The sequence below is a fragment of the Chiloscyllium plagiosum genome, unplaced genomic scaffold (genome assembly GCF_037043375.1).
Source record: "Chiloscyllium plagiosum isolate Xiang-an unplaced genomic scaffold, Cpla_swu_hap1 HiC_scaffold_10, whole genome shotgun sequence".
Classification (NCBI taxonomy): Eukaryota; Metazoa; Chordata; class Chondrichthyes; order Orectolobiformes; family Hemiscylliidae; genus Chiloscyllium; species Chiloscyllium plagiosum.
In genome coordinates, this window is record NW_028270148.1 from 95,421,326 (window position 1) to 95,493,414 (window position 72,089).

Genomic DNA, 72,089 nt, shown 5'->3' on the forward strand with positions numbered 1-72,089 from the left:
AGACAGACAAAGAGGAATACCAAAGCAGGGAATCATCTCCTTCAGTCGGATACTCACAACAGTGTTTACAATAGCTTTGGAAGTAGGGTAAGCTTCGACCCATTCAGAAAAACATCAACAATAAATAAAACATACTTATAGTTTTGACACTTTTCCAATTCAATGCAATCAAGTTAAAGAGTTTGAAAAGGGCTCTCAGGGAGGGGTGTCTGACCCATAGGGCAAGGAATACCTTTTCCCAGATTGTGTTCCTTACAAGTGAGACATCTGTCACTTACTTGTTGGGCCATCTGCTGGAGGCGTGGATGCCACCAAGTATTCAAAAGCAAGTCAGATGTTGAACAAGCACCACAGTGAGTAGCATAATGAATACAACCAACTACCCAGAAAGCAAATTCATCAGACATACAAATCTGTCCAGCTAGAGTGCTCCATAGTGTAGTAACAGGATTACAAAACAGTTGGCTTTAGAACACAACTGCCTTTCAGATTCTGAGGCGTCCCTCTGTAAGGTAACAACATCTTGAATGGTTGGCATTAGTTTCTCCGAGGTAGACCTACTCCTGTCAGACTCAGCATTTTGGGCACAATCATAAGACAGTTGCTAACAGCTTGTTTTGCAGCTACATCAGCAGCATGGTTACCTATATCAACAGAGGATTGGCCAATTCCATGGGTGGTACATTTGACAACAGAAACCTGTTTTGGGAGTCGGAGTGCGGTCAAAAGGTCTGAGACAAGCTGACAGTGAGAGATGGGAGTGCCAGAAGATGTCAAAAATCCTCTGTTGCTCCAGAGTTGTCCGAAATCATGTACAGCCCCAAAAGCATATCGGGAATCAGTGTAAATATTAGCATGGAGCCCTGTCCCTAGAATGCAAGCATGGATCAGAGCAAAACGTTCAGCTTGCTGGGCTGAAAAAGGGTTGTCAAAGGCAGCAGACTCCAGGATAGAGCCATATCAACTATAGCGTAGCCTGAAAAACGAGTTCCTGTTTGGTCAATAAAGGAACTACCATCAGTGAACATATTGATATCTGGATTTTGGATTGGAATGTCAGAAGGATCTGGTTGAACTTGAATGTCCTCATTAATGAGGAGAAAACAATTATGTTCTGGAGTGGACATGGTTGAAGGAAGATGAGCTAAAAAAAAAAAATCAGCAGGGTTAAGGGTAGTACAATGCTTAAAAGTCACTAAAGGATTATTTAAAAGATAAATCTTATAACGGTTTTGGCGGGCTGCAGTCAAATGTTGAGTTTGCAAATTCCCTAAAAGGGCAACCCCTGAATGAGAACTGGAGATGACAAAGTCTTGTTTCAGTGTAAGATTCTCTGCAGATTGTAAACTGAGATAAATGGCAGTTAAAATCTCAGTGCAGTGGGGATGTCCCAAGGCAACGGGGTCAAGTTTAGTAGAAAAAAATCGGCAACTGGACGATGTTTATCTCGCTGAAGTTGAGTAAGTACTGAAGAGGCACAGTCATCCATAATAGTGCAGTATAATTGAAAGGGTCTGTCATAAAGAGGTCTTCCCAGAGCTGGAACTTGTGACAAAGCTTGCTTTAGATCATCAAAGGCTTGCTTTCCTTCTGGGGGGAGGGTGAATGTCCCTTCATAGGAGGAATATAGAGCCAACTTCTTCATGAGGAGAGCCGCGTTTGGAATCCACTGTCTGCGGAAGTTGACCATGCCCAGCCATTGGTGCACTTGCTTCTTGTTGATTGGGGCTGGGAAGTTGATAACAGGAGTGATACGACTCTGTTCCAGAGAGCGTGGGTCAGCACATATCATAAAGCCCAGGAATTTAACTTGATGTGGTGCAGTGGAGACTTTCTGTGGAGAGACTACGTATCCTAAGTGCTTCAAGTAATTGAGGAGAAGCACAACATCAGAGCGGTTTGATTCTTCATCAACACTGGCTACAAGGAGGTCATCTACATATTGAACTTGCGTAGATCCACTTGTCAAGGTTAAAGACCTCAATTATTTCTGTAAGATCTGAGAGAAACGTGTTGGAGAATGAATGAGGCCTTGGTGTAGTCGAGTCCAAGTTAGCTGCTGTCCATTAAAGGTGAAGGCAAATAAGTACTGGCTGTTCTCATGAAGAGACAGTAAGAAAAAGGCATGTTGAAGATCAACAACAGCAAAAGATTTAGCATCCGATGATATTGTGGATAAAATATGAGCTGGGTTTGGAACCAAGGCCTGAAGTGGCTGGACAATGGCATTGATAGCTCTTAAATCTTGAACCATCCTATATTGGTCTGGTTTGCCAGGATTTGGGACAGCCATAATAGGAGTGTGACAAGGCAATTGACATGGGACTAATATACCTTGGTGGAGAAAGTTTTCAATTAAAGCAGTAAGGCTTGGTATAGCTTGCTGTTTTAGTGGGTACTGGCGAATGGATGGCAAGATAATGGATTGGGGCGGCACGGTGGCACAGTGGTTAGCACTGCTGCCTCACAGTGCTAGAGACCCGGGTTCAATTCCCACCTCAGGTGACTCTCTGGGTGGAGTTTGCACATTCTCCCTGTGTCTGCGTGGGTTTCCTCCCACAATCCAAAAATGTGCAGGTTAGGTGAATTGGCCATGCTAAATTGACCGTAGTGTTAAGTGAAGGGGTAAATGTAGGGGAATGGGCCTGGGTGGGTGGCGGGTCGGTGGACTTGTTGGGTCGAAGGGCCTGTTTCCACACTGTAAGTAATCTAATCTAATAACAGTTTGCTTTAAAGCAACTTGAATGTGTTCACAGTCTGTTCACAAACATGAGAGGATGTCTCAGCTCAAATATCCAGGTTGATTAGATCAAGGATGACCCGACTCTCGTAGTGCAGGAGTGCGGCATTGCAGGAAGTAGGAGTTGGATAATCGCGAATAGTCATATCTTCTTGAAGTGTCTGCAGTAGGTAACAATGTGGATCAGCCTTGGTAATTACACGGTGAACCACAGGGCCAACTTCCTTAGCATGGTGAGGCGGATTTACTTTCTGAGTGATGTGAGGGGCTGATGAGTCCCCTTGCTTCCATAAGTGAGAAGGTACTTTAACAAAATCGGCCTCTCCTCTGGGCTGGTGACATGGGCCAAAATCTGCACAGTCCATTTAGTTCCAATTAAATCTGCGAAGAAATTTTCAAGACATTTATCTTGGTCTGTTCAATCATAAGCAAGAGTAATATGTTCTCCAGGAACTGGAGGGTCAATATCAAGTGGCCACAATTATGGTTTAGTGGACAGATGAGTCAAAATCAAGTTGGACACCATGAGGGGAACATGCAAGTTTAACTTGGAAGGCACACAGCAGGTCTCGTCCCATCAGGTTACATGATAAGTTGGTTGTAATCACAAAGCGATGAAACAGGGAATAGCCTTGGAAATAAATGGGGACTTGATCAGAGAGTGGATATTTGTGGCTTTCTCCTTGGAGATAAATTCTCTGTTTAGAAATTGGCAGATTCATGTCAGATTTCACAGAAGACATTAAAGCCCCTGTGTCAGTTAGAAAAGGGTACCATCTGTTGTTAACTTTAAGTAAGACTGTGGGTTCTTGTTTGGAAGGCAGAAAACAAAGGAAAATTAGTTAGTCATTGGGAAAAGGATTATTTTGGGAAAAATTGGTGCTCTGTCCTCTTCTTCCTGCTTGTGATGAAAGATGCTTATTATCAGAAGGTCTTCAACAATTATCACAGGTCTGAGGGTGATTTCTACAACTGTTTCCATGTTCTTCCTTTATTGCCGCTCTAGGGCAAGCAGTGCCCCAGTGCTAAGCGTTGCCACAGATAAAGCAGCCTCGGATTGGGCAGTCCCAAGCCTAGTGATATGGGCTACTCCAATTAAAACAGCCTGGAGGTGTATTTCCAGGAGGAGCCCCTCAGCCACACCCACGACTGATGTTTCAGCTCGAGGCAGAGCCACCATTACTACGCACGGGTAGTTGTTTAAAAGACTCCTCTCGAACAACAAATTCCGATTTTACACGGATTGGAGGCTTTTCTTCACTTTGTTGTTTCCACAAAACTCTAATAGAACAATGGAGTTGATGAGGAGTGGCTTCAAACCATTGCAAGTCATTTATCTTTGCTGCTGTGGCTACAGAGGGCGGCAGGTAGTTTAATAGCATCAAGATATATTGAGCTTTGGCAGCACTGAAATTTCAATTTTCATCTCTGGAATAAGATTCATAACACTCTCTAAAACGTTCCCGGAAGCCCTCAGCAGACTCCTTATTTTTCAGGCGAAGTTTGAGAATACGAGTGAGGTCAATAGGCTTTGCTAATATAGCAGATGCAGCAGCAAGAATATCGTCTTGTCGCTGTTGTCCCTGGGCTACAGTATTAGCGAAAGCATTAAAATTGTGCTTAATGTGATCAGTATAGCGGGCATATTCAGGGAGGGTAAAGACTTAGAGTCATAGAGATGTACAGCAGGGAAACAGACCCTTCGGCCCAACCCGTCCATGCCGACCAGATAAGGGCCCAAAGATCTTTGGCATTACCATCATAAACTTTAATTGTGGTACTTAGGAAATCGATGAATTGCTGAGGGACCTCGTGGCGGTCTGGTGCATTACTGAGGATAGATATAATTTCATGGGGCTTCCAAGGGCAATAAATACAGATAGTGGCGTTAGGGGCAGCAGCTTGTGGGTTTGCTCGTTCATGGCCCAACGCTTTAAGTTTTCTAAAAGCCTCCGATTTTTTCGGAAATTTTTCACGTTTTCACTAACGTTGAGAATGGACCTTCCGTTTTATCTATATAATTACTCATTTTAAACCACTTTCCTTTTATAGCATTGACTCAAACTTGTTTTTAATTCACCAATCAAACTTCCACAAACCCTAATTAATTTTACAAAGCATCAAACCTTGTTATAAAATACCGCAATATTTTCTTTTTATTAAAGAATCTTTAGTATTAATTTAAACAACACCAATCCAGCCAAATCGGGTTTACTTAATTCTGAGAAGATTCCCGACCTTGTCCCTCTCTCCTCTTCTTAATCGGATCAAATTCAATCACTATATCAAAAGTTGGAAAGTTTGAAGGGGAGGAGGGGTTCAAAGGTTGGAGTTCAACACTGCTCAGAGTTCAACAAATCCAAAAAAGTCTCGGAATTAAACAACTTCGGAAACCGCCAACCGTGAATATTAAAAAAATTCTCAACTTCACTTATTTTTACCCCTTATTTTACATACATAGGGTCTCCTATCCTTGCTCAGACTGATCCTTTTGGGCTGGACTAGAAAATAATCAGCGAGGGGTCAGGTCGGGCACCACTTGAATGAGAGGAAAACTAAACACATATAAAATACTCACGTCTGGCCGGCCGAGTTCCTCAACTCTCAACAGTGAAGGACTCTCGGCTCTTACACCGCTGTTCATGATCCATCCATCCATCCATCCCGAACCACGTGTCACGGCACCAAATGAAGATGTAGACCCCAGGCGAGAACTCTCAGCTTCGAGATCGGTCAAAACAATCAATGGAAAGCGGTCTGTATAAAGCAAGGTTATCAGTTTAATAAAATAAGACAGCCTGGCACAGTTTTGTCCAGCAACACAGAGGTTTAAGCTTCTGTGTTCCGTGGCAAAATTGCGCAATTACAGTTAAACAATAAGCATTTTTAATATGTTTTTGAAAGACTGTACAGCCTTAATTATAAGAAAAGACCAATCAACTGTAATAAGGTGGCATGATTGACAGCAGGTTAATGCAATGATACTTCCTGGGAAATGGTTCTTGTCTTAGGGAGATCATCATCTCATGCTGGCAGTTCAAGGTTAGTTTGAGTGGCCAATTAGTGTCACATGATTCATTTTATGAGAACTCCATTGTTTGCTTTATCTTCTATTTCAGCTAATTCAGCAAAGCAGTAATACAGGTTCACAATGTCAAATCATAACTTGCAGCTATTTTGTTGTTAATAAAAACCTACATATATTTGTTGCTTCTGACAAAGGCTTAAATTCAACTTTTAAATCCCCACTGTAATAGTCAGAAGAAACACTGTTTTAATCCAGATGGACAGTCTGATTGCTTCGACTAAAAGATTTCATTTTGATTTGATGATGTATTTATTATCAAGCGCATTTTGTTACAAAATAGAATGGAAAGTGTTATATAGTGTCGCCACTCTCTGGTGCCATCTTAAAACACAGAAAAATGAACCAAAACATCAAATATGAAGGTAAAGAAATAAATAAAAAGTGTTCAGCTTTACCCTCCTTCTTGTTCAGTGCTCCACTCTTTGGACCCATCTCACCTCCACTGATGTCCTCACCACGATGAGTCCTTGCTGGATCTCATCAATGCAATTGCCACCGATGCCAATAGGTACCGCATCGGCCCAAACACGACTCTGCCATCGCCATGAGTCTGCTTCGGGCCTACCTCACCGATGAAGCCACTGCTGATGCCACCAGGTCACATACTGAGCCCAAACTCACCTCCACCGCTACAGTCATGAGTCAGCACGAGGACCACCTCGTTGATGCAGAAATTGCCAGGAACCCAAACTCACCTCCGACTGCATCGTCACAGTCTGCACTGGGCCCACTCGATTCTGTACAGGGCCCACTCAGTTCCACGCTGGGCCCACTCAGTTCCACGCTGGGCCCACTATTTTCCACACTGGGCCCACTCGATTCCACACTGGGCCCACACGATTCCACACTGGGCCCACTCGATTCCATACTGGGCCCACTCGATTCTGCATTGGATCCACACAATTCCAAGCTGGGTCCACTCGATTCCACGCTGGGTCCACTCGATTCCACACTGGGATTGAGGATCTAAAATTTGAATTTAGGCTGTTATCAGAAGCAACAAGTATATGTAGATTTTTATTAACCACAAAATGGTTTTTCAACTTAAAATAATACAACAAAATGGCTGCAAGTAATGATTTGACTCTGTGAACTTGAACTGATGCTTTGCTAAGTTGGTTGTATTTAGAGATAACAATGGATTTTTCATCATAAGAATCATAAGACAGTGATTTGGTATTTGAACTAACCTTGAACTGCTTGCATGATATGATGATTTATGTAATTAAGATCCCTTTCCCAGGGAATATCATTGGATTAACCTGCTGTAAATCATGTCACCTTGTTATATGTGATTGGTCTTTTCTTGTAATTCAAGATTTTCTTGTAATTTTTTAATCTCTTACAAAATATATAATTAATGTGCAATTTTCGAATGTAATTGCACCATTTCTCTTTGGAACACAGAAGCTTTTAACCTCCGTGTCGCTGGACAAATCTGCGTCAGGCTGCCTTAATTTATTAAACTGGTAACTTTGCTTTAAACAGACCATATTCCTTGTGATTCTTTCGACCGATTTTGAACCAAGAGGCCCCTTTGGAGGGGTCTAGAACTTCAGTATCACTCGATTCTGCACTGAGTGCACTCGATTCTGCACTGAGTGCACTCGATTCTGCACTGAGTGCACTCGATTCTGCACTGAGCGCACTCGATTCTGCACTGAGCGCACTCGATTCTGCACTGAGCGCACCCGATTCTGCACTGAGCCCACTCGATTCTGGACTGAACCCACTCGATTCTGCACTGAGCACACTCGATTCTGGACTGAGCACACTCGATTCTGGACTGAGCCCACTCGATTCTGGACTGAGCCCACTCGATTCTGGACTGAACCCACTCGATTCTGCACTGAACCCACTCGATTCTGCACTGAACCCACTCGATTCTGCACTGGGCCCACTCGAATCTGTACTGGGCCCACTCAAATCCACGCTGAGCACAATTCTGCGTGTGCCCGTTCGATTCCACACTGGACCCACCTGATTCTACATTAGACACATCCATCACCGCCAATGCCATTGTCATGACTGAGCTCTAAGGAGAGAAATTAAACTACGAGGGCAAACTCGTGAGGAATATCAAAACTGACAAGAATGCATACAAAGGAATAGAGGGGTCAAAGTCAACATAGGCTCCTAAGAAAATGAATCTGGGGGGATGTTCCAGGGAACAAGGAAATGGCAGAATAGTTAAACAGAGATTCTGATGGTGGAAAATACTTTGAACATCCCATTCATCCTGATGAATACAGAGGGAGGAATTACGTACAATCACTATCACTCAAGAAGTAGTTTTAGACAAACCTCTGGGACTAAAGACAGATCAGTCTCCTGGCCCTGATGGTTTACATCTTAGGATCCTAAAAGAGGTAGCTACAAAGATACTGAATGCATTGGCTGCAATTTGCCAAAAACCCTGGGTTTCTGGAGGAGTTCCAGAGATTGGAAAGTTGCCAATGTAACACCCTGTTCAAAAAGACAAGTTACTGTATGATAATTAGTTAAATATCTATTGTGGGAAAAGTATTGGAATCAATGTATTCAGGAAGTAATAGCAGCACATTTGGGAAATCATAACCTAATCAAGCAGAGCCAACATGGTTTCATGAAAGGGAATTTGTGTCTGATTAAATTATTAGAGTTTTTTGAAGAAGCCTCAGTCAGAGTAGGTCAAGGACAGCTGACAATTGTGCTGTATTTGGACTTCCAGAAGGCATTGAACAAGATCTCTCATGAAAGGTCAGCCACATGATAAGAGTAAACGGTGTTGATGGTAGTGTATAGGAATGGAGAGAGAATTGGACAATGGGCAAGAAACAGTGAATGGGGATAAGGGGTTCTTGTGCAGGTTGGTGACCTGTGACCAATGGGTTTCCACAGGGATCAGCACTGGGCCTGTAACTGTAAGTAATGTATATTGATGTCTTGGAGGAAGGAAAAGAATGTACTGAAGCTAAATTTGAAGATGGCACACAAATACATGGAGAGGCATATAGTGAGGTGAACACAGACTGTTCACGGAGACATGTTGACAGGTAAAGTAAGTGGACAAAATGTTGACAAATGGAGTATAATGTGGGAAAATGTGAAGTTGTTCATTTTGGAAGGGAGAATAAAAGAACAGAGTATTGTGTAATTGGAGAAAAAAACTGCTGAAAGCTATAACACAAAGGAACTCAGGTTCTTGCGCATGAAGCACAGAAAGCCAGCACACAGGTACAGCAGGTAATCAGGAAGGCTAATGGAACGCTGTTCCTTATTTCAACGGGATTGGACTATGAGAGAAGGCAAATCTTTCTGCAACTGCACAAGGTCTCCTTATTAAAGTAAAGACATTATTTCATTGGAGGCAGTTCAGAGAAAATTCACTGGGATGATCCATGGAATGGAGGGATTGTCATATGAGTAAATGTTAATCAGGTTGGGACTCTACTCAACAGAATTTAAAAGAATGAGAAGTGATCTCAGTGAAACATATGGGATTCATAAGAGGCTTGACAAGGTGTTTCCCCTCAAGGGAAAGTCTAGGACCAGAGGGTGTAGCCTCAGAATAAAGGGATATCAATTTAAGCCTGAGATGAGGAAGAATTTCTTCCCTCAGAGGGTCATGAGTCTTTGGAACTCCTGGCCACAGAGAGCTGTGGGGGCAGAGTCCTTGTGTAGGTTTAAGGCTGAGATAGCCGACCGGCTTGAAAGGATATTGGAGCGGGAGGGGGAGGATCCAGTTGTTGTGGTCCACGTTGGTACCAACAACATAGGCAAGACTAGGGTGGAGGACCTGTTTGGGCATTACGAAGCACTAGGCAGGAAATTGAAGCACAGGTCCTCAAGGGTCATAATCTCCGGATTACTGCCCGAGCCACGTGCCAATTGGCATAGGGACAAGAAAATTAGGCAAGTAAACACGTGGCTAAGGGATTGGTGTGGGAAAGAGGGATTCCACTTCATGGGGCATTGGCATCAGTTTTGGAACTGGGGGGATCTGTACCGTTGGGACGGTCTCCACCTGAACCGATCAGGTACCAATGTTCTAGCGAAGAGGATAAATAGGGTGGTCAGTAGGACTTTAAGCTTCTGAGTTGGGGGGCAGGGAAAGTGAAAGCGACAGGGAGTATGGAGGTAAATGGCAAGATAAGCAGCAGGATAGCATGTTTCCAGGCAGATTTAAAATTGAGGCAGACTGAGAATACAGTAAAAAGCAAGGATAACTTAGGACATATGACTTCCAACATCTCTAATGATAAGGAAGTTAGCATTAAGGCACTTTACCTGAATGCTCGTAGCATTCATAACAAAGCCGATGAACTAATGGCACAGATAATAGTGAATGATTATGATGTAGTAGGCATCACAGAGACTTGGTTACAGGGGAGTCAGGACTGGCAGTTAAACCTCCATGGTTTTTCAACTTATCGAAAAGACAGAGAGGTGGGCAGAGGGGGTGGGGTTGCCTTGTTAGTTAAGAACAAAATTAAATCTATGGTATTGAATGACATAGCGTCGGATGATGTGGAGTCTGTGTGGGTGGAATTGAGGAACCACAAAGGCAAAAAAAACATAATTGGAGTTGTGTATAGACCTCCTAACAGTGGTCAGGACCAGGGACGCAACATGTACCGGGAAATAGAGAAGGCATGTCAGAAACGCAAGGTTACATTGATCATGGGAGACTTCAATATGCAGGTGGACTGGGTAAATAATGTTGCTAGTGGATCTAAAGAAAGGGAATTCATGGAATGCTTACAGGATGGCTTTTTGGAACAGCTTGTCATGGAGCCCACAAGAGAGCAGGCTATTCTGGACCTAGTGCTTTGCAATGAACCAGACTCTATAAAAGATCTTAAAATAAGGGAACACTTAGGAAGTAGCGACCATAATATGGTAGAGTACAGTCTGGAGTTTGAAAGGGAGAAGGCAAAATCGGATGTAATGGTGTTACAGTTGAATAAAGGTAATTATGAGGGCATGAGAGAGGAACTGACTAAAATAGACTGGAAGCAGAGGCTAACTGGGAAGACAGTAGAGCAAAAATGGCAGGAGTTTGTAGGTATAATTGAGGACACTGTACAGAGGTTCATTCCCAAGAAAAGAAAGATTAACCGGGGAGGGATTAGACAACCTTGGCTGACAAAGGAAGTCAGGAAATGTATGAAAGAAAAAGAGAGATCCTATAAAGTGGCTAAGAACAGTGGAAAATCAGAAGATTGGGAAGGATACAAAAGCAAACAGAGGATAACAAAGAGTGTAATAAGAAATGAGAGGATCAAATATGAAGGTAGGCTAGCCAGTAATATTAGAAATAATAGTAAAAGTTTCTTTCAGTACATAAGAAACAAACGACAGGCAAAAGTAGACATTGGGCCACTTCAAACTGATGCAGGAAGCCTAGTGATGGGAGATAAGGAAATAGCAGGAGAACTTAACAAGTACTTTGCGTCAGTTTTCACAGTGGAAGACATGAGTAATATCCCAAAAATTTAAGGGTGTCACGGGGCTGAGTTGAGTATGGTTGCCATTACGAAAGAGATAGTGCTAGAAAAGTTAAAAAGTCTTAAAATTGATAAATCTCCTGGCCCCGATGGGATACACCCTAGAGTTCTGAGAGAGGTGGCTGAGGAAATAGCAGAGGCATTGGTTGAGATCTTTCAAGAGTCACTGGAGTCAGGAAAGGTCCCGGATGATTGGAAGATGGCTGTTGTAATCCCCTTGTTCAAGAAAGGATCAAGGCAAAAGATGGAAAATTATAGGCCAATCAGCTTAACCTCGGTTGTTGGTAAAATTCTAGAATCCATCATTAAGGATGAGGTTTCTAAATTCTTGGAAGAGCAGAGTCTGATTAGAACAAGTCAACATGGATTTAGTAAAGGGAGGTCATGCCTGACAAACCTGTTGGAATTTTTTGAAGAGGTAACAAGTAGGTTAGACCAGAGAAACCCAGTGGATGTGGTCTATCTAGACTTTCAAAAGGCCTTTGATAAGGTGCCACACGGGAGGCTGCTGAGCAAGGTGAGGGCCCATGGTGTTCGAGGTGAGCTGCTGGGATGGATTGAGGATTGGCTGTCTAACAGAAGGCAGAGAGTTGGGATAAAAGGTTCTTTTTCAGAATGGCAGCCGGTGATGAGCGGTGTCCTGCAGGGTTCGGTGCTGGGGCCACAGCTGTTCGCATTATATATTAATGATTTGGATGAGGGAACCGGGGGCATTCTAGCGAAGTTTGCCGATGATACGAAGTTAAGTGGACAGGCAGGTAGTACTGAGGAAGTGGGGAGGCTACAGAAAGATCTAGACAGGTTAGGAGAGTGGTCCAGGAAATGGCTGATGGAATTTAACGTGAGCAAGTGCGAGGTCTTGCACTTTGGCAAAAAGAATAAAAGCATAGACTACTTTCTAAATGGTGAGAACATTAATAAAGCCAAAGCACAAAGGGATCTGGGAGTGCTAGTCGAGGAATCTCTGAAGGTAAACATGCAGGTTGAGTCCGTGATTAAGAAAGCGAATGCAATGTTGTCTCTTATCTCAAGAGGGTTGGAATATAAAAGCAGAGATGTACTACTAAGACTTTATAAAGCTCTGGTTAGGCCCCATTTGGAGTACTGTGTCCAGTTTTGGTCCCCACACCTCAGGAAGGACATACTGGCACTGGAACGTGTCCAGCGGAGATTCACACGGATGATCCCTGGAATGACAGGTCTAACATATGAGGAACGGCTGAGGATACTGGGATTGTATTCGTTGGAGTTTAGAAGATTAAGGGGAGACTTAATAGAGACGTACAAAATAATACATGGCTTGGAAAAGGTGGATGCTAGGAAATTGTTTCCGTTAGACAAGGAGACTAGGACCCGTGGACACAGCCTTAGAATTAGAGGGGGTCATTTCAGAACAGAAATGCGGAGACATTTCTTCAGCCAGAGCGTGGTGGGCCTGTGGAATTCATTGCCACGGAGTGCAGTGGAAGCCGGGACACTAAATGTCTTCAAGGCTGAGATTGATAGATTCTTGTTGTCTAGAGGAATTAAGGGCTACGGGGAGAACGCTGGTAAGTGGAGCTGAAATGCGCATCAGCCATGATTGAATGGCAGAGTGGACTCGATGGGCCGAATGGCCTTACTTCCACTCCTATGTCTTATGGTCTTTATAGATAGCTACTTGTGCAGTAGGGGAGTCAAAGGTTATGGGAAAAGGGTAGGAGAGTGGATATGAGGAATGCCAGATCAGCCATGACCCTATTGGATGGCAGATTAGGCTCAAGGCACCCCATGGCCTACTCCAGTTCCTGTTTCTTATCCCTTATGGGTGGCTCCTATCTGCCAAGGTAAGGGACATTTTGGAAATCTGAAAAAGATTTTGGAAATAAGGAAAATTGATCATCATGCGCAATGTGGATGTGAGCTACACGGAAAAGGAAAGATCTGAATTAATGCAAAATGTGGATTCGGGGATTAGTGGATTAGGAGTTGGAACTCTGGATGAGGAACATCAACATCCATCACCAAGAATGGCTCAGCAGCACCTCTGCTGGCCAAATTGTAGGAATAACAGCGATGTTTACACCTTTAATACCTTTATAACTTTAAGACCTGCTCATGCAGTCAGTCAGTTAGTAGTTGCAGCAGCTGAACTGGCTCCTCAGTTTATTTATCAGGACAAAGACCCGATCAATCAGAGCTAACCTGTCTGATTTACAATTTACACAGAGCTTGGCTGTTGTCAATCTGTACTAATTGATGCATTCTCCATGGCAACACTTTGACCAATCAGACAAGAAGAGGAACCACCAGATTCTTTCTCTCTTTCTCTCTCTCTTTCCATTTCTTTTAAAAACTTGACCTTTGTGATGGCTGGGAAGAATGGGGCTTGATTTCCAGCATGTTACCCCAGTGAGTCACAACATAGTTGGACATAGTTACAGAGCAGCAGTACATCAAATAACTACTGATACATGACTATGAATGTGATACAGTCTCTGACATAGAGTCATAGAGTCGTAGAGATGAACAGCGTGGAAACAGACCCTTCGGTCGAACCTGTTCATGCTGACCAGATATCCCAACCCAATCTAGTCCCACCTGCCAGTACCCAGCCCATATCCCTCCAAAACCATTCCATTCATATACCCATCCAAATGCCTCTTGAATTTTGCAATTGTACCAGCCTCCACCACATCCTCTGGCAGCTCATTCCATACACGTACCACCCTCTGCGTGAAAATGTTGCCCCTTAGGTCTCTTTTATATCTTTCCCCTCTCACCCTAAACCTATGCCCTCTAGTTCTGGACTCCCCCACTCCAAGAAAAAGACTTTGTCTATTTAATCTATCCATGCCCCTCATTAGAAATGATATTCAACGCAGACTCAAAGAATGGGAATCTGACCAACATGAGTTTAACACAACCTGTTTATGTCAATATCAGTCACTTTATTACAGGGTAAGATCCTGGAATCCATTGTAAAGGATGAAATTGCTGAATACTTGGAAGTGTATGGTAAAATAGGGCAGAGTCAGCATGGTCTCATTCAGGGGAGGTCATGCCTGACAGATCTACTGGAATTTCTGGAGGAAGTAATGAGCAGTTTAATCCAAGATGAGCCAATGGATGCTATCTACCTGAACTTCAAGAAGGTCTTTGACAAGGTGACGCACAGGAGGTTACTGAGTAAGATAAGGGCCCATGGTGTCAGAGACAATGTACTAGCATGGATAGAAACCTGGCTGTCTGGCAGAAAGCAGAGAGTGGGGATAAAAGGGGCCTTCTCAGGATGGCAGCCGGTGACAAGTGGTGTTCCACAAGGGTCAATGTTGGGATCACAATTTTTCACTTTATACATTACTGATCTAGATGTAGGAACTGAGGGCATTCTGCAGATAACACAAAGATAGGTAAAGGGACAGGTAGCATTGAGGAGGCAGGGAGGCTGCAGAAGGATTTGGACAGGTTAGCAGAGTGGGCAAAGAAGTGGAAGATGGAGTACAGCGTGGGAAAGTGTGAGGGCATGCACTTTGGGAGCAAGAATGGAGGCATGGACTGTTTTCTAAATGGGAAAAAAATTCATAAGTCTGTAGTGCAAAAGGAGACTTGGGAGTACTAATCCAGGATTCTCTCAAGGTAAACTTACAAGTTGTGTCAGTAATTAGGAAGGCAAATGCAATGATGGCATTTATTTTGAGAGGACTTAGATATAAAAGCAGGGATGTACTTCTGAGGCTGTATAAGGCTCTGGTCAGACCACATTTGGAGTATTGTGTGCAGCTTTGGATCCCATATTTCAGGGTGGATGTACTGGCCCTGGAGCATGTTCAGAGGAGGTTCAGGAGAATGGTCCCAGGAATGAAAAGCTGACCATAAGAGGAATGTTTGGGGAGTCTGGGTCTGTACTCGATGGAGTTTAGAAGGATGAGGGAGGATGTAATTGACATTAGCCTGAACCTCTGCATTATCAATCCAGTGACATTTCCACTGTGTTCCTGCTACTCCAGAAACCATTCACTCACTTGGAATGGCATCTGGCTGTGCAAGTGTCTGCGGTGGTGATGTGCTTGAACATAAAACTTGCTGACACAGGAGAATGGTGCCACCAAGCTGAAGCTGATATTTCGAGTCATTAAGTGTCAATTTTGTGGATAACATTTCAGGCAGAGTTCACTCAAACACAATAAAGTTTGTGCTGCTCTGTTTCAGATTGTTTTGATCATTTGACATGTTTAATAATTGTAATAAATTGATACATTATTGCATTTCTCAACTTCTCCCTGAATGTAGTCTGGGCCAATGCATAAACATGTGTTTGTACAGGAGCTCAGCGGTTGAAACATATCTGCAGTGTATTCTGTGATTAGTAACGGGTCCATGGATTGATCAGGTTCATAATGACGTTCTGTTATTCTAGCGATGAGGAAGAATACAACAGAAGGCATCCACACTACGATGAAACTGCCAGAAATGGTGAACCGTAAAGTGGTGGTTTTCCTTCGGCTCTGCATCTCTGGATCGTCGCTGTTCTGGGTGTTGCGTTGACCTTGCATCGCTGTGTGGGTTCGATTAGCCATGACAATGTGTTTAACAGTCAGAGCGTTAAATAATAAAATCAGGATGTATGGTAACAATGGGTTTACAATTATATTAATCCAGTCAAAGGTTATCCATCCTGGCCATGTGAAATACACAAATCGAAATCAACAGCCCACTCTACATTGTCAATTACATAGCCAGGTTCAAAAGCAAAGTACAGCTCCAGAGATGTGTAAAAATATCTCTGAACAGTTTGATTAAAAAAAAAGGTGAAGTGAAAAGCAAATAGACCCAGTGATGATCTGTAGAACTGTGTGTCCCGGGCTGGGACTAGCCTCTGTGTGCCATGAGCAATCGCTGTATTTTGGTTTTCAACCACAAACATTGCTCCTTTCCAGTCAGGCTTCCTGAGTTATTGTATTGGCATTGAGAGGAAAGGCAAGTTTCAGACAGCCTTGCCTTTCAACAAACCCAGTGAGACCGTGTCAGGGAAATGTTAAACATTCTGCTGTTTGGGAATCTGGAACATTCTGATTCGGGGGTGGAGGATTGTCCCAGTACACTGAAATAATGAGACATTTTTCTCAGGTAAACGGGGTAGATCACCAACAAGTCATTCTCCTGACCATTTGTGGAGCCCCTTCTAATAGCATCATGAAGAGTTTCACCCCCCCACCCCACCCCACTCCCGGCAGCCCCGGAATCAGAATCCTTTGAGGAACTGATAGATATGGTAGTGGATCACTCTGACCCCAACCCATCTGTTATACTGTCGCATTACAGGTTTAACACAGGAAATAGACTTCCTGGGAAACCAGTTACTGAATTCTTGATGAGACTGTGGAAATTTCCAGAACACTGTGAGTATTAGCCAGAGCTTTGGGAAATATTAAGGGATCATTAAGTTTGTGGAATTAATAATATTACAACTGAACCAGATCTGAACCTCAGGAAAGCCAAAGAGCTGGACATTTCCTCCAATAATGTGGAATGGGGGCTCAGGAGCTTCAGGGGTCCATAGATGGTACCCTCCTCATCCTTAGGCAAGGTCCTTACTGCAGAGTCAAGTCCTCAGTGGGTAATACTCATGACTCTTGTTTGTTCCCAAGGAAGGGGGTTTGGAATCGGAGGCTGTAAGGTTCCAGAACTGGGTGGGAAGTTTCTCCATAATACAGTGAGGAGCAGGAAAGGCTATGCCACACTTGTAGTCACAGAGTTCACCCCAGACAATGCTACCCAAAACATATAGCATGCACCGCCCAGGCCAGAGATGCGGAGTCACCTCAAGACGGGGTTTTGTAAATAAATCACCCAAGGATGAGGAACTGATACAGCTGAATCACATCACTGCTCCCAACATCACCCCAATTGAAATAAAATGCCAAGTAAATGGCCAGGCCCTTAGACATGGAGTTCGTCACAGGACTACTCTATCTCTTGGGGTGTAAACCTTTAGGAAACAGCAATCGGACATCTTGTCTTTAAGCCTATGAGACACAGAGCTGCATTGGTCACTGCATTGAGAAGCCATTATATTATTGGGATCACTGTAACCGCAGTTACATGAGAGGGGTTCAACAGACAGTCAGACTCCCCTTGCTGGTGGCAGAAGGGGCAGGTCTCATTGGTTTGGGAAGGGACTGGCTACACAAAATCTGCCTGGATTGGTAACTGATTTTTAAGATGGCTACCAGTGATCTATATCAAGGCATTGGGAAGTACCCCAGAGTGTACCAAGAAGGCCTTGGGAAGACAAAAAGCACTCGGGCCAAGAACAGAGGCCTGACGAAATTACTTCAAAGCATGGTTGGTCCCTCTTGCAGCAGAGTGGAGGGCAAATTGGAATGTCGAGAGGAAGTGGGCATCATACCCCCAGTGTGTTGAATGGGCCATGCTAATAGTCCTAGTTGTAAAATATGAAGACTCTGTCTGTCTGTGTGGGGATTATGAGGTGACAGTCAACAGAGTTTCCTGCTTAGACAGATACCCCTTGCCACATAGTAGAGCTTTGTCTGAAAAGTTGGCTGGGAGTCACATATTTTCTAAATTGTAAATGAGCCCCGCCTACCTCCAACTGGAGCTTGAGGGGCCATGCAGGAAGTATGTCACTGTAATTCCTCACAAAAGATTGTATGAGTACACTTGCTTGACCTTTGGGTCATCCTCAGCTGGTGCTGATGTTCAAAGGGTAATAGAGAGCTTCCTCCAAGTGGTGCCCAGAGACTATCTGGGTGGCATTTCAATCTCAGAGGGAACCACAAAGGAACATTTGTGGAGTTTGGAGGAGGGCTTCCTGCATTTTTCTGAGGCTGGCATCTGGCTAAATAGGGAAAAATGTGTGTTCAGGTAAATTGATCATTTTACCTTGGGGACAGAGTTGACAAAGATGGATTATACCCTGTTGAAGAGAAAATGAAAACTAAACCAAAGGGACACTGACTCCAAGGAACATAATGGAGTTGAGGTTTCTCCAAGGTCTCAAAAATTACTCGAGGGAGATGCAATCCATGTAAGGAACGTTGGTGACTGCTCTCCAGATACCTTGGGAGTTAACCTTTTAAAAAACAGGCTGATATTGTATGTGATCAAAACTGAGGAGAAAATTGCACAAAAAGCATGTTGACCACCTCCGGCAGGAAGCCTCCACAGAGGGGATTGTTTCAATGGACACACCACCGAGGGGGAGCTCCCTGCACTGACTCTTTGATGGTCTTCACTGAAGAGACATTCATTGACTTATTATATCCCCCTCGATCAGACCTGGAAAGCAACAGGAATGGAGCCATGAACAAAACCACACAGGAAGCCCCATCATCATAGAAGCAAGGGGGAGATCACTCAGACTTGGAGGGGGAGGGATGTGAGAATCTCTTTAAAACTCCTGGGAATCACGAATGAATCTCCCTGTCGAGCAAGTTGAGAATGAATTCCCTTGGTAACAGGCAATAACCTCTTGCTAGAACACATCACCTGAGCCCATGATAAAGCAGACCCAATGAAGGGAAGTGGTGGCCTCGGGATAATGTCACTGGCTCGGTCACTCAGGCTAATTCTCTGGAGGCACATGTTCAAATCCAGCCACAGCTTCTGGTAGGATTCAGGGCTCTTGTGGAAAATTGATAGTGTCCCAACCTCTGAGCCAAACAGCCTGGGTTCAAGATCCACCTGCTCCTCAGGTATGGAATGACATCTCTGAATGAGTTGATTAGGGAAAAAGAAGTGCAGACCCTGATTAATAAAAATATAAAGCAGGCTCAGTTGGGTAATAGATTGGAAAAAAAATTCACTTTGTGATGGAGAGAAACCTTTCAATTGTGTGTGATATCATTACTGAATATAAAATTAAAATCAGACCCAGGGATGTCTGTCTGTCTGTCCCAGGCTGGGACTAGCCTATCTACACCATGAATAGTGGCTCTGTTTTGGTGTTGAATAATAAATGATGCTCCTTTTCAGTTAGGTTTGCTGACATATTACAAAGGGGTTGCCTATTTAAGACAGAGGAGTAATTGATTTTCTAAGAGGGTAGTGATTCTAAAGAATTCTTCACTATGGAGGAGTGTTGAAACTAGGCCAGTATGTTCCAGACTGAGAGCGAGAGATTTTTAATCAATCAGGGAATCAGCAGTTATGGGCAAAAGGCAGGAAATTGGAATTGAGTCTTAGCAGCGAAGTGATGCTCTCATTGAATGGTGGAGCTGAGTTGAAGGGCTGAATGGACTACATCTACTCCTGTGTCTAATGGTCTGATGGAATCTATCACATTGCTGTGGTCTGGAGACAGTTGTAGGCCAGACCAGGTAAGGACAGCAGATTCCCATTCCGAGAGGAAATTAGTGAACCACACAATGAACAGCGGTTTCCTGCTCACCACTAGCCATTTGGATGTGGTGGGATTTCAGCACTTGTTTCCAGCCATTAGACTAATATCTCTGCGTTATTCAATATAAATCATTGGCTCATCTGACATGGCATCTGACTGTACAAATACCTGTTTTAGTTCTCTGGTGGAACACATCACATGCTGACACAGGAGAAATGTTACCACAGCAGTGAGGCTGACACTTAGAGAATAAAGTATCCATTTTGAGGACAACATTTCATCCAAATTCAATCAAATATGATGAAGGTTTTGCTTCTCGGTTTCAGTTTATTTCGATTATTTGAAAAATTTTATAACTGCAATAAAGGGATACATTATTGCATTCCCCAATTTCTCCCTGAATTTAGTCTGGGCCAATGCATAAATACACGTGTTTGTACAGGAGCTCAGCAGTTGAAACATATCTGCTGTGCAGTCTGCAATAAATAACGGATCCATGAATTGATCTGGCACATAATGACGTTCTGTAATCCTGGAAGTGAAAAAAAATACAACATATGGCATCCACAGCACGATGAAAGTGCTAGAAATGGCAAACAGGAAAAAGATGGATTTTCTTCGGCTCTGCATCTCTGGATCGTCGCTGTTCTGGGTGTTGCGTTGACCTTGTAGTGCTCTGCGGGTTCGATTAGCCATCACAATGTGGCGAACAGTCAGTGCATTGAGCAGTAAAATGAGAAAGTATGGCAATAGTGGGTTTAAAATTGTATCAAGCCAGTCAAAGGTGATCCATCCTGGCCATGTAAAATACACTGGCTTGAAATCAACAGTCCACTCTACATTGTCAATTATATAGCCAGGTTCAAAAGCAAAGTACAGTGGAATATTTTTGATGCACGATACAACACACAGGGTTGTTATAATCACAGCTGCAGTCTGCTCCCTGCAATACCTCTCTCTGAGCTTTTGACAACAAATGAGGACAAAGCGATCGACAGTGAAAGCGACTGTCAGCCAGACAGAGCAGTCAACAAGCACATAGTTGATCACCTCATTGATGCTCACTATGGAAGTGTAGTGTAAAAGTGAAAATGGGAAATAGTAATAAAGTATGTAATAGATTATCACATTGAAAATAAGGACCAGAAAGTCCACTATCGTCATACCCACCAAGTAAAGAGTGATGCCTTTGGAGAGACCACAGCCTCCTCGGATCAGAAGGACAATTGTCAGGAAGTTAGCTACAAAAACAAGAGTCAAATCTCCAAATTAATTGCAAAGCTGAATTTAGAAATTACAACAAAAATGAGGTGCAAAAACCGCATGAATTCATGTAAAACTCCATTATCTCACTTTTTAGATTAGAATCAATCTAAACATCATGGCATAGACAGAGAACACAGGGGGCGAACACCTTTAACATATTGTCTAGCTATCACCCATTGTTAACAGTTTACCTTAGAATGCAACTTTTTAAAAAAAGGTTTCATGATTTACACATGAAAGAAATGAAACTATCATGGTATTCTAACAGATGAAAGGCTTAACAGACAATCAATGTATCAATGTATAATTTCAGTTACATCACACTGTAAATTTTTACTATAAATTCTGTGTGTTAGGATTAAGCCCTCCACTACCACCTGATGAAGGAGCATCGCTCCGAAAGCTAGTGTTGTTCCAGTTAAACCTGTTGGACTTTAACCTGGTGTTGTGTGATTTTTTAAAAAATTGAGGTCATTCATTCCAATAGTTCGATGTTAATATTCATGCTTCATATAAAACTTCCTCCATCGAACTTCACCTCAACATAATAAGATATCCTTTTGTTCACATTTCTTTCTTATTAATTCCCCAAATCTGACACGCTCACACAGTCTGTGTGGTTTGATAACACTGCACTGATCATAAAGAGAAAAGCTCTTCTCCCAAACCAGAATATGTGGCAGCATGACAATGAGACAAAGAGCAAACACCCTCTCCGTTGCTTCATTCCCCAATCCTGGCAGCCAGAGGATAGAAGGATGATTTTCGGTGTGGATGAACCACAACAATCAGCACCTTCAAATGGATCCAAACATGAGACAAGAGAAACACACAGTTAAGGAGAGCTGCAAACACATGTTCCTCGACACTATGGGATATCTTTTACAGATATATCCTTAAATCTGCCATCTTCTGGATCCCAGGAATGTTTTTAAATAACATTATCAATGCATATTGTAGGAAGTGTTCTATATTGAAGGAAGACCTAACTGGGTGCTGCATTAAGGGAGATAATTTGAGGTTCTATGCTTGATCAATGCATCAAGAGCAAGAACAAAATTCGAGTGTGAATTTTTAGACAAATGCAAAACACTCAATTTCAGTTTCTTACCAGGAACTCCAAATATTCCAAGAAAATGATAGTAAATGAAAGTTATCTGCTCGATTATTGATAGATCCATAAACACCATCTTGGGAACTGGAAGATGAAACCAATCAGTTACAACAGACGTGAAGCACCAGACTTTCTTCATTCATATCAGCTTCTTATATAAAACAATTAACCCCCCTGTGATTCTCTTCATTTGTAAAGGGAGCAGAATTAGTCCCAGCTCATTGAACATACATGTATAATTAATGTTGCCAGAGATTCGGCAATATATTTATACAGTTTGAAATGAAGTAATTGCGAATAAAGAATAGTGTTCTGAAAATATCCATACTGTTAATAAATGGGTATTTATGAATTGCAGAAGAATGTTCAACCTTCAGCAAAGTAAAGTTTGAAATTGCACTGTTTTTGGAAATATACTAATTGATTAAATCTGGAATTTTGAATTGAATGAAATTGATGTTCCTGGTAGGTCTTTGAAATAATTGTGGCCTCCATTGGTGATTGTGGATTCAGAAGGTGACCTCCGAGGATTTTTGGTGAATATCTGCAGTGCATCGTGTGGATAGTCCACACTGCTGCGACTGAGTAAAGGTGGAGGGAGTGAATGTGAATGTCTTGCCAATCAAGTGGGTTGCTGTATCCTGGATGGTATAAAGCTTCTGCAGTGATTTGGGAGCTGCAACCATCAGGCAAATGAGAAATATCCCATCACACTCCTGGTTGGCTCATTGTGGACGGTGGACTGGCTTTGGGAGTCAGTTGCTTGCTGCAGTATTCCTCGTGTTGTAGCTGCACTGGAACAGCTTGGCTGGGGGAGCGGCAAGTTCTGCACCATAAGTCTTCAGTGCTATTGCCGGAATACTGTCAGGAGCCATATCCCATATCCAGTGCCTCCAACAGTTTCTTCATATCACATGAAGTAAACAGAATTATCTGACGATTAGTTTCTGTGATGTTGGGGACCACTGGAGGAGTCCGAGCTGGATCACCCACTCAGCACTTCTGGTTGAAGGTTGCTGGGAATGTTTCAGTCTTATCATCAACACTGATGTGTTGGGCTCTCCCATCATTGAGGATGGGGAGATATGTGGAGCCTCCTCCTCCATTCAGTGAGTTGTTTAATTGTCTCTTATCATTCATGACTGGATGTGGCAGCACTGCAGAGTATAGATCTGATCCATTGGTTGTGGGATCATTTAGCTCTGTCTATCACTTGCTGTTTTTGTTGTTTGGTCTGTAACCTAATGTTTGGGTTTGCCTTGTACTGCTCCTGGCATGCCCTCCTCGGTGCTCATTGTTGAGTGGGGGATATGCCTGGCCATGAGGTTACAGATTGTGCTGGAGTACAATTCTGCTGCTATTAATGACCCACAGCATCTCATGGATGCCCAGTTTTCAGTTTCACTATGATAATGCCACACAACACAATGGAGGGTATTCTCAATGTGAAGTCAGGACTTTGTCTCCACAAGGATTGTGTGGTACTCACTCTCGTTGGAAATGTCATGGACAGATGTATCTGCAGATGGTGGATTGGTAAGGATGAGGTCAAGTATGTTTTTCCCTCTTGTTGGTTGTCATGCCAGTGGAAGATTTAGACCATTACTTCAAGAACGAAACTGGGAAAAAGCCATCAAGAAACCACCAGAACCGGAGGGACCATTCCTCGAACACCAAGAATAATAGATAAAAACAATGACTGCAGATGCTGGAAACCAGATTCTGGATTCGTGGTGCTGGAAGAGCACAACACTTCAGGGAGCATCCGAGGAGCAGTAAAATCGATGTTTTGGGAAAAAGCCCTTCATCAGGAATACAGGCAGAGAGCCTGAAGGGTGGAGACGTAAGTGAGAGGAGGGTGGGGGTGGGAAGAAAGTAGCATCAAGTACAATAGGTGAGTGGGGGAGGGGATGAAGGTGATAGGTCCGGGGGGGGTGGGGGGGGTGGGGGGGGGGTGGGAGAGTGTAGTGGATAGGTGGAAAAGAAGATAGGCAGGTAGGACAAGCCATGGGGACAGTGCTGAGCTGGAAGTTTGGGACTGGGGTGAGGTGGGGGAAGGAGAAATGACGAAACTGTTGAAGTCCACATTGATGCCCTGGAGTTGAAATATTTCAAGGTGGAAGATGAGTCGTTCTTCCTCCAGGTGTCTGGTGTTGAGAGAGTGGCGGTGAAGGAGGCCCAGGACCTCCATGTCCTCGGCAGAGTGGAAGGGGGAGTTGAAATGTTCGGCCACAGGGCGGTGTGGTTGATTGGTGCGGGTGTCCCAGAGATGTTCCCTAAAGCACTCTGCTAGGAGGCGTCCAGTCTCCCCAATGTAGAGGAGACCGCATCGGGCGCAAAGGATACAATAAATGATATTGGTGGACGTGCAGGTAAAACTTTGATGGATATGGAAGGCTCCTTTAGGGCCTTGGACAGAGGTGAGGGAGGAGGTGTGGGTGCAGGTTTTGCAATTCTTGCAGTGGCAGGGGAAGGTACCAGGATGGGAGAGTGGGTTGTAGGGGGGCGTGGACCTGACCAGGTAGTCACAGAGGGAACGATCTTTGCAGAAGGTGGAAAGGGGTGGAGAGGGAAATATATCCCTGGTGGTGGGGTCTGTTTGGAGGTGGTGGAAATGTCAGCGGATGATTTGGTTTATATGAAGGTTGGTAGGGTGGAAGGTGAGCACCAGGGGCGTTCTGTCCTTGATACGGTTGGAGGGGTGCAGTCTGAGGGCAGAGGTGCGGGATGTGGACGAGATGCGTTGGAGGGCATCTTTAACCACATGGGAAGGGAAATTGCGGTCTCTAAAGAAGGAGGCCATCTGGTGTGTTCTGTGGTGGAACTGGTCCTCCTGGGAGCAGATACGGTGGAGGTGGAGGAATTGGGAATACGGGACGGCATCTTTGCAGTAGGTAGGGTGGGAAGAGGTGTAATCCAGGTAGCTGTGGGAGTCGATGGGTTTGTAAAAAATGTCGGTGTCAAGTCAGTCATCATTAATGGAGATGGAGAAGTCCAGGAAGGGAAGGGAGGTGTCTGAGATGGGTCGTCATGAATGGAGATGGAGAGGTCCAGGAAGGGGAGTCGTCATTAATGGAGATGGAGAGGTCCAGGAAGGGGACGGAGGTGTCTGAGATGGTCCAGGTAAATTTAAGGTCAGGGTGGAATATGTTGGTGAAGTTGATGAATTGCTCAATCTCCTTGCGGGAGCACGAGGTGGCGCCAATGCAGTCATCAATGTAGCGGAGGAAGAGGTGGGAGTGGTGCCGGTGTAATTATGGAAGATTGACTGTTCTACGTAGCGAACAAAGGAACAGGTATAGTTGGGGCCCATACAAGTGCCCATGGCTACCCCTTTGGTCTGGAGGAAGTCCACATCCAGCACCTCCGCCCTCAGACCGCACCCCTCTAACCGTAACAAGGACAGAACGCCCCTGGTGCTCACCTTCCACCCTACCAACCTTCGCATAAACCAAATCATACGCTGACATTTCCACCACCTCCAAACAGCCCCCACCACCAGGGATATATTTCCCTCTCCACCCCTTTCCGCCTTCCGCAAAGACCATTCCCTCTGTGACTACCTGGTCAGGTCGACGCCCCCCTACAAACCACTCTCCCATCCTGGAACCTTCCCCTGCCACCGCAAAAATTGCAAAACCTGTGCCCACACCTCCTCCCTCACCTCCATCCAAGGCCCTAAAGGAGCCTTCCATATCCATCAAAGTTTTACCTGCACATCCACCAATATCATTTATCGTATCCGTTGCTCCCGATGCGGTCTCCTCTACATTGGGGAGACTAGACGCCTCCTAGCAGAGCACTTTAGGGAACATCTCCGAGACACCCGCACCAATCAACCGCACCACCCTGTGGCCCAACATTTCAACTCCCCCTTCCACTCTGCCGAGGACATGAAGGTCCTGGGCCTCCTTCACCGCCGCTCCCTCACCACCAGACACCTCGAAGAAGAACGGTCATCTTCCACCTTGAAATACTTCAACTCCAGGATTCAATGTGGACTTCAACAGTTTCATCATTTCTCCTTCCCCCACCTCACCCCAGTCCCAAACTTCCAGCTCAGCACTGTCCCCATGACTTGTCCTACTTGCCTATCTTCTTTTCCACCTATCCACTCCAGTCCCCCGACCTATCACCTTCATCCCCTCCCCCACTCACCTATTGTACTCTATGCTACTTTCTCCCCACCCCCACCCTCCTCTCACTTATCTCTCCACCCTTCAGGCTCTCTGCCTGTACTCCTGATGAAGGGCTTTTGCCCAAAATGTTGATTTTATGCTCCTCGGATGCTCCCTGAACTGCTGTGCTCTTCCAGCACTAACAATAATACCCTGTCAGGACAACCAATCAGCTCACGCATTGAGCAAGACGGCCAGATCTATCTTCATCAACAAAAAGATGTGTCTCCATAACACTACACCAGAATTCTTTTGGAAACCCAAACATTGCTCTTTCCCATTCATTCAAAGGACCATAAGAGTGAATCAGTTTCCAATATGTGCAATTTAAAGAGCTCAATTGTAGAAATGTGATCTACTTCCTTTGTTTCCGTTAATGAAATAATTGTGTGTGTCTGTCTGTCTGTCCATGAGGGAGTGAGTGTTTTTCAATGCATGTACATTTCAGATGGTTGTGGGAATACATTTCGGGCAAATCTTATTAGGGTTTTTGTGATGTAGGCAATAGCAAGTCATGTGACAGAATCAGGTGACTAGTACAGCAAGGCCCATCTAAACGTCAGGATGGTCTTGCTCCACCTTTCATGTTTTTGATAAGTGACATGGGCAAAAAGTCACTGGGCAGCAGGGAGATGGGAATTGATGGGCATTAGTGATGCCTCATTAATATTCAGCCCCACACGTTCCCCAAAACAACAAACAAGCTCAGTTTCTGGAAAAACGCAACAACGAAACCAAAGCGAACACCTTGTGGATTCAGCTCACCGCTTGCTCTGAAAGACCTTCATGATGGAGACCGGGCACCAACATCTCAGGGCACAGTTCATGGGCATCAGTCACATGCTCCCCACCTCCATGGACATTGGCATCCAACACATGCCAGCCTCAAAAACCCCCCATGTCATGTATCGAGCCCACTTACAGGACCCTTCTGCACTTCAATGCTGCCCCTTGGTGTGCACTGACAGCTCTCAGTGTAACACTGCAGCAAGGACCCTGTACATTCAGGGCCACACACCCAGCTCATCGACTGGACCAGGCTGCATCTCCAACCTCTCCACTTACTCTCAGAGCACTTACTCACTCGGAGCCAACTTGGATGTGCAAGATTCCCTCCTCCCATTGCTTTGGCTCACATTTTCTGCTGATTTTCTCTCTCAGCCAGGCTCATACACTGCTCTCTGACCTTGCCATTGAGCACAGACACAAAGCCAGGAAGCTTGTCAAAGTTGTCAGCAGGCCCCAGTGAAGTCAAGGTGGAGAGCTTACTCTCAGGGGTTTCTTGTGCAGTAAGTCAGGGGCAGCCTCCAGAACCAGTCCAGGGCCTGCTCGGGGCAGTCAGAGTCAGGAGCCTCTCCGTATCATGGGAGAGCTATCGAATGGCAGGCAGCCTGCCTCCCATGATAAGGGAGTCTTTCTGTCCTGTTTGGGCTGTTCTCCTCCTGGAATGAGAGTGAGGCAGGTATTAAGGGAGATGAAAGTGAGTGGCACAGCTGGTGCTGTTGGTCCGAATGGGATGGTGCCCTGACTGAGTGAGTAGGCAGTGCAGAGAGCATGCAGGGTTAGTGGTGTTGGGTGTTGGGCTGGATAACAGCCAGTGGGGGAGATCTTGCAGACAATAGTGAGAGTGGGAAAGGATGAGCTTTAGTGGGTGGTGGGTACAGGAGCAGAAACAGAGTGAGTGTGAGGTATTGGAGAGAAGATGGTGCAACGTAACCTGGCAGAGTGGAGAAGGACATTGACCTTCCTCGGACAGCGCTGGGCATTCCTCCAGGCGGCTGAGACTGCACTGACCCGGGTGGGAATCTCAGACAGGGCTGGCATGGTCTGGTGTCGGGGTGTCCTCTCCTGCCCCTGGAGCTGGAGAAAGTCCTGTGTCAGCAGCACTCCATCCAGCAGGAGCATGCCCGCAGTGTGGGGTACCGATTTCCCCCTGTCTGCCATTCCTGGGGCAAATATCAGCAACTGTGCAGGGCAGCTCCACACTGACAGCTTCATCATTCAGTCCCGATCCAAGCAGAATACAGAAAGTACAGGAGAGAGATTAAGAATGGAATGGGTAAAGAGATTTTATCTCACCTCTGGTTACTGACTCACTGCTCAAAGGGTTTTGTCTCTCGAGTCTATCAAAACATCTCACAATTTTGAATAAGGGAACAATCCCAAATTCTTTAATTTCTTCACACAATTGAAATCCCTTTTGTCTGGCTCCAGACTGATTAACCTGCTTGGTTTCCACTTCAACCCTGACTTCCTGCCGAACTTTCTAAAGGTTCCTTTGTGTGTGTATTCCAGACCAGGACAGAGAACAGTTTATTACCCTGCACTGACGGGACCAGGAGGGAACGGGTAGATCTAATATTCCGGTTGATCAAGAGGTTCACATCATCAATGTAACAACACACGCTGAGGAACAGAAAGGTCATGCAGGGCATATACACATCACTGATCTCCTTTATTTCCAGCATCAATCACTTCAATAATAAGGAGACAATGGGGACCTGCAGATGCTGGAGAAATCAGAGTTGGTGAAGCTTGGAGCTGGAAAAGGCACAACAGATCCTGAGGAAGGGTCCTGTCTGAAACCAATGGGAAGGTTAAAGGGGCCATGGTACTAGAGTTCAGTGAAAGAGACATTGTTGGGCTGCAGTTAGTGACACAGTACTACTCATAGTAAAGCAGGAGGCAAAGTTTTGGCAACATTTAATTCGATCATGGCTGACCTATTCCTCAACTCAATTTATCTCGATAATAATTACCCACAAACATTAATCACTCCGGCCTTCAAAGATTCAGCAACCTTTTCTGCTGTCATTTGTGTGAAAAATGCTTCCTGATTTCTCTCCCAGCTCTAATGCTTCACCTTGGGATGGCGCGGTGGCACACTGCATAGCACTGCTGCCCCCCAGCACCAGGGGCCCAGGGCCAACTCCAGCCTTGGTGACAGTCTGTATGTTCTCCCAGTGTCTGTATGGGCCTACACCGGGCACTCCTGACCCCTCCCAAAACCCAAAAACATATATTTACATATTTATAAAGTCACGCATTGTTACAGCTGGTTCTACTGCGCTCTGTATTACCGTCTAAAAATGTGGAGATTTGGTTCAGTTTAAGGTAGATTAGAGGTTGTTAGCTTTGAGTTAGTCCATGGTGCCTGTGTGAGCTGATAAAGAATGTTTAAACCTTTGACCCAGCTGAGAGGCTTCCAGAAGCAAGACAGTCCTGAGGTTGCTATGGAGATAATTATTAAAGAAGCTATTCTTTAAACAGAAACTGGGAGGTTTTGGGTATAAAAGGAAACATGAGTAAAAAGGGAAAGTCAAACCCAAAATCTATCAAAAACATGGTGTGCTGTGCTGAACCAAAGGACTCAGGTAATTTATGTTCGGAGAGAGAGAGTGAGGTTGAGTAAATTGGGGAGGGTCGATTAGCTCTCTAAAGAGAGAAGAAATCTAGATATGGAAGACTTGCCAAGGAAGTGTCGATGTGGTCCCATGGAGTGTGATGCGTGACTGTCAATGATACCAATATCGTTCCATTCATTTTATTCCACTGTGGATGACACCATTCATACAAACTGGACACTGTTGTCACATGGTGCGGGTGTAAGATCGATGTAGTGCGGTGCTGCACAGCAACATGTCCGCTCCCTTGACTGATGACGGCTGGAGACAAACTGTCTGGCTTTGTGTCTGCACCAAAGGGAAGATACAACAGAAATATTGTGAGCCTGAAATGGCAGAGGAAGAGAAGAGGATGAAGTTCTGAGGAGAGAATATGGGACATTAGGGAGGAGGTTAAAAAATAGGTCCTGGAGGGTAGTAATGCCTGCATTACACCCATTGTCATGTGTCAGTGAGAGTAGGACTAGGAGGATACGGCAGATGAATGTGTGGTTAAAGAGCTGTTTCAGGGGAGAAGGATTCACAGTTTTGGATCATTGTAATCTCTTCTGAAGTAGGGATGTTCTGTCTAAGGAGGACGGGCTACACCTGAGTTATAAGGGCACTAACAAACCAATGGGGAGATTTGCTGGAGCCACTTGGGAGGATTTAAAATAGTCAGGGGGACCAGGTGGGAGATAATCGTCCTTCTAACTCATGGAGGCTGTGGTCTATCCAAAGGGATCTCTCTTTATTTGGTGGGTATGACGACAGTTGATCTCCCGGTCATTATTTCCAATGTGATAATCTACTACATGCTTTACTGCTATTTCCCATTTTCATTTCTACACTTCACCTCAATAAGGAGCATCAATGAGGTGATCAACTACACAGCGATTGACTGCTCTGTTTGGCTCACGGTCGCTTTCACTGTCGATCGTTTTGTCCTCATTTGTTGCCAGAGGTTGAGAGCAAAGTATTGCAGGGAGGAGACTGCAGCTGTGGTTATACTGACTGTGTGTGTTGTGTCCTCACACACAAATATTCCCTTGGATTTTGGTTTTGAGCCAATCTATATTATTAACAATGTGGAATGGGGCGCTCATTTCAAACCAGACTATTTTATCTTGCCAGGATTGATCACGTTTGACTGGCTTGATACAGTTTTAAACCCACTATTGCCACACTTTATCATTTTACTGCTCAACGCACTGACTGTCCGACACATTGTAATGGCTAATCGAACCCACAGAGCACTGCAAGGTCAACGCAACACCCAGATCAGCGACAATCCAGAGATGCAGAGCCGAAGGAAATCCATCACTTTACTGTTCACCATTTCTGGCACCTTCATCGTGCTGTGGATGCCATATATTGTGTTCTTCCTCATTTCGAGGGTTACAGATACATTTTATGAGCCAGATCATTATACTAATCCCTTACTTCTCACAAAGTATACTGGAGATATGTTTCACCTGCTGAACTGCTATGCAAACACAGTGTTTTATGCATTGGCTCAGTCTAAATTCAGAGAAATGTTGAGAAATGCAATAATGTATCAATTTCTTGCAATTATTCAATGCGTCAAATATTCTTTAAAAAAGTGACTGGAAACAAAGTTGCCAAGCATTCACATCATTCCACTGAATACGACAATTCTGTCCTCCTAAGTCTATACTAACCACAAGTAATAGTCTTGGTTCTGTGGTGTAGTCTCACCTCTGCATCACAGGGTAATGTGTCCAGGAAGATCAGATTTAACCTGATACAGAGTCCTCTCCACAACAGTAATTCTGCTGGAGCCATCCCTGTCATTGCATGAGGAGTGGTCCCATAATCAAACAGGAACTGCGACAGTTTGGTCTCAAGTGAAGCTGTAGACTGTTTCTTTAAGCCTGCCTTCACAGTTTGGACTGTTCTTTCTGCCAGACTATTGGATGATGGATTGTATGGAACTGTCCTGATCAATTGAAAAACATTTGACTTGAGGAAAACGTCAGATTCCCTGCTGGGAAACGATAGACTATTATCTGTGACCAACACTTCCAGGACTTAGTGTATTGCAAAAAATGCACACAATTATTCAATTGGCAGATCTGTGTTTGAGGAATGAACTCTATGCACATCCAACCATGTAGAGTAACTATTCATAGTGACTAAGAAGAGGAAGTGAAATGGAAATAAAACAGTTTGAATTTCAATTGAAAGCAGAGGAAAAGCAGAGAGAGAAAGAAGAAAGAGGCAAACTGAGAGAAGAAAGGGAAACAAAGAGAGATTTTGAACTTGGAACTGAGAGCTCACAGTCGACTTAAAATGGCAAAGGTGGAGATGAAAAATAGAACTGTGGATGAAGACAGTGATAGAGAGCAATCCCACTGTAGCCAAAGGCCTATGTGGATCTGTTTAAATTGGCCCAAATGTTGCCTAAGTTCGATGAGAAGGATACAGGAACCCTTCTCATTACATTTGAGAGATGGTCTGTGATCATGTGGTTATTGTTGATGCAAAAATTCATTTGGACATAGACCTTGTGAGGGATTTGTATCACTATCAGAGGAGTTGTCTGGGGAGTATAGTTACATGATAAAGGCCAATATAAAAGCACCAGAAGCCTTCAGACAGCATTTCAGGAATTTAAGGAGGGAAACTGCTCAAATGTATATTGAATTTGAAAGGATCAAACAAAATATCTTTGAAAGGTGGATAAAGGGATTGAAAATAGATCAAATATATGACTCTCTTAGAGAGACAATTACTTACAGGGCATTCAAGACTTCACTTCCTGAAGTAATAAGAATTCATGTGGAAAAGCAGAGAGTTAAAACAGCAAGATTAGCAATGGAAATGCCAAATGATTATGAGTTGGTTCATAAATCAAAATTTGGCATCCGACAATAATTTCAATCTGTGAGGCATAGAAATGGGGAAAAGTGAAATTCTCAAGCAGTAAGGGAAAGGGAGATCCCATTGATGATAGTAAAGATAGTTTATTACAGGGTAAACAGGGAACCTGCGATGGGCAGAGAGAAGTAAAAAAGCTCAGCTGTTTTCATTGCAATGAGATGGGCCACATGAGGCCATAGTGTTGGTGGGTTAGAAAAAGCTCTGGGATGAGCCCGGGAAGTTCCTTGAAATGGAAAAGGAAAGCACAGTGAAAGGTAAAAAGCTGCACCATAATGTACAGCCTGGTCAGGGATTGGTTGAGCAGAAGATCGCTTTAAAGAATTTTCTTGTGAGGGTAAAGCCTGTGTGTGTACGCCAGGTGGAGCAGGGAAAGAAATTAAAATTATGAGAGATACAAGTCAATCTTTGATGGTGAGAAATGAGGAGGTGTGTAGTTCAGAAGGAGTGTTGTGAGGTAAAGTGGTAATATGTGGAATTCATGGAGAGGAGCAGTGTGCCATGATATAAAGTGAGGTTGGAGAGTCTGGTGAAATGTAGCTAAATGCTGGAAGGAGTACGAGAGGAACTCTGAGTTCCAGCAAACCAACTTATCCTTAGCAATGATATAGCTGGATCACAGGGGAGTGAAGCCTACCGTGGTTGAAAAGCCAGTGGACAAACAGATAACTGAGGTTCAACAGGAATTTTTCCAGACTGTGTGCCAATAGGGTTACAAAGCCACAATCTGAAGCAGCAGGAGAAGTCAAGGAATAAAGATAAGGAAGTTAAAGTTCATTTTGTCAAAGACTATGTTTGAACAAATGGTTGAGAAAAAAAACCAAGAACAGGTGGAAGACAAAGTGGATATTTCTCATTCAGAGAAATTAACTGAATTATCACAGAGAGATTATAACAGAAACTAAAGCAGTTGTATCAAAAAGCATACACAGATAAAGAATCTGAGTGTGTCCCAGAATGTCACCATTTTAACAATGATGTCCTAATGAGGAGAACTGGGCAGAAGTTCATCAAGTTGCATTACTGGTGGATCATAGAATGGAGATGTTGTAGACAACCCATGTATTACTAGCTGGGGATCATTTAGGAGGAAGACAAAGTCAAGCAAGAATAAAGATCTATTGGCCTGGACAGCTCACAACGTGTTGAATTTTGCCAAATATGTCTTACATGTTAGGTAAATGGAAATCCTTGGGCAGTGATAAAACTAGTACCCTTTATACCCATTCCTACATTTGAGCAATCTTTTACAATAGTGCTAATTGATTGGATAAGACCTTACTTAAAACAAGAAGTGGGAATCCATATTTATTGAGCATCATGGATGTATCTACAAGATTTCCAGAGGCTATTCCATTATGCACTGTCATGGCTAAAAGGGTTGTAGAAGATTTCCTCAAGTCTTTCACTTGATATGGACTACCCACAGAAATACAATTGGATCAAGGCTCAAATTATTGGATCAAAATTATTCAAAGAACTTGTGGATAAGATACAAATAAAACCGTTCAAATCCACTGAGTATCATCTAGAATCAGAGGGAGCATGAGAACTGTGGCAGCAATGTAAAAGACCGTGTTGAGGGAACCGAGTCAAACTAACACAGTGATTTGGAATAAAGGAATTCCATCTGTACATTTTGCAATTAGGTATGTACCTAATAAATTAACTAACTTTAATCAATATCAATTAGTTTTTGGGCATGAGGTGAGTGCACCACTGAAATTAATTAAAGAGAAATAGGTAATTTGTGAATTTCAGATAAGAACTGAAATCACCTGTAAGTGTTACTACACATACGGGAGGATAGGTGGGAATAAGTTGGGAAGTACTAATCTGATCTTGCATGATGTAGGTAGAGGAAATGCTATTCCCATTAAGCATATCCTATAGGCTTAACCATCCAAAGTTGGGACAGGTTCAAAAAGAGATTAAACACATGTTCAGAGCCAATGCAATCAAACTGAGTTGCAGTGAATGACGCTCGCATATGGTAATAATGTCAAAACCACATGCTATCCAACGATTATGTGTGGACCATCACAAAGTCAATGTAGTCCCAAAATCTGATTGATATCCTATTACATGTTTGGAGGACTGTATTGAGAAGGTGGGGCAAGCAGTTTACATTTTTACATTGGGCTTTCTCTGAGGATATTGGCAGGTACTCTACCCAAAAGAGTGAAGTAAATTTCGGTCTTGACCCCGAATGGGCTGTTCCAGTTTAAAGTCATGCCGTTTGATATGAAAAATGTACCAGCCAACTTTCAAAGCCCAAGTCCCATTCCTGGGTCTTGTTATTTGACGTTGGTAGATGGTTCCATGGGATGTGAAAACAAAGGTTATTGGGGAGGTTGCTATACCATCAATGGAGAGGGAAACACTGCAATTCCTGGGACTGAGTGGTTTAATCAGAAAGTCTTGCTGAGCTTTAGCAGTGTGTGTGCTGCACTGACTGACATTTTGAAGAAATGCAGAAACTTGCACTGGATGGATGAATGTGAGAAGGCATTTGATAATCTGAAAGCTGTGTTAATCACTGCCCCAGTATTAGCCACAACTTAATTACACAAAGCCATTCAAGGTGGCTAGTGATGTAATTGATCTGGGTATTGGTGCTGGACACTTGTAAGAAGATGATGAGAAGATACAAAGACCTATTGAGTATTTTTCCATAATATCAAAAATTATCAACTGAAATATTCCACAATTGAGAAACAGATCTTGAGCATGGTGTTGGCATTGCAACATTTCAAACACTCATTGCCAGGAATGTGTTGGAGACATATTGTGCATACCGATCATAAACCTGTAGGGTTTTTGGAAAAAATTAAGGACAAAAAGTCCAGACTGTTTTGATGAAGCATATTTTTGCAGCCATTCAATTTGAAAAACAGATATGTAACATGACAAGAGAATGGAATTACTGATGTGTTGTCATGACTTTGATGAAGGAAGATGGAGGTGCTCGGTGGTGGGACAAAACAGACTGAACTGGACTGTGGTAGTGAATGTTTGCATGCTTAGAGACAATGTAATGTATATTTGCTGTAGGGTGTTAATAGTGTAAGGCAAAATATTTTTAAAACTTAAGTAATCTTTGTAAATTAATGATTTTCTTTAAGGGGGAGGGAAGTGTGACATGCTATGGCTTTAAGAGGTATATTTGGTCCTGGTTTTTTATGAAGAAATGTTGAGACAGAGATCCTGAACAATCTGCTCCAAAGCCAATAGAGTAAACAGCTTGTGAGGGATCCATGGTGTTTTAAAAGTTGGAACAATAGAAGCAGCCTGAATGGGTGGGGTTAAGCTCCCAAAGAACCAGGACTTTTAGTTTTACCTTTCTGCAGTTGCTGGGATCTTGAAGGTAAATGTTGAAGGTCTTGTTCCTCTCTCTGTTACAGCTAAAAACTGGGGTTCTCTTCCTGTTGCGAGAATTGCGTGGGAGACAATCTGTTTTACTGAATATGCCTTTGCCAATGGACTGTTTATAGGGTGTTATTGTACTGCAACAATTAACTGGTATTAGTTAATAGATCAATTAATTTTGGCATTTCAGTAGAGTTACAGTTACGCTAATTCTTTTTATTTTTTATTTTTACTGCAGTTTAACTGTAGTGTAAAAATAAAGTGTGTTTTGCTTAACGTGTTTGACCAATCAAATTGCATCTGGCATGAACCACCACACACTTCTCTTTAAGAAAAAAAATAATTGTTATGACCTAGACTATCTTCTTAATATATTTTGCGGAAGTTTAGTCTGGTCCATAATAGAAAAAGATACTCATAAGGAATATGATAAACAGACCATGTCAGGAAGAGATATACTGTGTATCCAAGTCTAAACCAATAGATAAGTTCGAGGTTTCCAAAATAATAAAAGTAATCTGTTTACTCCAGTTGCTGGAACTAATTACAATGGTTTCATAAGCCTCCTGGGCTCAGTGAGTGTCACTCACCTGGATTCATAAATGGCTTCACTAACTGAGTGAGCTCAGAGTGTGAATAAAATCTGATGCTGGAGGACACTCAAATTCACCGCACAACATGAATCTGATGGATCTAATGTTTCTGCTCTTTGACATTGAACCCATTTTCTATCCCATCCTTGGAGTCACTGGAGTTCTGTGTGAGTTATTGTAACTGTTGCTGGTTTGACTGCTGTGATCATGTAATTTGTTGGTGCAGTATTTGTTGCTTCCTCAGACATTTACAGTTTTATTTCAGATACTGTTGATCATTAACATCCCGTGATGTTTCTCCTTATTTTAGCTGTAGTCTCTTCACCAATTTGAACATGCAGCCAAACTGGGGTCAATCTGCTTCAATTAAATTCTGTGCATTCAATTTATTTCAGGAAGTAAATCTGAGGTAAGTATATTTTTACTGATTTCAAGAAACCTATTTCAGAGAGTTCCAAGCTTCAGTCTTGGAATACAAGACAGGATGCATTGTATTTGGATGTTGTTTTGTGCATTGAAGCAAAGTGGGGAGATGCACCTTCACTGCAATGGAACGTGTGCTCTCTCACACCAAAGAATTGCCCTCAGGAATGGACTATGTCAGGCCTTTTACACCATCAGAACATCCTGAAGCTCCTCACACCCTGTGAAGGATCACTGTATTTTTAAATATTCTTTATGAGGATGTGACGGGTCACTGACTGGACCAGTGTTTATTGCCCATCTCTAACCATTCTTGAGAAGGTGGTGTTGAGCTGCCTTCCTGATCTGCTGAGCCTGTGCAGGTTATGGAGGAATGGATTTCCAGGATTGTGACAGAGAAAGAACAGTGAATTAGATCCACGTCGGATAGTTATGGCTTGGAGGGAAAATTGGAGGTGACACTGTCATCACCCTTGGTGCTGTCTGAGGGGACTGGTGAGTTATTATAATCCATCTGTAGATGGTACACACTGCTGTCCCTCTGCCAATGGAGTCAGTGCAGAAGGAAGTGGATGAAGTGCCGATCACACGGGCTGCATCGTCCTGAATGGTGTTGGGATTCTTGAGTGTTGTTGGAGCTGCCCTCATTCGGCGAGTGAACGTTTGTAGCATCCCCTGATTCCGATTGCCTTGCCTTGCCGTTTAGCTCAGACACAAAGGCAGAAAGCTTGTCATGGGTGTCAGCATCTTCAGTCAAGACAAATGAGATAGACTTCACTCACAGAGTAAATCAAGGGCAGCCTCTGATACTAGTCCAGAGGCTTGGACATGATCAGTCAGACAGTCAGGGTCTTATTCTCACAGGGGGATGAGGAGTTGAATGTCTGGCAGCCCACCATCTGCCCTGATGCTTTCTGCCCTACTGAGGGCTGTTTTCCTCCTGGAGTGAGAGAGAGGAAGGGATGAAGGGAGCTGAAAGTGGTGGGACAGCGGTGACATTTGGTGGAGGTGGGAAGGTGACCCGAGTGAGTGAGGAGGCCGTGCCAAGGGCAAGTGGTGCTATGGGTAGGGAGAGTGAGAGTGAGTGAGGGAAGATGGTTCAGGCAACACTGTGAGTGGTAGCATTGGGCCATTTCAGAAGGAGAGACAGGATCAGAGATGGAGTGAGTGTGAGGTGGAGGAGAGAAGATAGTGGCAGGTTGGCAGAGTGGAGATGGACCATTTCCTTACACTGATAGTCAGTTCTGCATATGGCTGAGACTGCACTGACCTGGGTGGTAATCACAGCCCAGGTTGGCTTGGGTTGATGTCATGCCCACTGCTGTTGGTGTTTGTCGAGGAAGAAGATATTCTGTGTCTGAATCCCCACATCCAGCAGGAGCTCCAGGTTCCTGCCCACAAACTGGAGTACCCATTTCCCCATGTCTGCCAGGCCAGGGGCAAACCAATGGTTCTCTTTCTCAGTCACCATGCAGGACAGTTCAGGCCTCACAGTGCTTGCCCAGCTGCACTGTAGGATTTTAAAGTTGGCATCGGCACGAGTGATGCCGATCATTTTGTGGATATCCAGTGAGTGCCAACTCTTTCAGGGAACATGGATAGAATTGAATGTGAGCGATGCACTTGGAGTGGAGTGGGCCGTTAATAAGGTCCCTTTGGTAAGATATGAAGGTAAAGATATGTGGCATCTAGGCAAGAAACTCAGCAAAACACTTGATATAACTTGCACTTCCCGAAAAAACGATATGGACTTATATTTTTGCAGAAGTTATATTCTCATTGTCCATTGAGTAACTGAACTGTTGATCCATTTGGTCAATGTATCCACCATGTTTATTTCAGGTCAAGTGTAAAATTGTTTTTTTTTATTGTTTACACTATTTACATATTTTCAGGTAAAATTTTGCGTGATCTTTTTGATTACCTTTGCAGCTAACCTAATCGCAATTGTGACACTATCGGGAAGGAAGTGTGGTCTTTCTAAAGGTGTCAACTTGTACCTGATTGCTATGGCTGGAGCAGATCTGCTGATTGTCCTTATTCAGGTCATACTGGACAAGATGAATCGCTCATATCTACGCATTGTATTCTTCTCCTACCCTCCTGGTTGTAGCATCAGAGACGTCATTGGTTCCACAGCTGTAAGTAGCTCAGTCTGGCTCACAGTCACCTTCACCTTTGACTGGATGGTGGCTATTTGTTTCCAGAAACTGAAGAGAAAATTCTGCACTGAGAGAAATGCAGCTGTCATTATCACAACTGTCAGTTTACTGAGTTTATTAAACAAAATCCCATTGTATTTTAAATATGAACCATACTATTGCAAAATAACCTATGAATATTTCTACGATCCTGTGTGGACAGCTTTTAACTGGGGAGATCGTATTTTAACTCCAGTGCTCCCTTTCTTCCTGGTCCTGCTGCTCAATGCTATCACCGACAGACACATCCTTCTGGCTAGTGCAGTCCGCAGGAAGCTGAGAGGACAACAAAATGGAGATAAGCCGAATGATCCAGAAATGAAGAATCGAAGAAGATCCATCAGTTTGCTCTTTGCCATTTCGGGCAGTTTTATCCTGTTATGGATCACTCGTGTCATAACTCTCGCGATTCAGTGAATTACTGGGTGGTATAGTAGAGCACCAGCTGGATATTGGGTGGGAGATCGCATGGGGACAATGTTTCAGTTATCCAGCTCCTGCACCAACACATTTATTTACGCAGTCACACAGAGGAAGCTCAGAGAGGAGATGCTGAATACTGTGAAATATCCCTTCATCACCATCCAGAATTCCATTAAACGATGGGAACAAAGCTGGTCAATGTAAGCACGGTCCGGAAAGGAATATTATTGTTCATCTCCAACCCAGTTGCTGTTGAGGCAGCACGTGCAAAGAGATTTGAAAATGAGAATCAGGTTGTTCCTCAAGTTGAATAAATTATTTAACACAAGTGTGTTCTTAGGGCATCTGCTCCTGGTCAGTGAAGGTCCATTAACACTTGGCCCATTCACATTTGGGGAACATAATGTAAATTTTCACTTCATTTTTAAATCATGTTTCTCGTGCAATACGTGTCACATTGTCTTAATTTGTAATTATACAAGAGCAATTGAATTGGAGATTGTATTTATGAATGCCATTAACATGATTTAGAAGGGATAATAATAACAGAATCATCACCTACAACTGGCTCTCTGGCTGGTGAGTGACGGTATCCTGCAATACACAATAGTAAAATCTTAGCTCTGATTACAGCTGTAGATCCCCATAACTCTATGAGTTTTTAAATCGTTATGGGAAATGATAGGCCTTGTTTCAAAGTTACAGTTCTAAATTGGTGTAAGTCAATGTTGATGGTACAAGACAGAAACTTTCAAAAGCTGATTGGTGTAGACTGTTCTCAGGTAAAGGACAATCCGGCAAGTGAGAGGCTCAAAGTTGAGATACTGAGAGTTCAGAAACAGTCTGATCGTGTTAGAGTGAAGGGTAAGGCTGGCAGCAGTAGGGAACACGGGATGAATAGGGGCATCGAGAGTCTGGTCAAGAATGTGAAGGAGGCATGTATCAGGTAGAGACAACTGGGATCAAGTCAGCCTTGAAGTGTATAAGGGGTGCAGGGGCATTCTTAAGAAGGACGTCAGGAGCACAAAAAGGGGAAATGAAATAACCTTGAAGATAAGGTTAAAATTATCCAAACATTTTCAATAAGAATATTAAGGGTTAAAGAGCAAATAGTGTGGTAATGGAGCCCCTTAAAGATCAAGTACAGGAGGTGGCAGAGTCACCTAATGAATATTTTGTTTCAGTGGTTATTGTGGAGAAAGACATGGAGCTTGAGAACTTGGGAAAATAAATATAGATGTGTTGAAAACAGTTCACATTACAGAAGAGGCAGTGCTGGAGGTCTGAAAAGGTTCAAAGGTGAATAAAACTCCAGGACTTGATCAAGAGTGTCATTTTCTAAATGGGGAGAAAAGTCAAAAGTCTGAAGTGCAAAGAGACTTGGGAGTTTTTGTCCAGGATTCTCTCGGGGTAAACTTGCAGGTTGTGATGATGGCATTTATTTTGAGAGGACTTGAATATAAAAACAGGGATGTACTTCTGAGGCTCTATAAAGTTCTGGTCAAATAACATTTGGAATATCGTGTGCAGTTTTGGGCCCCATATCTCAGGAAGGATATACTGGCCCTGGAGCGTGTTCAGAGGAGGTTCATGAGAATGGTGCCAGGAATGAAAAGCTTAACATATGAGGAACATTTGAGGACACTGGGTCAATACTCAATGGAGCTTAGAAGGATGATGGGGAGTCTAATTGAAACTTACAGCATACTGAATGTCCTGGACAGAGTAGGTGTTGGGAAGATGTTTCCATTGGGAGGAGAGATTCAGACATGAGGGCACAGCCTTAGAGTCTCTCCAGCATCCTGTGTTTGTTTCAGATTTTCGGCATCTGCAGTGTTTTGCTGTTATTGAAATAAATGTCAGCTGTTATTGAATCACAAACTCACAATGTTTAAATTTATCATCATGCACTTCATGCATCTACTTCCACAAAGCCAACAGTATCGCTTGTTTGACAGTCTCGAATATGGTTTTGATTGCTGTGCCCATCTTTAGCGCAGTCAGTCCACAAAACAAGACAACAGAAAGACAGTGATGACAGGGGGAGAATGATGGACAGGAGATTGAAGGGCCTACCAGGAAGGTGAACGGAAATATATGTTTTTCATAGATATTTGGTCAACCCGTCTTGCCGTGGAAGGTTAGGTTTGTACAAATAGACTATGTTCGACTTCCATAAGTTCTCAAAAAGAAAGAAGTTGAGCAGAACCAAATTAACGTGTTGAATCGGATTGTTAGATCATAGTTACTCCAACAGCAAGTTGCCCCGGAGCCTGGAGCAGATTGGAGTCAGTCAGACAGTCACATCTGATGAAGTGGAAGTTTCAGGAGACAGTCAAGGCCAAGTCAATCGTTGTTGGAGAAACCGTCTCAGAATCAGGCTCATCTAGGCCAAGGAACTCCCCCCTAATTCAGAAAGTTTGGATTCAAGAAAGGTATTATTCTCTTAGAAACAGGAATCCCATGGTTCAGTTAGATTTGTGAATAAACAAAAGAGCTCTGTGTGTTGAACGGAATGTTGAACATTCTGCAACTTTTTCATGAAGTGATATTTTGGAAAACTTTAAAGATTAACAAAGGTTGATGAAAATGTAAGTATTAAAGAAAACAAACACAACATTTTAAAAAAGCAAAAACATCTACAAATATAAAAAGGGAAGAGAGTAGCTAAAGTGATTGTTGGTCCCTTGGAGGGTGAGGCTGGGGAGTTAATCCTGGGGAAAACAGAAATGGCAGAGACACTAAGTTAATATTTTGCTTCACCTTCCACTGTGGAGGACACTAGAGCCATTTCAATAGTAACAGGTAATGCAGAGGTTATAGACAGGGAGGGACTTAGAACAGTCACCATCACGAGGGAAACAGTAATGAGCAAAATATTGGGATTGAAGCCAGACAAATCCCCAGGGCCTGAAGGGATCCTCCTTGGGTCTGAAAGGAAGTGGCAGCAGAGATCGTGGATCCACTGCTTATAATTTTCCAAAATTCCCTGGATGCAGGCAAAGTTTCAGTGGGTTGGAAAATGCTACTAGAGCGCCTTTATTCACAACAGGAGGTAGGCAGAAAGTAGCTAACTATAGAGCAATTAGTTTAACATGTGCAGCTGAGTAATTGTTAGAATCCATTATAAAGGAAGTAATAACAGGACATTTGGAAAGTTGAAATACAATCTATTACAGTCAGCATGGTTTTATGAAGAGTAAACTATGTTTGACTAATTTGCTCGAGTTCTTTGAAGATGTAACAAGCAAAGTGGAGAATGGGGATCCTGTCGGTATCTGGGCTTCCAGAAGGCAATTTGATACAGTGCCACACAAAAGGTTAATACACAAGGTAAGATCACATGGGGTTAGGGGTAATTTATTCGCTCACACAGAGGATTGGCTCACCAACAGAAAGCTGAGACTCCAGATAAATGGGTCTTTTTCTGGTTGGCAAGATGCCCTAGGATCTGGATTAGAGGTGCTGGAAGAGCACAGCAGTTCAGGCAGCATCCGAGGAGCAGTAAAATCAGGATGCTGCCTGAACTGCTGTGCTTTTCCAGCACCTCTAATCCAGAATCTGGTTTCCAGCATCTGCAGTCATTGCTTTTACCAAGATGCCCCAGGATTCAGTCCTCAGACTCCAACTGTGTACAATCCATACTAATGACTTGGATGTTGGGACAGAAAGTACTCGATCTAAATTTTCAGATGGCACTAAAATAAGTAAGAAAGTAATTTGCAAGGAAGAAATAAGGAATTTATAATTGGATATGAATAGTTTTGGTGAGTGAGCCAAAGTTTTGGCAGAAGAGGTTTAATGTGGATAAGTGTGAAGATATTCAATTTGGTCAGAAGAATAGAAAGTCAACCTATTATCTAAATGGTGAGAAACTTTAGAGAGTTTCAGTGCAGAGGGATCTTGGTGTCCTTGTGCATGAATCTCAAGGAATGAATATGCGGTACAGCAGGTAATAAGGAAGGCAAATAGAATTTTGGCATTTATTGCTAAAGGTATAGAGTATCAAAGTAGGGAAGTATTGCTGCAACAATACAAGACGGAGGGGACGGTGGCTCAGTGGTTAGCACTGCAGCCTCACAGAGCCACGGTCCCAGTTTGATTCCAACCTCGGGCGATCATCTGAGTGGAATTTGCACGTTCTCCCTGTGTCTGCGCTAATTTCCTCCGGGTGCTCCGGTTTCCTCCCACAGTCCAAAGATGTGCAGGTTAGGTGCATTAGTCAGTGGAAATGTAGGATGATACGATAAGGGGATAGGTCTAGTGGGATGTGGGTCGGTGTGGGATTGTTGGGCCAAGTAGCCTGTTTCTGTAGCGTAGGTGTTCTCTTGTCTGTTCTAAGACATTAGTGAGACTGCACCTGGGGTATTGCATAAGTTTTGCCTCTCTTAATTGAGGTAGTTAGAGGTACTTCAGAGGAGATTAACCAGATTGATTCCAAAGATAATGAGAGATTGATCAATTTAGACTGACACACTATGGCGATCAGAAGAATGAGAGGAGATTTAATTGCGTTAGATAAGATACTGAAGAGGAGTGACGAAGCTGCTATAGATATTTTGTCTTTGGGGCAATCTCAAACAAGAGCGTTTGGATAAGGGATAGCAGATTTAAATTAAAGATAATGATAAGTTACTCCTCTCAAAGAATCATGAATCTGTGAAATCCACTGTGGAAGGCTGGACACTGATTTAAGGAGGAGACAGACACATTTTGAATTGGTAATGGGGTGAAGGGTTACGGGGAGTGAGCAGGGAAGTGTAGTTGAGTCCGAGATGAGAGCAGCCATGATGGTATTAAATGGCGGAGCAGGCTCAAGGGGCTGCATTGTCTACTCCTGCTCCGAGCTCTTATGTTCTTAGTGCCCTCTTGTGGCCATTTGTGGATGTACAGAAGCAAGCCAGAATGAATGGATTCAGTGGAGTATTTGAACTTCACATGTTTGTTTTGGTATAACAAAAGGATTAGTTTCACTCAACATAATCACTTTTCCACTTTCTCTTTTAAGGACGTACTCCTTGCAAATCATTTTGCATCACCTCAGTCACTCTCCTAATTAGTTTGAGAATGCAAAAAAACAAACATAAGCTTTTCCTTCATTTCTTGGTGACATTTACTCCAACATTTCGCTGGCACTTGTCCATTTCTTGGTACCAAGTTCATTATGATGTCTTTTAGTGCTACAGCCTCTCATAGTGAACACTAAATATTCCCCCCCCACCACCACCCCTTTCTCCTTTCCTGTCTCCCTTTCCCTCTGTGACTATTTCCCCCCTTTTCGAATGCAGTGTCTGTGCTTGGAGATGGTGGTCTATGTTTTAAACTGACCCTCAGTGTCAGGTCGAAGAGTGAATTCGAAGCCCGGCCTTGCCGCAGTGACCCTGGGGCTGCTGGGTTTACCACAGGCTGCCTCTTCATTAGCCTGGGCAAGCTCTTCATCCCCAAAATGGGGCTTATGGCTTCCTGCTTCTACCCAATGGACCAGGGGCTGATGGCTCTGACCCCACAGCAGTGTCCCTGGGAGAGGGAGGGGGCAGACCTTGAGGGTATCTCAAATTGGAGCAACCCTCAGACAATTAAGACAGTATTAGACTTGAGGAGGTTAAGGAGGGGTGTATGCTCCATGGGATGGAGCAGAAACACCTCTGGGAGGGTTACTTGGAGAATTCTCCTGTTTGGACCAAGGCACCTCCAGCACTGATACCCTTCCAACCACCCCCACCAAAAGTTACCACAAGGAAGCCATTTCCCTGAAGCTGGTGGGTGCTCACAACATGGTCAGGATTTGCCTCACAGTCTGGAAAATGGCAGCTGGTCATGAGACCACAAGATATAGGAGCAGAATTAGGCAATTCAGCCCATCGAGTCTGTCCCACCATTGCATTATGGTCCTTACACTGGTCTGTAACTGTTACCTTCATTGTACAAATTGATGCCTGTCTCCATGGTGATGGTAGCTGGTCTGGAACCCAGTCATTGGGAAACTTCAATGGTGGTAGCACAGCAATAGGGTGCTACTCCAATGCAGCATCTTCCTACTTTACCAGCCTCACAACCTCCACTCCCACTAATGTCGTGTGAGAGTGAAGTAAGGGGAGACAGTGGCTGATTCTGTGAACACCTGTCTTCAGAGATGATAGTGCCATCAAGAAATTGTCAAGAGTTTGGCTTCTATTCTGGCCAATCAGAAATGGGCTTTGTTTCCTTTTTATTTGATGTGGGGAGTTGAGTGTGTGGCGCCATCTAAAGGACAGTGAGAAGCAGCTGTTAGACACAAGGTTTCTGCCCGTCTTTCACTCAGGTTTGAGCAGGACATCAGGAGCTGTCCTTCCCAATCATGTGACCATCCTTCACTGAGCATGGAATGACTGAGCCAGGAGCTGTCAGCTTCAGGAAGTAAATTATTCAAAGGTTTGTCTTCTGCCAGCCACCTTACAGACCCAGTGGGAGGGGCTCTGTGGAAATATTATCCCAGCCCCACCCTTTTCTGTTTCTCTCTGAGCTTGCTGTTCCTTTATCACCCTCACCATCAATTACTCCCTCCTGTAACTCTGTTACCAACTCATTTTATTCTCTCTCTTTTGAACTGTTTCCTCACAATTCATCTCTCTGTCTTGACTCTGATTTCACTTCCGCTGTTTCCTGTAAGGTCTCAGAACCTTCCCACACATTGCCCTCTTTCTTCCATCTCTCCTCTCTTTTGCTCAAGTTCTGTCTTCTAGTTTGTACATTCCCAACCACCTGTCCCCAGGGGCTCCCCTTAAAATACTTTCATTTTGTTTTCATCTTTTATTTTGTTGTCAGGGAGCACATTCCATCCCTTCAGTGAACGTTGGGTTAAATCTACAGCTCGGAGAAGATTGTACCTAATCAGCACTTCAGACTGAAACCTGCAGCTGTCAATGTTAGCGCCGACAGGAAGGACTACAACAGGAAAACCATCAATTTGACAGAAAACCACAGGCCAACCATATACTTTCAAACAGCGATTTTTATTTGCACATCCGATTTTCAACATCTTTTGGTCAAAATTGCCTCCATTCTCTTTTATATGAGGTGTTTTCCTTCTCTCAAGCTCTCATGGTGACCAAGGTACATTTTGTTTGTGAGACTCTATCGGACAGAGATGGGGGCAGGCTTGGGATGAGAGGGATGTAGCTCAAACATGGGGAGATATATGGGCTTGTGAAATACAGATTAAACCATTCACTTGCAGGAGAGGGACTTGTAACTTGGAACTTAAATGGGAGCTCTCTCTTGTTGTTAGAGTTAGTGCCCAGGAGGAAGTCTGTGCACTTTGATAAATCAGAACTCTCTGTAGAGAATGTTTGGCCATCATTACAACCTGGCCTGTCTTCAGGGTTTATATGAAATTCGATAGTTCTCCCATGATAAGGAGAGGCTCCTGACTCTCACTGCCCCGAGCAGGCCCTGGACTGGGACTGGAGGCTGCCCCTGACTTACTGCACAGGAAACCCCTGAGAGAAAGCTCTCTGCCTTGACTTGCCTGGGGCCTGCTGACAACTCTGACAAGCTTCCTGGCTTTGTGTTTGTGCTCAATGGCAAGGTCAGACAGCAGTGTATGAGCCTGGCTGAGAGAGAAAATGAGCTGAAAATGTGAGCCAAAACAATGGGAGGAGAGATGCCTGAACATCCAGGTTGGCTCCGAGTGAGTAAGTGTTCTGAGAGTAAGTGGAGAGCCTGGAGATGCAGCCTGGTCCAGTCCATGAGCTGGGTGTATGGCCCTGAATGTACAGGGTCCTTGCTGCAGCGTTACAATGAGAGTTGTCAGTGCACACCAAGGGGCAGCATTGATGTGCAGAAGGGTCCTGTAAGTGGACTCGATATATGACATGGGGGGTTTTTGATGCTGGCACATGTTGGATGCCATCGTGGAGGTGGGGAGCATGTGACCGATGCCCATGGATTGTGCCCTGAGATGTTGGTGTCCGGTCTCCAACATGAAGGTCTTTCAGACCAAGCGGTGAGCTGCATCCACGAGGTACTCACTCTAGTTTCCTTGTTGCGTTTTCCCAGAAACTGAGCTTGTTTGTTGAGTTTGGTCAGATGTGAGGCTGAATATTAATGAGCTGAGTTGGGATGCTAACAAGGTGGTGTTTAGCCGTCACTAATGCCCAGCAATTCCCATCTCCCTGCTGCCCAGTGAGCGTTTCCAAACGCCAGTTATCAAAAACATGAAAGGTGGAGCAAGAACATCTTGATGTTTAGACGGGCCTCGCTGCACTGGCCACCTGACTCTGTCACATGACTTGCCATTGCCTCAGTCACAAAGACTCCGACAAAATTCCACTCGAAATTTATTCCCACAAAAACCTGATATGTACATGCATTGAAAAACATTCACTCCCTCATGGGCACACACACACAGACAGACACACACAGACACAGACACACACACACACACGCAGAAACAAGTTCGAGAGAGGAACTATGCATTCATGTTATTAACAGAAATATAAAGGCATATCATGGGTACAATTTAGCTGTGATGTACTTGTGGTAAATTGATTGACTTCTCTCTTGTAGATCTTTGAATGAATGGAATTGCGAAATGTTTGGGTTTCCAGAAGAATCAGGGTGGAGTTTTATAAAGTTTTTTCTCTTGTTGGCGATAAGTTCAGGGCTGTCTCACGCAATGCCTGAGTTGATTGGTTGTCCTGGCTGGGTCCTATTCTTGGTGCTAGAGGAAGGGTCCCTCTAGTTCTGGTGGCTTCAGCAAGACCTTTCCCCAGGTTCGTTCTTGGAATAATCGCCCAAATTTTCCCTGAGTATGACAACCAACAAGAGGAAAAGACATCCTTGACCTTATCCTTATCAATCCACCAACTGCAGATGCATGTGTCCGTGACATTTCCTGTAAGAGTTATTGTCACACAGCCCTTGTGGAGACAAAATCCCAGCTTCACATTGAGCATACCCTCCAGCATTTTGTGTGGCACTATCACCGTGATAAATGAGACAGATTGAGCAATTCAAGCCTGGGTATCCATGAGGTGCTGTGGGCCATCAGTGGAATTGTGCTCCAGCACAATCTGTAACCTCATGGCTCAGCTTGTTCCTCCCTCAACCATGACCGCGAAGCCAGGGGCTCAACCCTGGTTCAATGGAGAGTGCAGGAGGGCATGCCAGGAGCAGCACCAGGCAGCCTGAAAAATGAGATGTCAACCTGGTGAAGCTCCCAACCAGGACAGCTTGCATGCTCAACAGCAAAAGCAACAAGTGATACGCAGGCCTAAGACATCCCAAAACCAATGGATGAGGTCTACACTCTGCAGTTCTGTCACATCCAGTCTGAATGGTGATGGGGAATTAACCAACTCACTGGAGGAGGAGGCTGAACAAGTCCCCCACCCCTCCCCCCCATCCTCAATGATGGAAGAGCCCAGCACGTCAATGTAAATGATAAGGCTGAAGCATTCACAGCAACCTTCAGGCAGAAATGCCGAGTGGATGATGCATCTCAGAGTCCAGCAGCTGTAACCTTGTGTGCCTCACTCTGCCCAAGCACCCTATGATCTGTGTGTCCTTGATTGTTATGACCTGCCTGTACTGCTCGCAAAACAAAACTTTTCACTGGACTTAGGTACATTTGAAAACAATAAATCAAAAAGAAATCAAATCGAATCACAGATACTGATCTTCAGCTAATTTGATTCACTCCCTGTGATACTAAGAAACAGTGGGAGAGACTGGATAATTGATACATTTCCTGACAATATTCCGGCCATAGTACTGAAGACTTGTGCTCCAGATCTTGCTGCTTCCCCACCCAAGCTGTTCCAGTACAGTCACAACATTAGGAACACTGCAGCAGGCAACTCTCTGCCAAAGCCTGTCCACCATCTACACGGAACATGTCAGGAATGTACGGAATATTCCCCATTTGCCTGGATTGGTGCAGCTTCAGCTACACTCAAGAAGCTCCACACCATCCAGAATAAAGCAGCTGGCTTGATCAGCACCGCACCGAAAAGCATCCACTCCCTCCACGACCGATGCTCAGTAGCAGCAGTGTGTACGAGCTACAAGATGTACTGCAGAGATTCACCAAAGATCCTCAGACAGCACCTTCCAAACATGAAGCCACTTCCGTCTAGAAGGACAAGGGCAGCAGATACACAGAAACTAAACCACCTGCCAGTTCCCCTCCAAGCCACACACCATCCTGACTTGGAACTATCCCCTTCACTGTTGCGGTGTCAAAGTCCTGGAATTCCCTTCCTGAGGGCATTGTGGGTCAACCCTCAGCACATGGACTGCAGCAGGTAAAGATGGCAGCTCCCCATCACCTTCTCAAGGGCAACTAGGGACAGGCAATAAATGCTGGGCCCAGCCAGAGAGACACACATCCCGGGAGTGAATAAAGAAACCTGCACAACCAACAAGATACTTTACAAATGAGTCATTGCTGTAATGTAGCAGTGAATCTGTACACAGTGAGACCTCACATTCAACAATAAGAGAAATGATCAAACAATCTGCTTTCAGTGATGGTGGTTAGAGGATAAATATTATCCAGAAGACCATGGATGACATCACTGCTTGTCCTCAAAGGAGGGCTGTGGGAAATGTTACACCCAATGAGGAGCGTGGACTGGTGTAGTGTTACCAGCTCATCTGAAGTGGAATTCTGTCAGCCTCAGTCATGTGCTTGATCACATGACCCTGTGATGCAGAGACAAGAATATCAGCACAGAGCCAAGAATATTACTTGTAGTTAGTAGAGGCTGAGGAGGACAGAATTGTAATATTCAGTACATTCATGTGAATGCTTTGTAACTTTGTTTCTAGTTAATTTAAAAAAAAAATTGACACAATGAATAATTGCAAGAAATGGAGACATTATTGCAGTTCTCAAATTTTCTCTGAATTTAGACTGAGCCAAGGCATAAACACATGTGTTTGTACAGGAGCTCAGCAGTTGAAACATATCTCCAGCATAGACTGTGATAAGTAAGATATCAGCATAATGATCTGGCTCATAAAACATGTCTGCAATTCAAGAAATCAGGAAAAACATAGTCTATGGCATCCACAGCACAATGAAAGTGCCAGAAATGGCGAACAATAAAGTGATGGATTTCCTTCGGCTCTGCATCTCTGGATCGTCGCTGTTCTGGGTGTTGCGTTGACCTTGCAGTGCTCTGCGGGTTCAATTAGCCATCACAATGTGTCGGACAGTCAATGCGTTGAGCAGTAAAATAAAAAAGAATGGCTATAGTGGGTTTAAAATGGTATCAAGCCAGTCAAAACTGATCCATCCTGGCTCGATAAAATAGTCTGGTATGAACTGAGTGCCCCACTCCACATTGTTAATTATATAGATTGGCTCAAAAGCAGAGTACAGGGGGATGTTTTTGCCTGAAAACACAACACACACAGTCACTATCACCACAGCTGCAGTCTCCTCCCTGCAATACTTTGCTCTCAACCTCTGGCAACAAATGAGGACAAAACAATCGACAGCGAAAGCGACCGTGAGCCAAACAGAGCAGTCAACAGCTGTGTAGTTGATCATCACATTGATGTTCCTTATTGAGGTGAAGTGTAGAAATGAAAATGGGAAATAGCAGTAAAGCATGTAGTAGATTATCACATTGGAAATAATGACCAGGAGATCAACTGTCGTCATACCCACCAAATAAAGAGAGATCCCTTTGGATAGACCACAGCCTCCACGAAGTTGAAGGACAATTGTCAGGAGGTTGGTTACAAAGAAAAGAGCAGAATCCCCAGATTACTAATACAACATTGCTTGGAAATTACAGCACAACAACAGGTCATTTGGCTGAGTAGGTCTACGTTGAGGTTCACACTGCACACGTGTTTCCTCCCACCGCCTTCATCTTACAATATTGAGATATTATTCCTTTCAGCCCCATGTAGTTACTGAGATTTCCCATCAGCCAAATTCACAAAGGTGGAGAAATATTGCACAGATTGGAAGGAAGCAAATTTCTTTCTCAAAACAGAAACCCTTTACAGAGATGGATTGGGTGGGTGTACCCTCCAACACTTTGCCTTATGTCAGTCTATAATTAAATGGAGGCTGGGTGGGGGTGGGAGGGGCTGCCTCCTTTGAATATTGACTAATTTACAAACACTGAAGCTCATTGTAAGCTCGAATGACCACAATTGTATGGGATCCATTTGCTTTTACTGAGGTTGCACCAATAATAACGGAATGGGGAGAAGGTTTCCAGCAGTGTTATGTCAGGGGCACTGATGAGGTTAAAAATCCATCAAAGATTTTGCAAGCTGAGAGGTTGGATGCTTTTGGTGATGTCTCTGAAGCTCCAGTTTCTGCACAGAATGTGTCCCTCCAGGGGTCAGTGATATCTCTTCATCACCAATCAGTTCAAACTGTGTGACGGGTATTCAATGGCCATAACCTGAAAGGCACCCATAGCTCACGACTCAAACAGGAGTCCACAGGCAGCTGTCCCCATAGGGATTGTAAAATTGGGAGGAGGTCAAGATAAGAAGTTTCAAGAGGGCAGATAGCCAAGGGCAGGTGGGCTCTGTATAACATGGACATCATGGACCTAGTCCTGTGTAAGGAAACCATTGAGAATAACAGCAGCCTGAAAGGAGAATGTACAATCAGTGCCTGAAGGTTACAAACAGAGGACAAACTCTCTGCAGCATCTGGAGTTCCAATCTGTCCACAGAGTGTGTCCCTCCAGGGAGACAGTGATGTCCCATTGTGACAAATCAGTTCACCAGACAGGAAGACGGTCACAGGATTCAGGAATCTTGCTGGATTCTCAAAACTGGAAGGTGTCATCGCTTACAAGCATGTTGCTGTTGAGGTTTCAGTGAGACAATGAGGGTCATTTGTAAATATTAACGTGACTCACTCCAAAGGGGAGAAAGTGAGGACTGCAGATGCTGGAGATCAGAGCTGAAAATGTGTTGCTGGAAAAGCGCAGCTGGTCAGGCAGCATCCAAGGATTAGGAGAATCGACGTTTCGGGCATAAGCCCTCCTGAAGAAGGGCTTATGCCCGAAAAGTCGATTCTCCTGTTCCTTGGATGCTGCCTGACTTGCTGCGCTTTTCCAGCAACACATTTTCAGCTCATTCCCTAAGGGTCCAATTAGTCAGCAACTATTGACTAAGGCTTCTCCAGATATGTGTGTGTATTCCAGGGAGGGGTCATGATTCATACAACCTTCAACACCACTCAGTTCCATTGTGGGCAATGTACCACAGCCATTGGAGAGATAGATTCTGGGAGGTAAGGGCTGTCTGTTGATGAGATGTGCAGATGTAACAGAGTTGTTGTTATGGGTGATTTCAACTTCCCCAATATTGATTGGAACCTCCTTCGTGCAGATGGTCTGGATGGATCCGATTTTGTCAACCGTGTTCAGGTAGGATTCCTGACTCAATATGTAGATAGGCCGACTGGGGGGAGGCCATATTCAATTCGGTGCTCGGCAACGAGCCAGGCCAGGTGTCAGATCTCTCAGTGGGAGAATATTTCGGTGATAGTGACACCTTTACCATAGCCATGGAGAGGGACAGAAACACACAGTGTGGGAAGGTATTTAATTGGGGGAGGGGAAATTATACTGTTATTAGAAAGGAGCTGTGATGTATGAATTGGGAAAGGTTCAACAGAAATGTGCAGGCTCTTTCAGGAGCACTTGTTCCAAGTGTTGGATAACTTTGTCCCACTGAGCCAGGCAAGGAATAGTAAGGTGAAAGAGCCTGAGATGACAAGAGCAGGGGAGCTTCTCGTCAAAAGGAAGAAGGAAACTTACTTAAGGTTGAGGAAACAAGGATCTGGCACAGCTTCAGGGGATTACAGGGTAGCTCGGAAATAACTCAAAAGTGGACTGAGGAGAGCTGGGAGTGGGGACAAAACAGCCTTGGCAGGTAGGATTATGGAAAATCTGAAGGCGTTCTACACTTATGTGAAAAATAAGAGGATCAGAGAGAGGGTAAGGCCGATCAGGGATAGTGGAGGGAACTTATGCCTGGAGTCCGAAGAGGTAGGGGAGGCCCTAAATGAGTTTATTTCCTTCAGTATTTACTAGAGAGAGGGAACTTGTTGATCACAAGAACACCTTGGACTGGGTTAATAGGCTTAAACAGATTGATATTAAGGAACTGGATGTGCTGAACATTCTGGGAAGCATCAAGATAGATAAGTCCCCACAGCCAGACCAGATATATCCAAGGTTACTACGGGAAGCGAGGAATGAGATCATCTGACGATGATCTTTGCATCCTCACTCTCCATGGGAGTAGTACCGGCTGATTGGAGGGAGGTGAATGTTGTTCCTCTGTTCCAGAGAGGGATTAGGGAAATCTCTGGGAATTACAGAGCAGTCAGTCTTATGTCTGTAGGAAGCAAGGTACTGGAAGGGATTATGAGACAGGATTTATGACCAGGAAATACACAGTTTGTTTAAGGTTAGTCAGCAAGTCTTTGAGGGGGTCAGGTTATGCCTCACAAGCCTTACTGAGTTCTTTGAAGACATGACGAGACAAGTTGACCAAGGTCGAGCAGTGGATATTGTGTAGATGGATTTCAGTAAAGCATTTGTTAAGGTTCCCCACAGTTTGGCTTATTCGGAAAGTTAGGAGATATGGGATACAGGGAGATTTGGCTGTCTGGATACAAAATTGGCTGGCCAACAGAAGACACTGAGTGGTAGTGGATGTAAAGTATTCTGCCTGGAGGTCAGTGACCAGTGGTGGCCCACAGGGATCTGTTCTTGGGCCTCTGCTCTTTGTAGTTTTTATAAATGACTTGAATTAAGAAGTGGAAGGGTCACAAAGGTCAGTGGCATTGTAGATATTGCCAAGGGCTTTTGCAGGGTCCAACACTGACATTGACAGGATCCAGAACTGGGCTGAGAAGTGGCAGATGGTGTTCAACCTGGACAAATGTGAAGTGAATCATTTGGAAGGTCAAATTTGAATGCTGAATACAGAGTTAAAGACAAGATTCTCAGCAGTGTCAAGGAGCAGTGGGATCTTAGGGTCCCTGTACATAGATCTCTCAAAGTTACTACCCACATTGTTAGGGTTATTAAGAAGGCAAATGGTGTTCTGGCTTACATTAAAAGGGGGATTGAGTTTAAGAGCCACAGGGTTTTGCTGCAGCTGTATAAAACCCTGGTTAGACCACACTTGGAATATTGTGTCCAGTTCTCATTGCCTCATTATAGAAAGGATGTAGATGCTTTAGAGAGGATGGAAAGGAGATTTACCAGGATGCTGCCTGGATTGGAAGGCTTGTCTTAGAGGGTGAGTGATCTCGGGCTTTTTCCACTGGAGAGAAGAAAGAAGGGAGATGACTTGAAAAAGGTATAAAAGGTAACGAGAAGCATAGACAGGGTAGATAGCCAGAGACTTTTCCCCAGGACAAAAATGGATGTTATGAGGGGGTCATAATTTTCTGGTGATTCGAGGAAGGTATGGGCAGATGTCAGAGGTAGGTTCTTTATGCAGAGAGCGGTGGGTGCATGGTAGTAGAGTCAAAGATATCAGAGACATTTAAGTGACTGTTGGACAAGCACATGGATGGCAGTAAAATGAGAGCTGTGTAGGTCAGGTTGATCTTCGATTAAGATAAATGCTCGGCACAACCTCATGGGCCAAGGGGCCTGTATTGTGCTGTTCTGTTCTATGTTCTAAGGCTGGTCACCCCAGTGAGACACAGGAGATCAGATGTTGAGTGACGTTTCAATAAGATTCACACAAGCACCAAGGCGATCTGTCAAAAGAAATGACATCCCGCTCAACTCCTCAATGTCACCTCAAGCTATGACCAGTGACAGGACCATTGTGTATATGGCAAAGGTAAGGCATGTACTGAAAAGGATGCTGGGATACACACTATCAACAAGCCCTGGTTAGTAAACCCTCAACACAACATCCATCCCTAAGACCAGCCAAATGAACAATAGCAATAACTACACATCCATCCTCATGTGCATGTATTTAATGAAGGTTATCAGCAATACCATTCCTGTAAAGAATCATAAAGTATTCCCCGTGTTCTCCCATATGGTCTCAGTGTGATTTCTTACATTGTTCCTGCCTGCTGCACTGTAGCCTTCCCCATGTGCTGCCAGTTGTCCTGGAGGCAGGCGGCTGAATCTAATCTCCTTTTGTCTGGAATGGCCTTGGGGGTGGTCCTCTGTTTGGCTGAGTCTGTCTGGACCCTGACATGGTGAAGCTCTCCTGCACAGTGTCAGGGGCCTCCTTCATCACCATGGCTCTCTGAAGCATTGGTGTCAGTGGCAGAGGGGAGAGGAGTAACTGTCCCCATCAGGAGTGCCCTGACAGGTACTTCCCGATGGTGACTGCTCCTCCCCATGTCCCACTCTGAGGCTCACTTGGCCCTCCATACTTTCCTGACAGAGGGACAATGGCCCAACGATGATGTCAGATATCTCCATCCTCTTTTCTCTTGCACACTCAGTTCAATGACAATACAATGGATCACTCAAATTCAAACAAAATCCGTCACCAAAACCTCACCCGAATGTGAAACTTTAATCTACCCTCAAAGGCAACCATAATCCCAACTCTCACCCTTATTCTGACCCTCACCGAAATCTAACTGATCCCCAAAACAACCCAAACAGTAAACCTATTTAATGATGAATCCAGCCCCATTTGTGATCACTTAAGACGAAACATGCATGAAACTAGTTGAACAGAGTTACAAATATCTCCATTTCAGAGGAGATCATAGAATTTGGCTATTCCACCATCCAGTCCTCATCCAGCCTCTGAAAAGCATCCCACGCAGTTCCACCACCGTCCCCCCACCATATCCCTGTAACCCTACAGTTCCCATGGCTCATCCACCTTGGCTGCACATCCTGGGTATTATGGGCAATTTCCCTTGGCCAAACCACCGAACTTGCACATCTTTAGACCGTGGGAGGGAATTGGATCACCTGGATAAAACTCAGGCTGATACGGGGAGAACGTGCAAACTCTGCACAGAACCCGGGTTCCTGGCACTGTGAGGCAGCATTGCAAAACACTGAGCCACCGTGCTGCCGAGATGCCAACATTTTCCCTCGGTTGAAGATCATTTGGGTATGTGAGCACGTGGACCGGGCACTATCCCATTGACCTGCCTGATCCCACTGACCAACATCAAATCCAGGCCCATGTCCCAGCAACAGACCCAGACACATGGCAATAAAAACCCAGTCGGAGAGAGCTTTGGGATCCTGAAATCTGAAAGTACCTGTTCCTCCCAGACAAGGACCATTTAGCACACGTCAGGTCACAGATTCCTCATGTCCTCATGGAACAAAACTAAAATTCACAAATTACAGCATGAGCTGTTTCTTGTAGGAACACCTGAAACTGGATCCAGCATGAGGAGAGAAAGAGGGAGGGTTTATACACTGAGAGATATATCAGGGGAAAGAACAGAGTGAAAGTGGGATTGAAAAGATAACACAACCTGCTTCACCTTCTTACCAGGAACTCCGAAGATTGCGAGGAAATGGTAGTAAGTGAAAGCTATCTGTTCAATTGTTGGTAATTCCATTTTCAGAGAGAGAGGGGGGGGGATATCAATTGTTGTTGACAGATCTGAATCATTAGACATTCATCTGTTATATAAAGCAACTAAATCTCCCCTGTGGTTTTGTGCGGTTGCAGAGAGAGTGAAATTATTTTGCAGTCTTTGAACAAACAGTCACAGTTAATTTTAATAGATATTACACAATACAATCTTTACCTACACTGGAAGATTGAAGGAGAACAATTGGGCCAGGTCCATCTCAGGGCTCCTTGCTCACTCTCTTAGTGCTCTCTACACGGATGCTCACACCATCCCTGCCTTGCCTTGCCTTTCTCACTTTGCCTCCTCAACTATACAGTCACAGAGTGATGGAGCTGTCCAGCACGGAAACAGACCCTTTGCTTCAACCCGTTCATGCTGACCAGACATCCCAACCTAATCTAGAGCCATTTGCCAGCACTTGGCCCATATCCTTGTAAACCTTTCCTATTCATGTACCCATCCACATGCCTTTTAAATGCTGTAATTGTACTAGCCTTCACCACTTCTTCTGGCAGCTCATTCCATACATGCACCACTCTCTGCGTGAAAGATTTGACCCTTAGGTCCTTTTTATATCTTTCCCCTCTGACCCTAAACCTATGCCCTCTAGTTGTGGACTCCCCCACTCCTGGCAAAAGACTTTGTCTATTTATCCTATCCATGCCCATCATAATTTTACAAACCTCTTTCAGGTCACCCCTCAGCCTCCGATGCTCCAGGGAAAGCAATCCCAGCCTGTTCAATCTCTCCCGATAGCTTAAATCCTCCAACCCTGGCAACATTCTTGTAAATCTTTTCTGAACCTTTACAAGTTTCACAACATCCTTTCTGATAGGAAAGAGTCCAGAATTGCATGCAATATTCCAAAAGTCGCCTAACCAATGTCCTGTACAGCTGCAATATGATCTCCCAACTCCGAAACTCAATACTCTGATCAATAAAGGAAAGCATACCAAATGCCTTCTTCACTATCCTATCTACCTGTGATTCTACTTTCAAGGAACTATGAACCTGCACTCCAAGATCTCTTTGTTTTGAACTTCAACTTTTTGATCAGGTTTATCCTTTACCATCACTATTTTAAAACTAATAGAATTATAATCACTGGCTCCAAAGTGTTCCCCCCACTGACACCTCTGTCACTTGCCCTGCCTCATTTCTCCAGAGAAGGTCAAATGTTGCTCTTTCTGTCGTCGGTACATCCGCATACTGAATCAGAAAATGATCTTGTGCACACCTAACAAATTCCTCTCCCTTCAAGCCCTTAACACTACAGCAGTCCCAGTCTCTATTTGGAAAGTGAAACACCTGTTCGATTATCAACGTATTAATCTTACAGACAACTGAGATCTTCTCACAAATTTGCTTCTCAGTTTCCCAATGACTGTTGTGGAGGGTTTGTTGTGCAATCCCCCCACAATCGGTGATCGTCTCTTTCTTATTTCTCATTTTCACCCAAATAAATTCCCTGGGGCTACTCTCTGGAATATCTTCCTTCAGTACAGCTGTAATGTTATCCCTCATCATAAATGCCACACTCCCTCCACTCTTGCCCCCCTTTCTATCCTTCCGATAGCAGCTATACCCTGGAGCATGAAGCTGCCAGTCCTGTCCTTCCCTGAGCCATGTCTCTGGAATTGCTATGACATCCCAGTCCCATGTTTGTAACCTTACCCTGCATTACCTATCAGGCCTCCTGCACTGAAATAAAAGCAGTTTAATTTCTCAGTCCTACCTCATTCTCTGCTTTGTTCCTGCCTGCCCTGACTGTTTGATTTCCTCCTTTTCCAAACTGTGCCAGTCTCAGGCTGATCGCTTTTTGCACTACCTTCCTGGGTCCCACCTTTCCCCCACCCAAATACCAGTTTAAATCCTCCTGAGCACCTCCAGCAAATCTCCCCACCAGTATATCAGCCCCATTTCAATTCATGAGTAACCTGTCCTTCTTATACTAGTCACTTCTATCCCAAAAGAGATTCCAAAGATCCAAAAACGTGAACCCTTATCCCTGCACCAGCTCCTCAACCACACATTCATCTGCTCTATTCTCCTATTCCTATTCACACCAGCACGTGGCACCAGGAGTAATCCAGATATTACTTTCTTCAACGGCCTCCTGCCTAATTTCCTGTATTCTCCCTTCAGACCCTTGTCCTTTTCACTTCCTATGTCATTGGTTCCAATGTACACAATGATCACCTGCTGGTTCCTCTTCCCTTTAAGAAAATTGTGCACTCACTTTGAGACATCCTTGACCCTGACACTGGGGAGGCAATACGCTATTCTGATGTCTTGTTATCGGCAGAAGCGTTTGTCTGTTTCTCTTACCAGAGATTCGCTTAAAGGCTCACAATATTTCTGTCATGTCTTCCCTTTGGTGCAGACACAAAGCCAGACAATTCGTCGTGGTTTCCAGCCGTCATCAGCCAAGGGAGCGGACATGTTGCTGTGCAGCACCGCACTACATCGATCTTACACCCGCACCATGTGATGACAGTGTCCAGTTTGTATGAATGGTGTCATCCACAGTGGACCTCACTCTTTCTCTCTCTGAACAGACATGAACTGAGTCCTTTGGTGAAGAAACACACAATGTTTTTGACTTTCTTGCTTCTGGAAGCCTCTCAGCTGGGTCAAAGACTTAAACATTCTTTATCAGCTCGCACAGACTTCATGGAACTAACTCAAAGCTCACAACCTCTAATCTACCTTCAACTGAACCAAATCTCTACAGTTTTAGACATTAGTATTATCCAAAATAGAGTCAGCTCTAACAATGTGTCTTCATAAACATACAAATATATAGATATTGCTTTATTCACAGCAAACTTTGTTTTACCCGGTGCCATGTGACTGACACTCTCAATAAAACAGTGACAGGTATATCCCTGAAATACTGAAATATCATCACAATCTCCGCAATGTCCAAGATTGAGAGTGAGAGTGAGATGGCTCTCTGCCAGTGAGTCTTATTTAATGCAACGTTGCAAAGGGTAGCACCAACAGTAACAGCCGTGCAACCCACTTTCATCTCCCTTAATACCTGCCTCACTCTCATTCCAGGAGGAGAACAGCCCAAACAGGACAGAAAGATTCAAGGCGGGAGGCAGGCTGCCTGCCATTCGATAGCTCTCCCATGATAAGGAGAGGCTCCTGACTCTGACTGCCCTGAGCAGGCCCTGGACTGGTACTGGAGGCTGCCCCTGACTTACTGCACAGGGAATCCCTGAGAGAAAGCACTCTGCCTTGACTTGCCTGGGGCCTGCTGACAACTCTGACAAGCTTCCTGGCTTTGTGTCTGTGCTCAATGGCAAGGTCAGACAGCAGTGTATGAGCCTGGCTGAGAGAGAAAGTGAGCAGAAAATGTGAGCCAAAACAATGGGAGGAGAGATACTTAAGCATCCAGGTCAGCTCCAAGTGAGTACGTGCTCTGAGAGTAAGTGGAGAGCCTGGAGATGCAGCCTGGTCCAGTCGATGAGCTGGGTGTGTGGCCCTGAATGGACAGGGTCCTTGCTGCAGCGTTACAATGAGAGTTGTCAGTGCACACCAAGGGGCAGCATTGAAGTGCAGAAGGGTCTTGTAAGTGGGCTCTATATATGACATGGGGAGTTTTGAGGCTGGCATGTGTTGGATGCCAATGTCTGTGGAGGTGGGGAGCATGTGACTAATGCCCATGGACTGTGCCCTGAGATGTTGGTGTCTGGTCTCCAACATGAAGGTCTTTAGAGTTAGCGGTGAGCTGCATCCATGACTGGATGAGATTGTGATGTTTGTGTGGTTTGAAGTAGATTCGATAGTCTGCAGAATGGAAGATCTCAAAGTAAATGCTGTTTACAGCACTTTAGAAGTCAGGGTGTCTCCATAAAGCCTCTGAAGACAGGACTGCACCTTGACCCACCTCATGATGTCAGAAATGTACACCACTTCATTCAGGGTCCTATTATGGAGAATTGAAGAAGCCATATCCACATGACCATGATTCGGAATATTGAACATTTTGTTTGAATGCCTGGTCTTGGGGATATAAAACACCTTGTGAATCTAATTGGCTAAACTAAATACTCAAAATTTTGGAAATAGCCCAAATCCCAATATTTCCAAAGTACTCAAACTCTCCGTCGTGGCAATATGGCACAACTTTCTTGAAACTGTCAAACTTTTAGCTGAAATGTCACGAAGCTTGTTCTAATTCCCATGAAGAGCAAAGCTGGGAATATCTGGGAAATGGGGCAGTTGCAACACAGACTGATTAATGGGAAATTGCTGAGCTTGGGGTACACTCCAAAGGGAGAGAAAAAGCTTTCACCAAGACCCAACTCAGTGGATCATAAATAATCAGAATAACCAGCGTCCACCACTTCCTCTGGCAGCTCATTCCACACACGCACCATCCCCGGTCCCTTTCATATCTTTACCCTTTCAACTTAAACCTATGCCTTCTAGTTTTGGACTCCCACAATGCCAGGGAAAAGACCTTGTCGAATGACCCGATTCTTCCCCGTTTTGATTTGAAAAACCTCAAAAGGTCACCCCACAGCCCCATTCAAGATTGTTACTGTCCAGTTGTTTTTCAAATCAACTTGTCAAAGATATTATTACACCCCTCTGGAGCAAGTGGGACTTGAGCCCAGTCCTCCTGGTTCAGAGATAGGGACATTACTACTGCACCACAAGAGTCCCTGTTTACTGTTGCTTGCCATTTGTCAGACAAATTTAAATCCTGTCAAGATCTTGCTGTGTGTGTTCAGGAGCTGTTTTCCTATCTGAGGAACTGAACAATGAGAAGCTTGAACAGACGCCCTGATGCAGAGATGGGAATATTCCCAGTGAGCTAAGACTTGACACACAAACACGTTTGAGTTTAAAGGCAGGATTCATATTGTTTTCATTGTTTGACATATTGAATAATTGAAACAATGAATACATAATTATGTTAATCAAATTTTCTCTGAATCTGATAAATTTACTTGATTTCCTCGAGAGGTAAAGAAGCAGGAGGGGTAAAGAGGAGCTAGTCGAGGTAATACACCTGGGGTTCGAAAAGGCATTTGATAAGGCTCCCACCATCTGCAACAAAAGAGAGTCTAACTATCGGCCCTTGACCTTCAATGGCATTGCCTTCAGTGAAACCCACTGTCAATGTTCTGGAGTGTACATTGACCAGAACCTGAACTGGACCAGTAATGTAAGTACAGTGGCAACAAGAGCAGGTCAGAGGCAAGGAATCCTGCTCATAATTCACCTCCTGATTCCCCAAAGCCAGGTCACCAACTACAACACACAGGTGAGGAGTGTGATGGAACACTCTCCTCTTGCCTTGATGACTGCAGCTCCAGAAGCTTGATACCATCCAGTACAGAGAAGCCCATTCGATTGGCACAACATTCACAAGCATCCACTCTCCCCACCACCGACTCAGTAACAGTAATGTACACCAGCTCGAAGATGAAGTGCAGAATTTCTCCAAGGTTCCTCAGACAGCACCTTCCAAACCCAGGACCACTGCCATCTGAAAGGACAAGGACAGCAGATACATGGGAACACCACCACCTACAAGGTCCCCTCCAAAATACTTACCATCTTGACTTGGAAATATATCACCGTTCCTTCAGTGTCGCTGGGTCAAATTCCTACAACTCCCTCCCTAATGGCCGAAATGTAGCAAATGGACTGCAGCAGTTTAAGAAAGTGGCTCATCATCACCTTCTCAAAGGCAACTAGGGATGGGCAGTAAATGCTGGTCCAGCCAGTGATGCCCACATCCCCTGAATGAACTGTAAAAAAGAGGCTAATAGATAAGAGAAGTGCCTGTGGAAGCATTGATAGAGGATTGACTAATTAATAGATAACGGAGAGTTGGGATAAGGGAGACAATTTTCAGAGGGCAACCTGTAACTAGTGGAGTGCCACGTGGATCAGTGCTGGGATCAATGACTTGGATGAAGAAGGTGGATGTGCTGTAGCCAAGTTTGAGGACAACACAAAATCGGTGGGAAGGCAAGTTCATTAGAATCACACAAAGAGTCTGCAGAGGGACATAGATGGGTTAAGCAAGTAAGCAAAAAATATGGTAGATGGACAATAACCTGGCCCAAGTGTTCTCCTTCAATCTTCCGGTGAAGGTGAGGATTGTATTGTGTAATATCTATTAAAATTAACTGTGATTGTTTGTTCAAAGACTGCAAAATCATTTCAATCTCTCTGCAACCGCACAAAATCACAGGGGAGATTTAGTTGCTTTATATAACAGATGAATGTCTGATGATTCAGATCTGTCAACAACAATTGATATCGCCCTCTCTCTGAAAATGGAATTACCAACAATTGAACAGATAGCTTTCACTTACTACCATTTCCTCACAATCTTCGGAGTTCCTGGTAAGAAGCTGAAGCAGGTTGTGTTATCTTTTCAATCCCACTTTCACTCTGTTCTTTCCCCTGATATATCTCTCAGTGTATAAACCCTCCCTCTTTCTCTCCTCATGCTGGATCCAGTTTCAGGTGTTCCTACAGGAAACAGCTCATGCTGTAATCTGTGAATTTTAGTTTAGTTCCATGAGGACATGAGGAATCTGTGACCTGACGTGTGCTAAATGGTCCTTGTCTGGGAGGAACAGGTACTTTCAGATTTCTGGATTCCAAAGCTCTCTCCGACTGGGTTTTTATTGCCATGTGTCTGGGTCTGTTGCTGGGACATGGGTCTGGATTTGATGTTGGTCAGTGGGATCAGGCAGGTCGATGGGATAGTACCCGGTCCACGTGCTCACACACCCGAACGATCTTCACAGTGGAACCAAGAGCTGGTCACCCAAGTCACATGGTGCCAGGGCGCTCCTCAGTGAAGCACATGGTGATGGTGGGTATCTACTGGGAGAAGGGTCAGGCTGTGAACACCAAGTCTGTTCCAGCCATCATTGTACAGGGCTGTGGGTATGAGCAGGCAGCTGAGGGGAAGTGGGATTGTGTAAATATCCTTCAGCTGTGGGGAGCCAGCATTGAGAGTTCTGAACCATTATTGTTGAGGGAGCAGGTTAGACCGTGTACTTTAACCATGGTGTCTCCCGTGACAGCGCCATCTTTGACAAACCCCTTTGCCAAGGTGGAGTCATCATTCACCCCGTACAGGGAAGGCCCAAAGCTGAGGAGTGGGCCCTCCACTGTGTCTCAGTTATGGGGCAGAGTTGGCAGAGGTGGGCAGTAGATGTCGACATATCTGCTTAATGTGGTTGACCTGCTGCAAGAGGCTGAGGGAGAAAACGAGGATCAGTGGAGGTGTGGCCAAACTGACTCTGATCGAGGAGGAGGAGATGTTGTAGTTGGTCACTCACCTGGAGACCCACTGGGAGGCTGAAGGCTGAGGGGCAGGAGTTGGCAGGAGGGTGAGATTCAGAGGGACCCAACTTACTCTATGAAGGAAGGACAGAGGAAGGGAGATGTTGTCACCATTGGCAGAGGGACAATGTTGGCATCTCCTCTGAAATGTTGGCTTTTCAGATTCTGTTCAACTGATTTCCCAGAGAAGGCCTGTGTCCTCTTAAATGATCACAGATGAAAATGAAGATCATTAATCTGTTGTTCTGTTATTTCAGGTTAACAGTTGGTCCCTGGAACCGCTCCTCAGTGAGCAGCATTGCCCACTGAGGGGGAACAGGGAGCTACACAGGGGCTTTGGGCTCGTGTTTGATGAAGCCTCACATCTTGATGGGTTTGTGCACATCTGCCGAGGGGTAGGGAGTGGGGGGCGGTCACAAGCACATCCCAATCTCTGGTGGAGGCTGGTCGATCAGGTGCTGTGGAATATACATGCTGATTTTCAATAGAGTTAGGTGTTCAATTTTTGTTATGTTTAGATCTCAGACTTGGCTTTAGGTGAGGTCATGGTTAGGGTTAGGATTAGCTTATGCGAAGTGTTTAGAGTTATGGTTAGGGTTGTGGTGACAATTTGGGTTAGATTCATGTGAGGGTTAGAATTAGAGGAGGCGTTTGCATTAGGAGTGTTTTTGAGTTGAGAATTGATTTTTGGGTTCGGGTTACAATTAGTCTTCAGTGTTAGGTTTAAGGTTCAAGTTTGGGTTCAGATTTTGGGAACAATCAACTTGAAGGTTAGGATGAGGAGAATGTGAGAACTGCAGATGTTGGAGATCAGAGTCAAATTGTGTGGTGCTAGAAAAGCACAGCTGGTCAGGCAGCATCCAAGGAGCAGGAGAATTGAAATTTCAGGCATAAGCCCTTCCTCAGGTTAGGGTTAGGGTTGGGGTTGGCTTTAGTGCTATGTTTAGAATTAGGCTTAGGTTCAGGGTTTGGGTTCGTGTAGAGGTTTGTTTTAAGGTTAGGGTTTCAGGCTAGGTCCAGAGTTAAGTTTAGGGTTAGCATTAGGATGATTGTTAGAGTTGTTAAAGTGATCCATTGCATTTCACTGAACTCAATATGCAAGGGAAAAGGAGATGGAGATATCTGACATCATCGTTGGGCCATTGTCCCTCTGTCAGGAAAGTGTGGAGGGTCAAGTGAGCCTCAGAGTGGGACATGGGGAGGAGCAGTCACCATCGGGAAGTACCTGTCAGGGCACTCCTGATGGGGACAGTTACTCCTCTCCCCTCTGCCACTGACACCAGTGCTTCAGAGAGCCATGGTGATGATGGAGGTCCTTGACACTGTGCAGGAGAGCCTCACCATGTCAGGGTCCAGACAGACTCAGCCAAACAGAGGACCACCCCCAAGGCCATTCCAGACAAAGGGATATTAGAGTCAGCCGCCTGCCTCCAGGACCACTGGCAGCACATGGGGAAGGCTACAGTGCAGCAGGCAGGAACAATGTAAGAAATCACACTGAGTCCATATGGGAGAACACGGGGAATAATTTATGATGTCTTTACAGGAATGGTATTGCTGATAACCTTCATTAAATACATGCACATGCGGATGGATGTGTAGTTATTGCTATTGTTCATTTGACTAGTCTTATGGATGGATGACGACTTGAGGATTTACTAACCAGGGCTTGTTGATAATGTGTATCCCAGCATCCTTTTCAGTACCTGCCTTACCTTTGCCATATACACAATGGTCCTGTCACTGAGGTGATATTGTGGAGTTGAGCAGGACGTAAATCCTTTTGACAGATCACTTTGGGGCTTGTGTGAATCTGATTGCAATATCACTCAATGTCACACGGTGGCTCAGTGATTAGCACTGCTGCTTCACAATGCCAGAGACCCAGGTTCAATTCCTGCCTCGGTCAGTGGTCTGTGTGGAGCTTGCACATTCTCCCTGTGTCTGCGTGGGTTTCCTCCGGGTGCTCCGGTTTCCTCCCACTGTCACAAAGATGTGCAGGTTGGGTGAATTGGCCATGCTAAATTGCCCACCGTGTTAGGTGCATTAGTCAGAGGGGAATGGGTCTGGGTGGGTTGCGTGTCGGTGTGGACTTGTTGGTTTGAAGGGCCAGTTTCCACACTGTCGGGAATCTAATCTAATCTAATCTCCTGTGTCTCACTGGGGTCATTTTGACAGTTTAGGAGAATGGTCCAGGAAATAGCTGATGAAATTCAACGTGAGCAAATGCGAGGTCTTGCAGTTATGGGAAAAAGAATACAGGCATGGACTAGTTTTTAAACAGTGAGAAAATTTATAAAGCCAAAGTACAGAGGGATCTGGGAGTGCTAGTCCAGGATTCTATGGGCATATCCTTAAAATTAGAGGGGGTCAATTTCGAACGGAAATGAGGAGGTATTTCTTCAGCCAGAGAGTGGTGACCTGTGAAATTTATGGTGACGGAGTGCAGTGGGGGCCGGGATGTTGAGTGTCTTCAAGGCAGAGATTGATAAATTCTTGATCAAGGAATTAACGGATATGGGGAGAGTGCGGGGAAGTGGAATGGAAACACCCATCAGACATGATTAAATGGTGGAGTGGACTCGATGGGCCAAATAACCTTGCTTCCACCCCTATGTCTCAAGATCCTATAGACTCATGAGTCATCACTTCAATAGATAGCCCATCCCTCCCAGAATCCATCTCTCCAATGGCTGTGGTCCATTGCCCACTATGGAACCCAGGGGTGTTGAAAGTTGTATGAGTCAGGACTCCTCCCTGGAATACACACACGAACCTGGAGAAGCCTTTGTTGATACTTGCTGACTAATTGGACACTTAGGGAGTGAGCCCCTTTAATATTTACAAATGTCCCTGGTTATCTCACTGAAACCTCAATAGTAACATGCTTGTAATCAATGACACCTTCCAGTTTTGAGAATTCAGCAAGATTCCTGAATCCTGTGGCCATCTTCCTGCCTGGTGAACCTCATCTGTGGTGAAAGTGATGTAGATGTGAGCACACCAAAGCCTTGCAAATGTCCCTGTTTTCATACAGTGTTGTACAGGAGCTTACAGGCCACTATAAAGGTCTCGGTCTAATGCTCACAATGAGCTGCAGGTACGAGAGCTCAAAGCCTGAGGTGATCTTTGAAGCTACAGACACTGAATACCCAGAGACACAATTGGAACTGATTTGTAACAAAGAAACATCACTAACTTCCTGGAAAGGCACACTCTGTGCAGACACTGGAGCTCCAGTTGATGTAGATAGTTTATACACTGTTTATAGACCAAAGGCAGTGATCGTACATTCTCCTTTCAGGCTGCTGTTATTCTCAATGGTTTTCTTACAGAGGACAAGGTCCACTATGTCCCTGGCTATCTGCCGTCTTGAACCGTCCTGTCTTGACCTCCTCCCACATTTACAATCCCCATGGGGACAGCTGCCTGTGGTCTCCTGTTTGAGTCTCAGGTTTAAAAACACACCTATCTTGAGGCTTGAAGCCCCTCTTTCCTCTGGTACATTTCTTAATGTGCTGACTGAACAACACAAATTACTCGAAAACAAATGGAGCTCAATCTGTCAACTTTATGGGAAACATCACTGAGGACATCTCTGCTTACAAAGATATGGATGGATGTTTATCTGTCTCAGTGCCCTTGATATAACATTGTGGAAAACCCTCTGCCCATACTGTTTTGCCAGTGTAACCACTGTAATAAAATGTATCCCACACAATTATGGTCAATTGAGCTCACAATGAGCTTCAGTGTATGTAAATTAGTCAATGTTCAAATGAGGCAGCCCCTCCCACCCCCATCTACCTCTCTGTTTAATTATAGACTAACAGAAGGCAAAGTGGTGGGGGGTGCACCCACTCAATTTGTCTCTGTAAAGGGATTCTGGCTTGGGAAATATTTTGCTTCCTTCCAATCTGTGCAATATTTCTGCACATTTGTGAGTTTGCCTGATGGGAAATCTCAGTAACTACATTAGGGTGAAAGCAATAATATCTCAATATTGTAAGATGAAATCGTTGGGAGGAAACCCATGTGCAGTGTGAACCTCAGCGTAGACCTATTGGACCAAATGACCTGGTTTTGTGTCATAATTTCCAAACAATGTTGTGTTATTAATCTGGGGATTCTGCTCTTTTCTTTGTAGCAAACTTCCTGACAATTGTCCTTCTAATTCGTGGAGGCTGTGGTCTGTCGAAAGGGATCTCTCTTTATTTGGTGGGTATGACGACAGTTGATCTCCTGGTCATTATTTCCAATGTGATAATCTACTACATGCTTTACTACTATTTCCCATTTTCATTTCTACACTTCACCTCAATAAGGAGCATCAATGAGGCGATCAACTACACAGCGATTGACTGCTCTGTTTGGCTCACGGTCGCTTTCACTGTCGATCGCTTTGTCCTCATTTGTTGCCAGAGGTTGAAAGCAAAGTATTGCAGGAAGGAAACTGCAGCTGTGGTTATACTGACTGTGTGTGTTGTGTTCTCACTCAAAAATATTCCTTTGTGTTTTGCTTTTGAGCCAATCTATATCATTAACAATGTGAAGTGGGGCGCTCATTTCAAATCAGAATATTTTATCTTGCCAGGATGGATCAGTTTTGACTGGCTTGACACAATTTCAAACCCACTATTGCCATTCTTTCTGATTTTACTGCTCAATGCACTGACTGTCCGACACATTGTGATGGCAAATCAAATCCGCAGAGCACTGCAAGGTCAACGCAACACCCAGAACGGCGACGATCCAGAGATGCAGAGCCGAAGGAAATCCATCACTTTACTGCTCGCTATTTCTGGTACTTTCATCGTGCTGTGGATGCCATATACTATATTTTTTCTAATTTCTAGAATTACAGATACATTTTATGAGCCAGATCATTATACTGATCCCATATTTATTGCAAACTGTACAGGAAATATGTTTCAACTGCTGAGTTCCTGTACAAACACGTTGATTTATGCATTGGCTCAATCTAAATTCAGAGAAAATTTGAAAAATGCAATAATGTTTCCATTTCTTGAAATTTTTCAACATGTCAAATATTGTTTTAAAAAGTGACTGGAAACAAAGTTACAACACATTCACAATAATCTACTGAATACTACAATTCTGTCTTCAGAGATTGATACAAACTCGAAGTAACAGGCTTGGCTCTGTGGTGATATTCTCCCCTCTGCATCACAGGGTCATGTGATCAAGCACATGACTGAGGCTGACAGAATTCCACTTCAGATGAGCTGGTAACACTCCACCAGTCCATGCTCCTCATTGGGTGTAACATTTCCCACAGCCCTCCTTTGAGGACTAGCAGTGATGTCATCCATGGTCTTCTGGCTCATACTTATCCTCTCACCAACATCGCTGACAGCAGGTTGTTTGATCATTTGTCTTATTGTTGAATGTGAGGTCTCACTGTGTACAGATTCACTGCTGCATTACAGCAATGACTCATTTGTAAAGTACTTTGTGGATTGTACAGGTTTCTTTATTCACCCCCAGGATGCGTGTCTCTCTGGCTGGACCCAGCATTTATTGCCTGTCCCTAGTTGCCCTTGGGAAGGTGATGGGGAACTGCTGTCTTGACCCACTGTAATCCATGTGTTGTAGGTGGATCCACTGCGCCCTAAGGGAGGGAATTTCAGGATTTGACACGGCAACAATGAAGAATATGTTTCCAAGTCAGGATGGTGTGTGGTTTGGAGGGGAACTTTCAGCTGTTTGCGATCCCATCCATGTGCTGCCCTTGTCCTTCTTGATGGAAGTGGTTGTATGTTTGGAAGGTGCTGTCTGGGGATCTTTGGTGAATTTCTGCAATGCATCTTAAAGACAATACACACTGCTGCTACTGAGCATCATTGGTGGAGGGAGAAAATGCTTGTGGATGTGGTGCCAATCGAGCGGGCTGCCTTATCCTGAATGATGAAACATTTCTTTAGGGTTGCAGGAACTTCACACATCCAGGCAAATGGGGAATATTCCATAGCATTCGTGACTTGTTATTCACAGATGGTGGACAGACTTTGGGAGTCACATTGCTTGCTGCAGAATTCCTAATGTTGTAAATCTACAGGAACAGATTGGCTCGGGGAGTGGGAAGTTCTGGAGTACAAGTTTTCAGTACTATGACCAGAATATTGTCGGGATGCATATCCAATATCCAGCTTTTCCAATCATTCCTTGAGATCACAAGGATTGCCTTGGATTCACTGAAGACCAGTATCTGTGATGCTGAGGAGCACTGAAGGTGCCCAAATTGGATCATCCACTCGGCATTTCTGTCTGAATATTGATGTGAGTGATTCAGATTTACCATTTACACAGATGTGTGGGACTCTTCTGTCATTGAGGATGGGGATATTTGTGGAGATTCTTCCTCCTGTGAGTTGTTCAATTGGCCACCAACATTCATGACTGGATGTGGTGGGAATATGGAACAAAGGTCTGATCCATTGGTTTTGGGATTGCTTTGCTCTGTCTATCACTGGCTCTGATGCTGTGTGACATGCAAACAATCCTGTTTGGTAGCCTCACCAGGCTGTCATCTCAATTTTAGGTATACCTGGTGCTGCTCCCGGCATGTCCTCCTGAACTCTCCATTGTACCAGGATTGATGTCTTGGCTTGATGGCAATGGGTGAGTGGCGAATATACAGGGCCATGAGACTGCAGATTGTGTTGGAGTAAAGTCAAACAGTCAAAGAGTCAAAGAGTCATGGAGTCATGGAGCACAGAAACAGACTCTACAGTCCAACCAATCCATGCCGAATGGAATCCCAAACTCAACTAGTTCCAACTGCCTGTGCTTCACCCATATCCCTCTAAACATTTCTTTTTCATAACTTGTTCTTATGTCTTCTAAATATTGTAAATGACCCACATCCATCACTTGCTCTGGGAGTTCATACCACACACTATCCACTCTGTGTAACAAAAGTTGCCCCCATGTCTTGTTAATATTTTTCTCCTTTCACATGAAAAATATTCCCTCCACTCTTGAAATCCCCCACTCGAGGGGCAACAGATTGTGTTGATAGTCCACAGCGCCTCATGGAAGCCAAGTCTTGAGTTGTTAGATCAGTCCCATTTATCCCAGTGATAGTGCCACACGACACAATGGACAGTATTCTCAATGTGAAGGCAGGATCTGGCCTCCACAAGGACTGGGTGGGAGTCACTCTTCCCCGTCATGTCATGGACAGATACATCTGCAGCTGGGAGATTCATTAGGGTGAGGTCAAGAAGCTTTTTCCCTCTTGTTAATTAAAGTACATTTCCATCAAAACAGCATCATGAATCTTTTAGAAACCCAAACATTTCTCATTTACTTTTAAACAAATAAACCACAAGAGTGTAGACAATCAATTAAATGTACTTGCAACTTAAAGAGCTAAATTGTAAAATGTGATTTACTTCTTGTGTTTCTGTTAGTAATATAAAGGCATGCTTCCTCTCAAGAATTGGTCTGTATTGTGTCTGTCTTTGTTGATGTGTCTGAGTCTCTGTGCATCTGTGTTTGTCTCCCTTTGTGTATGTCTGTGAGTTTGTGTGTGTGTGTGTGTCCGTGAAGGTGTGAGTGGTTTCAATGCATGTACACTTCAGATCGTTGTGGGAATAAACTTTGGTCGGAATCTTATCAGGGTCCTTGTGACGTGGGCAATGGCAAGT

At 44.2% G+C, this 72,089-nt stretch overlaps 1 protein-coding gene across 1 annotated transcript; it reads left to right on the forward strand.

The window, feature by feature from the left end:
* Positions 1-6,372: 6,372 nt before the first annotated feature.
* LOC122545565 (putative G protein-coupled receptor 139) lies at positions 6,373-39,506 on the forward strand. Its single transcript, XM_087991743.1, has 2 exons — positions 6,373-6,567; positions 38,784-39,506. The coding sequence occupies exons 1-2, from the start codon at positions 6,373-6,375 to the stop codon at positions 39,504-39,506; spliced, it is 918 nt and encodes a 305-aa protein (XP_087847869.1).
* The last annotated feature ends 32,583 nt before the right edge of the window (positions 39,507-72,089 follow it).

Coding starts and splice junctions, on each gene's coding strand:
- LOC122545565 (XM_087991743.1), top strand. CDS start 6,373: ATGAGTCTGCTTCGGGCCTACCTCACCGATGAAGCCACTGCTGATGCC. Junction 6,568..38,783: donor CACTGGGCCCACTCGATTCT/GTACAGGGCCCA, acceptor ACATATTTTCAG/GTAAAATTTTGCGTGATCTT.